The sequence below is a fragment of the Nannobrachium achirus genome (assembly GCF_963921795.1).
Source record: "Nannobrachium achirus genome assembly, chromosome: 7".
Taxonomy (NCBI): Eukaryota; Metazoa; Chordata; class Actinopteri; order Myctophiformes; family Myctophidae; genus Nannobrachium; species Nannobrachium achirus.
In genome coordinates, this window is record NC_137816.1 from 62036160 (window position 1) to 62100059 (window position 63900).

The 63900-nt window shown below is 41.8% G+C and overlaps 3 protein-coding genes across 4 annotated transcripts; 1 reads left to right on the forward strand and 2 right to left on the reverse strand.

Annotated features, from left to right (window-relative positions):
• Positions 1-14913: 14913 nt before the first annotated feature.
• Positions 14914-18438, forward strand: LOC308288889 (macrophage-expressed gene 1 protein-like; the record flags this gene model as incomplete). Its single annotated transcript, XM_080730363.1, has 3 exons — positions 14914-15262; positions 15595-15689; positions 16933-18438. The coding sequence occupies 3 exons, from the start codon at positions 14914-14916 to the stop codon at positions 18436-18438; spliced, it is 1950 nt and encodes a 649-aa protein (XP_080586489.1).
• A 10444-nt stretch (positions 18439-28882) lies between these two features.
• On the reverse strand, positions 28883-37173 carry LOC308288890 (uncharacterized protein; the record flags this gene model as incomplete). The annotated part of the gene is made up of 7 exons (XM_080730364.1): positions 28883-29152; positions 31553-31660; positions 32367-32530; positions 33431-33754; positions 34687-34884; positions 36277-36397; positions 37156-37173. 7 exons carry the CDS (start codon positions 37171-37173, stop codon positions 28883-28885), a joined length of 1203 nt encoding a protein of 400 aa, XP_080586490.1.
• Positions 37174-41490: 4317 nt separating this feature from the next.
• On the reverse strand, positions 41491-56456 carry vrk3 (VRK serine/threonine kinase 3). Of its 2 annotated transcripts, XM_080730001.1 has the most exons (16): positions 56326-56456; positions 55231-55475; positions 54426-54566; positions 54186-54308; positions 53447-53596; positions 52123-52269; positions 50308-50354; positions 48611-48677; positions 48287-48371; positions 48085-48184; positions 47842-47934; positions 47067-47199; positions 45025-45142; positions 44012-44070; positions 43374-43510; positions 41491-42927 (listed from the first exon to the last, which is right to left on the reverse strand). In XM_080730001.1, exons 2-15 carry the CDS (start codon positions 55472-55474, stop codon positions 43374-43376), a joined length of 1644 nt encoding a protein of 547 aa, XP_080586127.1. In that variant the 5' UTR covers position 55475; positions 56326-56456; the 3' UTR covers positions 41491-42927. The 2 variants fall into 2 exon arrangements, with proteins under 2 accessions (XP_080586127.1, XP_080586128.1); XM_080730002.1 differs by lacking the exon at positions 41491-42927 and having other exon boundaries at positions 43350-43510.
• Between the last annotated feature and the right edge of the window lie 7444 nt (positions 56457-63900).

Sequence of the window (63900 nt, forward strand, 5' to 3'; positions counted from 1 at the left end):
ATAATTAGTAGTAACAACAATCACCAAACTTTGAGTCACATTTCTGCCGAAGCATAATCCACTGTAACGGTCATATAAAACATGACACTTATGTACAACGTAACACTTATACAGAGTATATCACTGCATCTCACTAAAGGCAGCTAAATGAATACAATATATCTCTCCTGTAAATATTGTTTATGTTTAGATCGATTGATCCTTTCCAATTCTAGAACCTCTGTCCTGTAAATATGTTCTATTTTAGATCTAGTCTCTCAAGTCAGTTTTTAACGTTTTTATTGCTGTATTTTTTTAAATAGTTTTTACTTCATTTAGTTAAATGTTATCCATTATTGTTTTGTTTGCTTTTATTAGATATTTTTGGGCTTTTCTCTGACAGGTATACAGTGTACAGAGACACAAAACACAGTTTGCGATTGCGATTGACATGCAAGCAAATTATCCAGCCAGCCAGGAATGCCTCCATATGGTCACAAAGTAAATAAATTGTTTGTTTAACACTTCAGTTCCTCTCTGTCACACATTCATTGTAAAAAACTGCACCAATTTGATTTCCATTTTTATCTCATTAGCTGCATCCAAGTTACTTAATCTTGTTAACAGAAACTGTTATATTTTTGTTTTGTCAATATGTCGTATACATCTTAAGCAGAATACATAACATCTGGTTCCCTTCAACGTTGTTGTCGTATAAAAAGCATTTAGGATCTCATGTTAAAATGTCAGCTGTTATGACTAAGTTACCAATAAAATCATCATTGGAAAAGAGGAGTTTCATATTTTGTTTTTGAAGTCAGTTCGCAGTTTTTGCCTCTAATCCCAGCATGTCTGAAAAGTCGTATTTTTGTCCGATGTCCAGTGTCTGACATTCTGTTGTCCAGTGTCCGATGTCCAGTGCTGAGATGAGTCCTGTTGGAGATCCTGGGGAGCGCTGTTGGTTGAGTCATTCCTGTGATGTCAGAGTGAGTCGGCTATATCCATATCTGGAGTCTGGGATGTCAGCCGTTGAGGTATCAGCCAGCTCCATATATGGAGATCCATGTGATAGAGAGATACCTTTATTATCCCAAGGGGGGAAATCAGTCGCCCAGAGGCAGCACAGCAGTATAAGGATATTTACAAAGTTACAGAGAAGTATGAAAAGAATAAAAAAGAACAGTACAGTAAAGATCAAGGTACATCAAAGAAGGAATGAAGAATATATAAAACTTGCCACAAAAAGTTCGGAAATCTAACTTTGGTCGATTATATCTCCCCTATAATAAACCCAAATGGTATCGTTTTTTATATAATTTTTATCTGTGATTTGTCACCTTTACAACAAAGTACAGCTTGTAAGCATCGGGCATTCGAGGCATGAGCTACACAGCCAAACGTGTGGGTAGCGCCGACCAGAATTTTGCCAAAATGGCTTGCAATATACGGTTCTGCTGGCATTTACTCTCGTTTTGGCTTCCCTGACACTGAGCTTAACATTAACAAAGTGTAAAAATGGCCAATATGTGTTGTTTTTTCTTTTCCTTATTACTTTGAGAGAGTGCAGTCATTCAATTCCCCAAGTAACAAAGGTGAACACAAAAATAACAGTATTGCAGGCCTGCCAGGCCATTTTGACCATTTTTGGAGGGGCCCTACCCACACGTTTGGCTGTGTTGCTCATTCCACGAATGCCCGATGCTTACAAGCTGTACCTCGTTGTAAAGGTGACAAATCAACGAAATTATATAAAACACAATACCATTTGGGTTTATTAAAGGGGAGATATAATCGACCAAAGTTAGATTTCCGAACTTTTTGTGGCAGGTTTTATATATAAAGTTTCAAAAAACTGTCAATGCTCAACGTCAAACAGCTAACTTGAACAAAAAATAGCAATCCTTAAGCACAACTATCAATACAGTGCCCAAACAAAAGTGTCCTTAACAGTCAATGCTAGTCAGTGCTACAAGTATCTCACCGCCATGTCAAACACAAGCAAAATACTCAATACTACTAACACAACCCAATAGTGCAGAGCCAAACTAAAATCGGTGGTCGGTGTAGGAAAAAAAAAAAAAGAAAAACAAGAAAGGGTGACGCAGCAAGACGCACATGAGCACTCTCCCTGGAAAGGTCGTTAGAGGTCAGAGTCAGTACAACTATGGTTCCAGTTAAAGACGGGGTGAAGTCAAAAACACGTTTTTCCACACTTTTAGAGCATATCTGTAGTGATAATATGGCCATACCTAACACTAGATGCCAAAAAAATAGAAAATAAACAATTTTTGTGTATATTTATATCAAAGGTCCCTAAATAGGCATTCTTAATTACTTCCTGTGAACAGACATTCAAAAAGTGATGACATAGATAGAGTTTTTGAATATAAATGAACCTTTGATTACATTCACTTGTTTGTTTCCCATTGCTGGCTCCCATTACTCCCATTACTCAGATTTTAAATCCCATCGCCTGAAGGGCTGGTCCCCTCGGATAGGTTCAGAAACACACAGGCTTCCTTTTCAAACTGAAACTTCAAAATAAAATACCCAAAATAGTCATTTCATTGTAGATAGATAGATACCTTTATTATCCCAAGGGGGGGGGGGGGGCAGAGGCAGCACAGCAGTATAAGGTTATTTACAAAGTTACAGAGAAGTATGAAAAAGATAAAAAGAAAAAACAAGACCAGAGTACAGTCAGTACAGTAAGAGCAAGGTACAACAGGAAAGGGAACAAATAATATATATACATAAAGTGTCTTAAAGCACGACTATCAATATAATACAGTGCCCAAATCAAAGTGACTATAACAGTCAGGGACGTGCTGGCCATTGGGAAAAGCGGGACAACTCCCGAGCGGCCGGTTCATTCCCAGCCGGTCCAGGCCGGCCATTAGGAAAAAAATGAAAATAAAATGTCGGCCTTCGTTCCATTTTGGGGGCTGGGCGGCCAACAAAGTAAATCGTCACTGTCGGGTAGAAACCTCGTATCTCCAAGTTTCAAATGTGTAAATTATTTCGCAAAGCAAAGCCCTGCTTCATCATACAAGGCCGTCGCACAAAAGTAGTGTGTGTGCTTGTAGATCGGCTGTTTTCACTAGTTTAAATCATTTTTAAAACGATAAATACAAAACAAACGGTTTTGGACGTACAAGGTTTCCCACCCGACAACAACGAAATATAACTCATGTAATTGGCCCACTGGCTTGTCACTTGTCATGATCTGAAATGGCAAATCTTTGCAGCAGCGCTATAGAGAGAGATCTCTCTCTCTAGCGCGCAATGAGGGCCTCTACAACTCTACAGCACATCCCTGATAACAGTCAATGCTAGTTAGTGCAACAAGTATCTCTACATCATGTCAAACACAAGCAGAAATACAAAAAAAACTACTAACACAACCTAATAGTGCAGTGTCCAAAGGTCAGAGCGATAAAAACAACTAGCAAAAGAAAATAAAAATAAACAAGAAAGAGTGATGCGGCAAGACGCACAAAAAAACCTTGGAGGTCAAAGTCAGTGCAGATATAGTTCCAGTAAAGAACAAAAGGCTACCATCGTCCTACGTTAGGAAGGTAGTCCTTGTCAATCGACCGTTGTGTGTCTCGTTGTACAGCTTGAGAGCAGCCGGTACAAAAGACTTTCCTAGTCTCTTGCATCTCCGTCCTGGGTAGACAAAACGGTAATTTCCTCTCTTACTCCAGTAACTGAAGATCTCAAGATGGATGGGGTGGCAGGAGTTGTTCAAGATGGAGTCCAGCTTCCTAGCCGTTCGCACTTTGGCTACTTCCTCCACCCCCTGCAAAGAGGACCCAACAACAGAGCCCGCTCTCCTCACCAGTCTATTTAGGTTAAAGGTGTCGCCCGCTCTATTGTTGCCACCCCAGCAGGTTATTCCAAAAAAGAGGACACTTGCCATGACAGACTGGTAGAACATCTGTAGCATCCTATTGCACACGCCAAACGATCTCAGTCTTCCCAGGAATAACAGCCTGCTTTTCCCCTTGCTGTGAATCGCCTCCGCGTTGTTCGACCAGTCCAGTGAATTGTTCAGCTGCACTCCTAGGAATTTGTAGTTGTCCACAAACTCCACTCTCCATTTATGGTGCTTGGCACCGGAGGAACTCTCTTGGAAGTGCCTTTCTCCCTTCCCTATAAGGTCATTCCACTTCCGACTTCATGTTAACTGCCTTAGACTCATTGAAAACACAGCTTGCATCTGGTGACTGACATTGTCCTTCTAATGAATGCCTACAAGTGCTGTGTGTGCTGTGTGTGTGTGTGTGTGTGTGTGTGTGTGTTATGAAGATCGCTGAATCCGTCTGTGCCTCTGACTGTGTTGCAGACATAGTGGGGGCCCGGGAACCCTGTTGTCAGACATCAGCTCCGTAAACAGAGATTCCAAAACTTTCGCGCCAGTTCCGGAAAACCACGTATCGGGTAGATCGAGGCCAGGCACTGCACACCCCGCTGCGGCGGGGAAACGTGCCATTTAACACTTTGTGAGCTTGTAGATCTGCTACTTGTAGATCTGCTATTTCTAATTTTTTCAACATTCACGATTATGACGATTATGATAAAATATTTGCGATTATGTCAAATAATTGCGATTAGACGATTATGTAATAATTGTGACAGCCCTATACGGATGCCCCCTGAGCGCCTTCCTAGGAAGGTCCTCGATGCACGTCCCACTAGGAGGAGGCCCCGTGGCAGACCTAAGACCAGATAGAAGGATTATATCTCCAAACTGGCCTGGGAACGCCTCGGTATACTCCCTGAGGGAGTGGAGGAAGTTGTGCAGGATAAGGAAATCTGGAAGTCTCAGTTGGAACTGTTACCCCCGCGACCCGATTCCGGATAATGCTTATGTGAAAGAGTGTGTGTAAATGGTATAAAATGTAAACACGTCTCTGCTAGGCTCTGTGTCTGTTTGCTATAATTAGTAGTAACAACAATCACCAAACTTTGAGTCACATTTCTGCCGAAGCATAATCCACTGTAACGGTCATATAAAACATGACCGTAACACTTATACAGAGTATATCACTGCATCTCACTAAAGGCAGCTAAATGAATACAATATATCTCTCCTGTAAATACTGTTTATGTTTAGATCGATTGATCCTTTCCAATTCTAGAACCTCTGTCCTGTAAATATGTTCTATTTTAGATCTAGTCTCTCAAGTCAGTTTTTAACGTTTTTATTGCTGTATTATTTTTTTTTATAGTTTTTTACTTCATTTAGACAGTTAAATGTTATCTATTATTGTTTTGTTTGCTTTTATTAGATATTTTTGGGCTTTTCTCTGACAGGTATATAGTGTACAGAGACACAAAACACAGTATGCGATTGCGATTGACATGCAAGCAAACTATCCAGCCAGCCAGGAATGCCTCCATGTGGTATACACTAACAATTTGGCAATTGGTCGCCCTGTCACAAAGTAAATAAATTGTTTGTTTTAAACAATAAACTGCTAAATTAACAATTCAGTTCCTCTCTGTCACTGCTAAATTAACACTTCAGTTCCTCTCTGTCACACATTCATTGTAAAAAAAACTGCACCAATTTGATATTTTCCATTTTTATCTCATTGGCTGCATCCAAGTTACTTAATCTTGTTAACAGAAACTGTTATATTTTTGTTTTGTCAATATGTCATATACATCTTAAGCAGAATACATAACATCTGGTTCCCTTCAACGTTGTTGTGGTATAAAAAACATTTAGGATCTCATGTTAAAATGTCAGCTGTTATGACTAAGTTACCAATAAAATCATCATTGGAAAAGAGGAGTTTCATATTTTGTTTTTGAAGTCAGTTCGCTGTTTTTGCCTCTAATCCCAGCATGTCTGAAAAGTCGTATTTTTGTCCGATGTCCAGTGTCTGACATTCTGTTGTCCAGTGTCCGATGTCCAGTGCTGAGATGAGTCCTGTTGGAGATCCTGGGGAGCGCTGTTGGTTGAGTCATTCCTGTGATGTCAGAGTGAGTCGGCTATATCCATATCTGGAGTCTGGGATGTCAGCCGTTGAGGTATCAGCCAGCTCCATATATGGAGATCCATGTGATAGAGAGATACCTTTATTATCCCAAGGGGGGAAATCAGTCGCCCAGAGGCAGCACAGCAGTATAAGGATATTTACAAAGTTACAGAGAAGTATGAAAAGAATAAAAAAGAACAGTACAGTAAAGATCAAGGTACATCAAAGAAGGAATGAAGAATATATAAAACTTGCCACAAAAAGTTCGGAAATCTAACTTTGGTCGATTATATCTCCCCTATAATAAACCCAAATGGTATCGTTTTTTATATAATTTTTATCTGTGATTTGTCACCTTTACAACAAAGTACAGCTTGTAAGCATCGGGCATTCGAGGCATGAGCTACACAGCCAAACGTGTGGGTAGCGCCGACCAGAATTTTGCCAAAATGGCTTGCAATATACGGTTCTGCTGGCATTTACTCTCGTTTTGGCTTCCCTGACACTGAGCTTAACATTAACAAAGTGTAAAAATGGCCAATATGTGTTGTTTTTTCTTTTCCTTATTACTTTGAGAGAGTGCAGTCATTCAATTCCCCAAGTAACAAAGGTGAACACAAAAATAACAGTATTGCAGGCCTGCCAGGCCATTTTGACCATTTTTGGAGGGGCCCTACCCACACGTTTGGCTGTGTTGCTCATTCCACGAATGCCCGATGCTTACAAGCTGTACCTCGTTGTAAAGGTGACAAATCAACGAAATTATATAAAACACAATACCATTTGGGTTTATTAAAGGGGAGATATAATCGACCAAAGTTAGATTTCCGAACTTTTTGTGGCAGGTTTTATATATAAAGTTTCAAAAAACTGTCAATGCTCAACGTCAAACAGCTAACTTGAACAAAAAATAGCAATCCTTAAGCACAACTATCAATACAGTGCCCAAACAAAAGTGTCCTTAACAGTCAATGCTAGTCAGTGCTACAAGTATCTCACCGCCATGTCAAACACAAGCAAAATACTCAATACTACTAACACAACCCAATAGTGCAGAGCCAAACTAAAATCGGTGGTCGGTGTAGGAAAAAAAAAAAAAGAAAAACAAGAAAGGGTGACGCAGCAAGACGCACATGAGCACTCTCCCTGGAAAGGTCGTTAGAGGTCAGAGTCAGTACAACTATGGTTCCAGTTAAAGACGGGGTGAAGTCAAAAACACGTTTTTCCACACTTTTAGAGCATATCTGTAGTGATAATATGGCCATACCTAACACTAGATGCCAAAAAAATAGAAAATAAACAATTTTTGTGTATATTTATATCAAAGGTCCCTAAATAGGCATTCTTAATTACTTCCTGTGAACAGACATTCAAAAAGTGATGACATAGATAGAGTTTTTGAATATAAATGAACCTTTGATTACATTCACTTGTTTGTTTCCCATTGCTGGCTCCCATTACTCCCATTACTCAGATTTTAAATCCCATCGCCTGAAGGGCTGGTCCCCTCGGATAGGTTCAGAAACACACAGGCTTCCTTTTCAAACTGAAACTTCAAAATAAAATACCCAAAATAGTCATTTCATTGTAGATAGATAGATACCTTTATTATCCCAAGGGGGGGGGGGGGGGGGCAGAGGCAGCACAGCAGTATAAGGTTATTTACAAAGTTACAGAGAAGTATGAAAAAGATAAAAAGAAAAAACAAGACCAGAGTACAGTCAGTACAGTAAGAGCAAGGTACAACAGGAAAGGGAACAAATAATATATATACATAAAGTGTCTTAAAGCACGACTATCAATATAATACAGTGCCCAAATCAAAGTGACTATAACAGTCAGGGACGTGCTGGCCATTGGGAAAAGCGGGACAACTCCCGAGCGGCCGGTTCATTCCCAGCCGGTCCAGGCCGGCCATTAGGAAAAAAATGAAAATAAAATGTCGGCCTTCGTTCCATTTTGGGGGCTGGGCGGCCAACAAAGTAAATCGTCACTGTCGGGTAGAAACCTCGTATCTCCAAGTTTCAAATGTGTAAATTATTTCGCAAAGCAAAGCCCTGCTTCATCATACAAGGCCGTCGCACAAAAGTAGTGTGTGTGCTTGTAGATCGGCTGTTTTCACTAGTTTAAATCATTTTTAAAACGATAAATACAAAACAAACGGTTTTGGACGTACAAGGTTTCCCACCCGACAACAACGAAATATAACTCATGTAATTGGCCCACTGGCTTGTCACTTGTCATGATCTGAAATGGCAAATCTTTGCAGCAGCGCTATAGAGAGAGATCTCTCTCTCTAGCGCGCAATGAGGGCCTCTACAACTCTACAGCACATCCCTGATAACAGTCAATGCTAGTTAGTGCAACAAGTATCTCTACATCATGTCAAACACAAGCAGAAATACAAAAAAAACTACTAACACAACCTAATAGTGCAGTGTCCAAAGGTCAGAGCGATAAAAACAACTAGCAAAAGAAAATAAAAATAAACAAGAAAGAGTGATGCGGCAAGACGCACAAAAAAACCTTGGAGGTCAAAGTCAGTGCAGATATAGTTCCAGTAAAGAACAAAAGGCTACCATCGTCCTACGTTAGGAAGGTAGTCCTTGTCAATCGACCGTTGTGTGTCTCGTTGTACAGCTTGAGAGCAGCCGGTACAAAAGACTTTCCTAGTCTCTTGCATCTCCGTCCTGGGTAGACAAAACGGTAATTTCCTCTCTTACTCCAGTAACTGAAGATCTCAAGATGGATGGGGTGGCAGGAGTTGTTCAAGATGGAGTCCAGCTTCCTAGCCGTTCGCACTTTGGCTACTTCCTCCACCCCCTGCAAAGAGGACCCAACAACAGAGCCCGCTCTCCTCACCAGTCTATTTAGGTTAAAGGTGTCGCCCGCTCTATTGTTGCCACCCCAGCAGGTTATTCCAAAAAAGAGGACACTTGCCATGACAGACTGGTAGAACATCTGTAGCATCCTATTGCACACGCCAAACGATCTCAGTCTTCCCAGGAATAACAGCCTGCTTTTCCCCTTGCTGTGAATCGCCTCCGCGTTGTTCGACCAGTCCAGTGAATTGTTCAGCTGCACTCCTAGGAATTTGTAGTTGTCCACAAACTCCACTCTCCATTTATGGTGCTTGGCACCGGAGGAACTCTCTTGGAAGTGCCTTTCTCCCTTCCCTATAAGGTCATTCCACTTCCGACTTCATGTTAACTGCCTTAGACTCATTGAAAACACAGCTTGCATCTGGTGACTGACATTGTCCTTCTAATGAATGCCTACAAGTGCTGTGTGTGCTGTGTGTGTGTGTGTGTGTGTGTGTGTGTGTTATGAAGATCGCTGAATCCGTCTGTGCCTCTGACTGTGTTGCAGACATAGTGGGGGCCCGGGAACCCTGTTGTCAGACATCAGCTCCGTAAACAGAGATTCCAAAACTTTCGCGCCAGTTCCGGAAAACCACGTATCGGGTAGATCGAGGCCAGGCACTGCACACCCCGCTGCGGCGGGGAAACGTGCCATTTAACACTTATTGCACACTGAATCATTATTTTAATGATATTTAATGATAACATTTGTTACTTTTGTCAATTGTCATCTTCATAGATGACAGTCACAAAAACTGGCCAATAAAAAAAGATACCAGTTCTGTTCAGAATTTGTCGTCTCACATCTTTCCACAAAATATTAAAAAATGCTCAATAGTGGGTGTAACGGACCGAGTAGGAGAACCTCTTATAGACCATATTCACACCGTGGCCATCTTGGATCACATGACTTCCTGGAGTAGCAACCTGCATTAAAACCCATTGAGAACAATGAAGCGATGGTCCCAAAATATGAGTTTTATTCAACCAATTTCTTTTTACCAAATTGACAAATGGGCAGATGACAACTTCAACATCCCCAAAATGATTAAATAAAAGGGTATATCCACAATATGCATGGTAGTTAGGTTGCAGTGTTACACTGTACAAAGACTTGCTACAGTATGCAGACTAGTGCTTGCTCTGCCATATATAGTTAATATTACTGTATTGTGATTTTTGCATATTAATCCGAAACAATCTAACAACAAATAGTTAATATGATAGTGGAGCAAGCACTGCACAGATAGCAAGTCTTTGTGCACAGTAAGGTTGAAACCTAACTACCATGAATATTGTGAATGTACCCTTCTATTTAATCCTTTTGGGGATGTTGATGTTGTCATCTGCCCATTTGTCAATTTGGTAAAAAGAAATTGGTTGAATAGAACTCATATTTTGGGACCATCGCTCCATTCTTCTCAATGGTTTGTAATGCAGGCTGCTACTCCAGGAAGTAATGTGATCCAAGATGGCCGCGATGTGAATATTGTCTATGGTGAAAGGCCCGCCCGGAGCAACGGAAGCGCACTAGCGCATTGGAGCTAAATGGCGGAGATTGTCAGTCAGCGTCATCCTCGGAGGAAAAGTTTGGGCTGGTTGCGGTCGGAGCGACACTAGTTTAAAAGCTTAACATGGACCAAGGAAAGCATGCTGGCTTAAAGGACTGAATCACCAAAAGGAGGCAAGTAGGAGCTACAATGGAAACGATGGAGACTTCAAACGTTGTAGTGGCACACACGGACGGACGGACGGACGGATAGACATGCCTTGTCTCGAATAGCACCTCGCTGGAGAAGGGAACAAGGTGAACATTATTTCTTGGTGGCTGGTTTATAATGTGGGTTTTATTGTTTGAGCTTGTGTTTCCCTTTTCCTGTACTTTGTTATGGTTGTGGTTTTGATATGTGCCTTTTATTGTGGACAGGTGTTGTGTTGACTTTTATTGCTTATATTGATATGGTGTTATGTTCTTGTTTTTAGTTTCACGTTGATAAATAAAGAGAATGCACATCATCAGTCGGACTTGAACCATCATTCCAGCCGGGGCCTGCTACAGTGAAACTTGACCTGATGACTTCATTCACCCTCATCAAACCTCATCTGCTATTCCCCTGCAAGAGATCCCCCCCCCCCCCGGTCTCTGATTTTGCCAGATTGCAACCTACTCAGTAAGCCTTCTTTACGGTGACCGCATGGACAATAGGTACACAGCACACAACATAAATACTTAAAGGGACACTACACACACACTATAGGAACAGAATGAAAATAAAGCTTCAAACTGAAGATTGAATGGAACATTCTTTCTTACTCCCCTTTTGTTTTGGACATTGCGTTTTAAAGGGGTTTTCATGATTCCAGGGTTTGCATGATTTAATGTGTTCAAGGTTTTAAAGAGGTTTCTCAGTGTCTCCATTTGGTTTAAAGTTTTAAGGTTTATATATAATGTGGTGATGCTTTCATTAATGATTCATAAATGTTTTTAAGGTGTTAAAGGTTTTCTTGTGAATTCATTTGGTTGGTCTTTGGTGCTTCTTGCGATATTTTGCGTTCTGAATTGCACAATGCCAGGAACTGTGTGTACAACTGAAGAGTCTGAGATAGACTCACAATCAAAAATTGAATATGAAAAGGTCACAAAGGAAATTAAGGAGCTAAAGGACGCCCGTCAACAATGGAAACAGAAAAAAGACACAAACTCAAGGAAACCATTCAAACCAAAGAGAGAATTTTAACTGATTTACAAAGTCCAGTCATTGATGATGAACCTGAAGAAGTACGACGCAGTGGCCGTAATCCATACCCAACAGAAAAAATGATATTACTCCAAAAAGAAAGGGCAGCGAAAAATGTGAAAAAACTCCTTGGCATGTATGACAAATGGAAGCCCACAGTGCGCACTGCAAGAACTAAACTCAAGTAACATATTCCTGAGAGCGAATTGGGACCTCTGATTGACTCCTAGTGAAGAGTAAGGAGGAACTCTTGAGTCTATACTCTGATATACGAAAATATGTCACCCCAGATATTGAGATAAGGAGACGAGTCGATGCATGTGAGTCAATTACAAATGATGTTCTCAAAATGGCTTATGAAAGGATGGTGGAAGAGGAGTTTGATGTAGCAGAGGAAAACCAACGTCTAAATGAACTGCTTGACCGGGATCCCACGCACTCCATTTTTGGCCCTCCATCACAAACAGGTTCGCAGCATACTAACTGTCACACAAAGGCATTAGCTTTGGAGGCAGCAGCTGACCTTGCTGCAAAAGAGACAGAATATGAGGCGCGAGCAGAAGAACAGAAAAAGAGAGAACACATACAAGATTTGGAGGAACGCCAAAGGAGAGATCTAGAAACTCAGAAGAGGGACCTGGAGCGGTTGCAATTAGAGAGAGAAGTTAAAGTAGCTCGAGCTAAATTAAAAGTATACGATCAAGCAGTACAAGAGGAAGCAGCCATTCAAGAGGACTGCAATACTAAGACTAATAGAGATGATGTGACTTTAAAGACAATCTATCATTCAGAAACGACATCAAACCTACACCCAGACGTTCTTTCCCTTACTCAGACTTTTCAGAACTGTATGGTCCTGAACCGACTTCCCATTCCTGAACCATTTGTATTTAATGGTGATCCCATCAGCTTCATTGAATGGAAGACTTCCTTTAGCTCACTCATCGATCAAGGACCAATTTCAGCAGCAGAAAAGCTTTATTATTTAAGGAGATACGTAGGAGGATCGGCACGCAAGGTTCTAGAGGGCACCTTCTATAGAAGCGACAGTGAAGCCTATGGTGAAGCTTGGAACAGATTACAGCAACGTTATGGACAGCCTTTTGTTATTCAAAGAGCCTTTAGGGAAAAACTTGCAAAGTGGCCCAAAGTTCAAGCTAAAGATGCCATAGGACTCAGAGAGTTCGCAGACTTTTTAATTACCTGTCAATAAGCCATGCCCCATGTTAAGGGTCTTGAAATTTTGAATGATTGCGAAGAAAATCAAAGGCTCCTGCAGAAGCTACCTGATTGGGCAATATCTATGTGGAATCGACAAGTATCTCAATACCTACATGACAACAAAAACTTTCCCAGCTTTAAAGATTTTTCAGCTTTCGTTGCCATGGAGGCAGAAATTGCATGTAATCCTATAACGTCCTTTCACGCTCTTAGATCCTCAGATGTCAACATGGAGAGAAGACATTCTCGAGAAACCACAAACATCGCTACTGTTTTTAACACTGTAGCAGCCACAGATAGTGACTATCAATACAGGAAGTCCAGACCTCCCTGTGTGCTCTGTCAAGACGGCAAGCATCAGCTTCAGGGCTGCTCAAGGTTCACAGTAATGTCATTGGAGGAGCGACGTAATTATGTGAAAGAGGGAAGACTCTGTTATGGATGTCTGAGACCTGGGCATTATGTTGAAAATTGCCGCTATCGCCAGGTTTGTGAGGTCTGTAAGGCAAAACACCCTACATGCCTCCACAATTTCAATTCTGGGACAGAAACATCTGGACCTCTCACAGATACAACTTAATCATGTTTAACTTGAAGGACAGTGTACTTAAGGTGGGAGTTCACTTCTTTCTCAACTAAATTTGAATCTGCAATCTTCCACATTGTTTTTGTTTTATTATTATTTGTTGTTATGCTTCATTTGAGTTTGAGATTGTTTGACGGGAAAATCAGTTGTGACTCTTTCACACATGATTTTGGTGGGAGTGTAACGGACCCAGGAGGAGAACCTCTTATTGTGAAAGGCCCGCCCGGAGCAACGGAAGCGCACTAGCGCATTGGAGCTAAATGGCGGAGATTGTCAGTCAGCGTCAGAGCGTCGGAGGAAAAGTTTGGGCTGGTTGCGGTCGGAGCGACACTAGTTTAAAAGCTTAACATGGACCAAGGAAAGCATGCTGGCTTAAAGGACTGAAACACCAAAAGGAGGCAAGTAGGAGCTACAATGGAAACGATGGAGACTTCAAACGAGAACGTTATAATAAATTAAATGTATCGTATTGTTTCTAGTGGCACACGCGGACGGGCGGACGGACGGACATGCCTTGTCTCGAATAGCACCTCGCTGGAGAAGGGAACAAGGTGAACATTATTTCTTGGTGGCTGGTTTATAATGTGGGTTTTATTGTTTGAGCTTGTGTTTCCCTTTTCCTGTACTTTGTTATGGTTGTGGTTTTGATATGTGCCTTTTATTGTGGACAAGTGTTAACTTTTATTGCTTATATTGATATGGTGTTATGTTCTTGTTTTTAGTTTCACGTTGATAAATAAAGAGCATGCACATCATCAGTCGGACTTGAACCATCATTCCAGCCGGGGCCTGCTACAGTGGGCTTGATAGAAGCCTGGCTCAATAAGCAGGATCGATAAGTACATACAAAGACAAGAACATGTTTTCTTTGGAATGGAAAGTAACGCATTTACACTTTGGGCATTGCCCATGTTGTGCACGGCACACATAACCACGTGAACCAGCCTTCCCGGAAATCTAAATTAGGCTGGATCACAGGGCCAGGGGTGTCGCACCAATTTCTGGGCCCTAGGTACAAAGATTCAAAGCAGAGGCCCCCCATGAATGTTCTTCATAGGGGAGGGGGTTTAACCCATTTAGACTGGGAACGCATTATTTTGTGCTTTAACTATTGAAAAATAGCAGATATACAACCTCAAGGCACCGAGTGCTGCGCTGGGAGCTTGTAGATCTGCTATTTTTGAAAAATCGTGAACATTGTCTTTGAATATTTCGAATCCTTTCTATGTCAGTGGTGCTCAAGCTTTTTCATGTGAAGAACCCCCAAAAGGTATTGTATTTGGCCACAGACCCCCATCTCAAAATATTCCAGAATTGAAATTGTGGAGGGCTGGAGGCATGTAGGGTGTTTTGCCTTACAGACCTCACAAACCTGGCGATAGCGGCAATCTTTAACATAATGCCCAGGTCTCAGACCTGGGCATTATGTTGTGACGCCCCTGGCTACACTACAGAACGCCCTCCTACAAGTGTCACTGAGTGAAGATATAAAGAGAGCTTACAGTTACACCCTCATCCACTCTCACTCCTCATCAGCCATGTCCCAGAGAGCAGCAACATTGCTGCTTCTCTTTTCCCTACATGTCTGCTCCCCTCTCCGTTGGTCTCAACACTGCCGCTCTTCCAGTGGTCCCTCCATCACAGCCCTGGAGGTCCTGCCTGGCGGGGGCTGGGACAACCTGAGGAACCTGGCCATGGGTCGGGTGATGAACTTCAGCTACGCCCAGTGCCAGACCACCGAGGACGGCTACTACCTGCTCCCTGACGAGGTGTTCGTCATCCCCCGGAAAGTGACCAACGTTCAGACCCACGCAGAAATCATCACTTCCTGGTTGGAGCACACGAGTTCCACAGCTAAATCCATCAATATCAAGGGGTCTTTCCAAGGTTATTATTATTTTTCATTTGTTCTTATACCGTAAATTATTATATCAACTGTTTTCAATGTATTTATTTGTTTTGAAGCAGGTTTGCTTGTTTATGTTTTTATTGAGTGTACTGTAGTTTTTAATTGGTGTTATTTATAATTTTGTATTGGAGTATGGGATAAGGGGCAAGACATATATACACCCAAAAATACTATAGTTCATGTATGAAATAAATTGATAAAGACAAAAACTGAGGACATCTAAAAGAAACACCAGATTTATTATTTTACTAAATCTTTTGTCCCATTAATAATAGGTAACTCGTTTACTGTATAATCTTATCTCATACAGGTTTTGGTGTGGAAGTGAATGCAAAATTCTCTGATGAATATGAAAGGGTGAAAACCAACCAAGTCAAAGGCAACTCGGCCACAACCAGAGTACAAGTGAGTTCACTATTTTTTTCTTTTTCTTTTTTTTTCTTTTACAACAAGGGTTCATATTTTAGATTGTAATTAGAGAAAATAAAAGATTAGTGTTAAAATGTTTACATTTACTGCTTCCTATAGTTTTAGCAATTTTAGTGATTTGATTTCACTGGGTTGGGGGCATGTGTTCAAGTGGCTAAATATGTCTTTTTAGACAAAAAGCTGAAGATTTCTTTATTACTATTTACAGTAACACTACTAGCCCCCATAAGGCACATCTGCCAATGAAAGATTGCGGTTCATCTTGGGAATTGTGTCTAAAAAGCCCCCAACCACTGAAATCGTTAAAATCATTAACGTGATTGAAAGCAGTAAATGGAAACATTTTAATACTCTTCTCTTCTTTTCTCAAATCTAGAATATTAACCCTTGCTGTAAAAAAAAAAACAGTTGTCCTTTAAACAAGAACATGTCATGACACCACCAACAAAGTACTCCATGACTGCATATAGTGAAGTTTCTTGTAATCGTTAAAAGTATAACATCCTTAATTCCTTGTACATTGTGCATTAACCCTTAAGTTTGTTTCGGGTCATTTTGACCCGTTTTACATTTTCATTTAAAAAAAATTTAGAAGTTATCATTTTTTCCACCCGAAACTCACTGGCCTTAAAGATTCTTTTGTGATGAACGTGTAAAAAAAAAGATTGTTTGCACTGCACCCATGCTTAAAAAAAAAAAAAAAAAAAACAATATTAGTATTGTTTTTTAAACCAAATATCCCCCGGGTCAAAATGATCCTCAAACCGAACTAAGGTGAAGTGAATGCAAACCAAACTTAAGGGTTAAAAGCTGCCGTTTTACTTTGCTGTAAGCTAAACATGAAAGTTTCCCCCGCAGATGTGACATAAGGTGCATGCATTCTTTTTTTCCTTGAGCAGTGATGGAAATATTATTTTCCGTGACACAAAGAGGTTTGAACTGAACCGTGAGCCAACTGAACTGAACCCAACCATTGCATTATTGCCGACTGTAATTAGTTAGTAATGCCCCATTGTTTTCTTTTATTTTTTATTACACATTTGATATTCAACCGAAGTTTGACTTAAGGTAGGATATGTTTATTTCAGAACTGGAGAGATGGGGAGGCCCCTGGGACTGAACACTACAATATAAAAGACAGCGCAAGCCGGATGAAAAGGATGTGGCAAATGATGTACTTACTAATATACATTTTCCCTTTCTGCCTTAATTTTTCTAGATACGGAGCAACATCTACACAGTTAAAGCTAATCCCGATTTCACTCTGGATCCTCACTTTGTTCGACAAGTAGAGAGCGTTGCAGACGCAGTTGCAAATAACCAACTCAGACAAGCCACTTACCTCTCAGAGAAGATAGTGCTCGACTATGGAACCCACGTGGTAACGAGTGTCGATGCTGGGGCTAGCTTAGTTAAAGAGGACTACATCAAGTCCTCTTATGTCTCAAGTAGTGACTCCCAAAAGAATTCTATCAAAGCAGCAGCTGGCTTTAAGTTTTCTGGATTGTTTTCTGTTAGTGTAAAATCCGATTTTGGGTTCAAACATGACTCGTCAGAGCAAAGCGAATATGACAATAGCGTCACTTCTTCCTTCATCGAGGGCCACGGAGGTGTACCCTTCACCCCTAACATGAGTATTGGCGTTTGGCAAGAGAGCACCAGAAATAACCTTGTTGCTATTGACCGCTCTGGGCTGCCACTGCACTACGTCATAAACACCAACACGTTTCCCAATCTGCCAGAGCCCACCATTAACATGGTGGCTCTCACTCTGCAACAGGCCATAAAACGCTACTATACAGTTAACACCTACCCTGGCTGTGTCCAAGTTGACTCGCCAAACTTTAACTTTCAGGCAAACGTTGATGACAAGTCTTGTGCAGGGGCAGGCGCAAACCTCAGTTTTGGTGGAGTCTACCAGACATGTGAGACAATTAGAGGTATGCCTACACTCTGCCAGAAACTGGCTCAGGGAAACCAGCAAACAGGTGAATACTCTTGCCCCTCACCCTACAATCCAATGTTATTACGCACTGAGGTGAAAACGGAACGCTATTATATTCTTGGATTTTTTGCTTTTTTCAATGAGGCTGTAGTCCGTACATACTGGTGCTACTCCAGTAGTCCTACAGAGGACCAAGGGTTTCTGTTTGGAGGTCTTTATGGCAACTCCCATGAGAATCCTATCACCAATAAAATGAGCTGTCCTCAATACTTCACTTCATTTCAATTCCTGGCTAATGATTTAAGGATCTGTTTGAGTGATGATTATGAACTTGGTGCCCCAAACGCTGTGCCCTTTGGAGGTTTTTTCAGCTGTGAATCAACCAACCCCTTGGCAGGACCTCAACGTAGTCACTGTCCTCCCCCGTTCAGCCAGCATCGAGCCGCGGTCAGCGACGGCTGTGAGATTCTCTACTGCGTCAAGTCAGATCTGTTCCGAGGTACTCATTCGCTGCCAATCCGTCTACCTCCTTTCACCAGACCTACAATGATGAGCTTGCTGCAAAACAACACAATCACAGTGATGACAGAAGGGAACCAGACCTGGGTCAAACTCAGTTCATCTAAGTCATGGATAAGCACTGAGACAGATGATGTTGAGGACGTGATCAAGATGTATGCCCCAGGTTCTGCTGATTCACGTGGGGTGAAGGCAGGTATAGGGCTGGGGGTGATTGCTTTAGTCAGCTTCATGATAGCAGGCTTGGTGCTCACAGTATGATGGAAGAAGGGGTTGCCGTTGTGTAAAAAAGACAGACACAGGGAGGGGGAGGATCTTCCATTGCTACTTGAGAGCAACACTTAATTATATCAAGTAGCCTCCACAGTATACAAATATATTGTACACTGAGAGGCTAAATTAACACTGAGGATTTTACTGTGTAAGGAAATAATTATTTTCTATTTCACAACGGATGCTAGCATTGAAATTGCCAACTATACTGTAATCAGAAATGATAGAAACAGGTATGGAGGCGGAGTTTGCATGTATGTACATAATGATGTCAATTTTATGCCCCGTCCAGACTTACACCACAGTTCTCTTGAAACTGTATGGATTGAGGTAATCTTTGAACATGCAAAAAACATACTAGTATGCGCTGTCTATAGACCACCTGATCAGAATGACTTCTTTGAGCTGTTTGATGAGAGCTTAGCAAAGGTGGACGGTACTGAGTGTCACATTTTGGGCGACTGGAATGTGGACATTTTGCGTAAAGACGCACCCATGTTCAAGTCCTTTGATGGGTTATGCAATCAATACAGCCTCACTCAGCTTGTCACAGTACCCACCAGGGTGACAGAGCACTCTCAAACCCTCATAGATCTCGTCGTAACCACTGACAAGTCCAAAGTCACCGCTAGCGGGGCTATTGTATGCGGTCTTAGTGATCATTATATGATCTACTCTACCCGAAAAATACACAAACCCAAAGCTAGTGGCCACAGAACTGTCGTTGCTAGAAGCCTGAAGAACTACTCCAGTGAGGCTTTTAATCTCAAACTAGCGGGTGTAGACTTTTCCCCAGAGCTGCAGTGTACAGATGTCGAGGAAGCATGGTGCGGTTTTAAAACCAAATTGACCGATGCTCTAGACGACGTGGCCCCCTTGAATACCACCAGGGTTAAAGCCCGCCAAGAGCCATGGTATAACTCAGATATTGCAGAATCAGCTAAACTCAGAGACAAAAAATACGATGAAAAACGAAAGTGCTGCAAAAAGCTCAAGAAAAAATTCAACCATGACCTCAAAAAACACATTGAGCATCTTACTGCTCAATGCAAGAGACTTAGAAACCAGACAACCGCCCTAGTTAGATCCGCCAAAAAAAACTACATCGACGACAAAATCGATGAATACAAAAACAACCCACGAGACCTATGGAAGTTGCTTAACAACCAATTAGGCTTAAAATCAAAAACCATATGCCACAACATAAACATCAAAACGGACGCCGCTCTCATTTCTGACAAAGGTGAAGTGGCTACCCATTTTAACAAAACCTTTACCACCACAGCCCGTTCACTGGTCAAAAGACTGGTCGCCCCATCTGGGCGGTATGGTGAAGAATTTGTTAATACATTCTACAAAAAACTGGGCGTCAGTAAAGACAGCTTTAAACTTTCCACAGTGACAACTGATGAAGTGTTTAAAAAATTGAGCGCCCTACCTCAACACAAGGCCACTGGCCTTGATAAAATCCCAGCTAGATTTCTCAGAGATTCAGCCGCCACCATTGCTCCAATCATTACCCACATAATTAACCTTTCCATCGAACAGGGTCATGTCCCCCAGGACTTCAAACTAGCAAAAGTAACCCCCCTGCATAAAAAAGGTAGCAAACTAGACCCAGGAAACTACCGCCCCGTTTCCATTCTTAGCTCCATATCCAAAGTCATGGAGAAAATAGTCTACGAACAGATTGCAAGATATCTCGATGAGAATAATCTGATTTACGAGTTCCAATCTGGATTCAGAAAATCCCATTCCACTGACACATGCCTTCTCTATTTGACTGACCAAATCAAACGCGAAGCGGATCAGGGCAAGTATAGTGGCATGGTCATGATGGACCTCCAGAAGGCATTTGACACCGTGGATCATGCTATTCTGATTGAGAAACTAAAAGCCATCGGTCTTGACAGCGCAGCAGTGAGATGGATGCAATCTTACCTGGTGGGGAGGGAACAGGTGGTGGAGATTAACGGTACCCTGTCCCCCCCCCTCCCAGTAAGCTGTGGAGTTCCCCAAGGTAGCATACTGGGACCTCTGTTGTTCCTAATATACGTGAACGACATGGCATCTGCTTGCGACTGCAACCTGTTCCTGTTCGCGGATGACTCGGCTCTCCTAGTCTCGGGCAAGGACCACTTGCAGGTTGAAAAGACACTTAACTCTGAACTGAGTAAGATCTGCACATGGCTTAACGACAACAAATTATCAATTCACCTGGGCAAAACCGAGTCCATCCTCTTTGGATCAAATCATAACCTCAAAAAGGTAGAGAACTTCACAATCAAAGTGGGTGACAAGGTCATAACACGAAAAAACGAAATCTCCTACTTAGGATGTATCCTTGAAGCTAATCTTTCCAGCGAAAAGATGACTTCAAAAGTAATACAAAAAATCAACCAACGAACTCGTTTCCTACAGAGGATCGCCCCAATGGTCAACTTCAACACACTGAAGACCATAGCTGGTGCAATAATCCAGCCCCTCTTTGACTATGGAGTCCACGTATGGTATCGTGACGCCCCACAAGCCCTAAAAACTAAACTCCAAACAGCCCAAAATAAACTAATTAGGGTCCTGCTTAACCTTCCCAATCAGACTCACCTCACCGCTACTCACCAGTTAAGAGTGGGGTGGCTCAGAGTAGATGACAGAGTACAGCAACTTGCAATGGGCCTGGTGTACAAGATACACTACACCACTATGATACCCAAGTACCTGTCAAAATACTTTATAAACGTTAAGGATGTCCATAATTACAACACCAGAGGCAGTGCCACAGATCACGTTCAACCCAGAGTCAACTCAAAGAAAGGGTCGAACTCGTTCTTCTGCTACACCACAAAAATGTGGAATGCCTTACCGAAGGCCATAAAGGAGTGTGGATCACTAGCATCCTTTAAAATTGCCCTAAAAAACCACTTACAGGCAGCAGCCGTTCACAACTGGTAAAAACCTAGCCCAACCCTACCCTCCCTGCCCCTTCCTTGTATATACTGTACATACTGATTGTTTAGACTTACTGTTACCTGCCCCTTCCTTGTATATATTGTATATACTGTACTTACTGATTGTATAGACCTACTGTTTTCTTTTTTTCTTTACATATCTACTGCATAGTACTGTGTTCTATTTGTCTGTCATTCAATGTTATATGAGATACTTTAATGGTTTCCTGTTGAAATAAGCTTAGTCTTTTCATGGATCTCCTTTTAGTAGACCTTGTACCAGTGAACTGTACCGTCATGAATCTGTACATTTTCCTATGCAAACTTCTAATAAAGCCTTCAATCAATCAATCAAAACAAAGAAATACTTATTTCTAAATCATTTCTGTTTATAAGATCATAGGGTGAACGTTATTGTTTTCTATGATGCAGGTCATGTACAGTATGAATGATTCAAGATGTTTTATTATTCATCCCATCATAAATAGCATTCTCAAGTGTCTTGGGTTTTGGCTTCTCGACACGAGTGCTGTACTACTGTAACACGTCTGATCAACTTTAGACGAGAATCAGATGTGAACAGCAAAAGGAAATCACTAACATAATCGCTTCGCTAATCACTCCTCAGATCGGAAAGCAGGGGACGGGGCCAGTAAAGCCTCTCTTAGAGATGTTATCCAAAGATGCATTAATCAGGAAAGTAACATGAGCGATGTCATGTTATTGTTGTAGCACATACTGTATGATATACAGTAGATCAATGTGTTTATCAAAACATTTTGGGCCTTCAGGACCCAATTTCCCAGATTTCTAAATCCAAACACCCTTTGCCATAGATAGGCAGCTGGCATTATGAAGTGATGAATAAACGATAAAACAGCTTTTGAAAGAATAATTAGAAATAATAATAAGAAATGGAATTGCAATTTGCTATTTGTATGTACTGTATCATTTTGATTATTGGATCTGTTCCTATATCTTTTTTTCCTCCTGCTCTTATACTCCCTCCTATGATGTTGCCAAATAATTGCAAATTAGAACTTTGATGTATTTTTTTGCCTATAATGTAATACATGAAATAAAAAGTGGTTAACACTCTCTGTCGTTTGGGTTAGGTGATTTCTCTCCGCGCCCCCGACCGGCCGAGGGGCTATTCGGTATATACAGTATTTGGACACACCTCCAGCAGTCATGTCACCGTAACATCGTCCACAGACCATGCATCCCAGTGGCCAGTGGGAGCCCGATACGGGCAATCTAGAATAGACCATATTCACAAATCACAATGTTTGAAATTTGCATTGAAAACTGCACCTACATAGGGTGTCCCGGAAAATACACGCTGTGATTGGCCATTACAGGCACTTTGATTGGCAATCGTGCCGAATGCTCACCCCAAAACATGATTTATGAGATTGTGGTACTTGTGTGGCACAATCAAGGCATGGATGTGTTTGTAATGACAACTAGCAACACATTCATGAAAAAATAAATCACTTTTGACCGCAACAAATAGTGTAAAAGCTTATAAGCTCCACTCTACACTATGAGAGCTGGGTTCTGCAGGGGAAACTGGACAACAGGGGCCTTTCTGCCTAATAGACCCCATGGACAGTCTTTTTGGATCAATATAAATAGGAAAATGAGCCTAGAAGTGATTTAGGGCTGAGTTGTCCTTTAATGGTAAGATGGCCACCGTGTGAATATGGTCTATAACATGGTCTGCTGTCTGTTCCTCTGCGCCCTAGGAGTAAACCCAGGCAATGCTAAAACAGAGCAATGTTATTGAGATTTTGTCCTGTAAATTTTAACTGTATACTTTCAAACCCCTACAGTAACAGAAGTCCATTTCTCCAGTGAAAAAAAAGCAGAACCAAAGTCTATTGACTTTATTGACTGTTAGATTAGGTAAATCATATCAACACTGTTTAATAAATGACTAAATAAAGTCACTTCTACATAGATAGTTTGACGAGTTTCCACTGTCAAACATAACATCTATGCCCAACAAGGACACAAACTAACAGTCACAGTGCTACAGTACCTACAATATACTCATTGTCCCATGATCTATTGAATACAAAGATATTTATACTGTACAGTATATATTATTGTCCCCTCCATGTTTTCAGTCTCTGCCTTAAAAACAGAACTCTAAACACTATTTGGGGAAGTGTCCAAGGAGGGCTGACATGACAGCCTTCCGTTAGTGAGTGAGTGAGTGTGTGTGTGTGTGTGTGTGTGTGTGTGTGTGTGCGTGCGTGCGTGCGTGCGTGCGTGCGTGCGTGCGTGCGTGCGTGCGTGCGTGCGTGCATGTATTGTGACTGTTCACTGAGAACATTTTAGGGCAGAGGTTTTTCCTTGGCCTCTAGGGAGTGTTTGTGTGTCAGTAAAATAATATGCTTTTGTACAGTATGTAGGCCTGTGTCATCTTTTCGACACCCAAACCCAACCCTTACCCTAAACCTAACCTCCGTGGGGTGAGTCGCTAACCCTCCCGACGCTCCTTTGTCGAAATGACGGTCGTTCGAAAGAGCGAGATTTCCCCCTACAAATGTACAGTATGAGCAAATGAACACAAAACGCCCCTGGTTTTGGACTTCCTTAAACTTGGGGCAATAGATAAGGAACTTCAGATATTTACATAGAGTACTAGCCCATGTCTAAACAACTATCAGTTTTTTAACATAATTATAAGGAAGTTATTGTCTGGTCCATCCGTCCGTCTATTACCAGCTAATCTCCGGCGCCGTTGGCCCTTTCGCTGCCAAAATGAGCACACACACTCCCTGGATGCCATTTCAGAACCCCTACCCCACATTTTTCACATGGCCCTGTTCTAGCACCACCATGAGGATGATGTTTGCAAAAAAACATTTCTGTACACTACTCTTAGAGATTTTGTCCACAAATCCTACAAATCGGTAGACAGTATCTCTACAGTCATGTGATCAAGTTGATCAACATGATCTATCCGATTTTCCATATTACATCCTGATTGGCTACAATTCACCGTTTGTCAGCCTTCTGATTGGTCCCTGAGACTCCCTGACTGGCCAACCAGAAAAAACATTCACTTTTCGCTACCGGTGGGAGAAAGTCGATTCAGTCTTTCACCGCGGTGCCGTGAAAGACTACTTTTGTAAGACGAAATATAAAATAAGGCATTCTTTTATGGCTGTGTCTGTTTGCTATATTAGTACCAGTAGTAACAACAATCACCACACTTTGTGTCACATTTCTGCCGAAGCATAATGAGCTGGCCAGATGTATGGAGAACCGAGATGACTGGAAACAACGATGGAGGGCTCGTCTGAGGACGACCTAGATAGATAATCCACCTTAACGTTCATATAATGACCTTACACTTATATCACTGCATCTCACTCAAGGCAGCTAAATGAATACAATATATCTCTCCTGTAAATATTGTTTATGTTTAGATCGATTTATTCTTTCTGTGCTGTAAATATGTTCTATTTTAGATCTAGTCTCTAGTCAACATTGTACTGGTTTGACCGTCTGTTTTTACGTTTTTTTTTATTATTAGTATTTTTTACTTCATTTAGACATAGTTCAGTGTTACCATCATTAAATTTGTACAGAGACACGAAACACAGTATGCTATTGACATGCAAGCAGCCAGCCAGGAATGCGCCCATGTGGTATATGCTAACAATTTGGAAATTGGGTCGCCCCATCACAAAGTCAATAAAAAAGAAAACTGCTAAATTAACCCTTCAGTTTATCTCTGTAACGCATTCATTGTAACAAACTGCTCCTATTTGATATTTTCCATTTTTATCTCATTATTGGCTGCATCCAACATGTGAAATTGAATGCAATTTGAGCAAGTTACTTAATCGTGTCAGAATATTAACAGAAACTGTAATATTTGTGTTTTGTTAATAGTCATAGGCATCTTAAACAGAATACATATTCGTCTTTCTCCCTTCAATGCTTTCTGTGATTTCAGCATTGTGATTCTGTGACATCTTATTCTTAAATATATATACGATCTCATGTTTAAATGTCAGCCGTTACGACTGATAAGTTACCAATAAAATCATCATTGGACAAGAGGAATTTAATATTTTGCTTTGAAGTCAGTTCTCAGTATTTGAATCGAAGCCCAGTATGTCTGAAAGTTGTATGTATAACAGTCAAAACATTGCATGACTGAATTAACACCAATATACATTATGTAGATGACATAACATGCAATGCATATATTCTCAAAGCTTCTGATGTCCAAGAAAGAAAAAGGCTGCTGCAGTGCATAATATACAGTACTTGGAGCAGTTGCGTGTGAGTGTCCTCATGAAAATGGCAGATCTACGTGTTTATAGGCTAGTGACAATGGACCCAAAAATCGGGCTGTGAGTTGAGGCATATACGCCTGTAGATTCACAATGGAAGCTCAGAGGTTTAAAACTTGCCATAATTGAAGCCAGGATATCTCTACATTCTAGTAAAGAATGTAAATATCTGAATGGGAAAGGGAGATCTAGTCATTTGAACACTTGCCTACAATAGGCAGAAAAGTAGCACAGAGTGCTTTACAGATACACAATACTCAATAAAAATAAAAATAAAAAAGTAAGTAAGCTCTACAGTTGCAGAGATACAAAGATAAAAAATAAGCTCTACAGTTGCAGAGAAGACACCAATAAATTAAAACACCTACAGTAACATAGAAAACAAAAGAACAGTGAAAACAGGGATGCCTATAAGTGACAGGCCTGTCTGAACATGTGTGTTTTCAGATGCCTCTTAAAGGAGTCCTCTGAGGGGGCCGTTTTTAGTTCCAGGGGGAGGGCGTTCCAGAGTTTAGGGGCTATGGCCTCAAAGGCTCGGTCGCCCTTGGCTACAAGGTTTGTCCGAGGGACATCAAGCAGGTGTTTATCTGCGGATCTGAGTGAACGGGTGGTGGGGGTGGGACGGATAATTTCTGAGATGTACGTAGGGGCTGGGCCATGAATTGCTCTGTAGGTAAATGTGAGGACTTTGAAGTGGATCCTGTAGTGTACCGGGAGCCAGTGCAGAGTATTCTGTCATGGATTGTCATAGCAACATATGTTCTACTGAATAATACCATTTACCCAATACTATTGTGTCAATGTACTGTAGCTTGTCGTGTCACTAGATTATAAACAAAGTATATAATGCCCCAAAAGTGGAAAACTGAAATGGTCCTAATGAAATCTACAGTATCACACCAATTAGTTTCATTTTGACTTCACTTATCAATGGTGTAAAGATATTAACAACTTATCTTGAGTAATAAGTCCCAAACTTATATATAAAACTTCAACAATAATGCAGAGAAAAATGCCAACAATTATTTAGCACTAGAAACTGATGCTCAAGCTAATATCCTCATAAAAGCAAGTCATTCAATTCTGTAGAGTTGATGTAATTTAACACCTTTGGTTACAGTCAAGTTACAGTAGCCTAATACTGCAGCATTTAGCTCCACCTGCTCTAAATGCGTCTTAATTATTGCAGTCATTCTAAGAGAAAATATGGCCTAACCCCAAAAAAATTGATACAAAAGGTTTTTCAATGGATTCTATAATCTATAAAAAAAATCATAACAATTATGCACTTGGTGACTAGTTTTAGATTTTTGGCATGGTGTTAGGTATGGGCATAAGGTCTTCAAAAACATAGCAAACAAGTTGGGCTCACCCCCTAGTGGTCTGTTTGAAATTAATCCATTATTAAAAAGGTCTGCACATGGTTGAAACCCCAAATAATTGATGGAAGAGATTTTTCAACGGATCCTGTTACTATTAGGTTTGCTAAATAACATCCTAAAAGCTTAGGAGAAACAAACCACTGAAAAGGCATAATTTTCATGATGGCGTCCATGGGAGCTTAACTCAGTTAGCGCCGGGCGACTTTACGAGCGACTAGTTCACTATGGCGTTTGGTGCCGAGCGACTCGGAGCGACTTTTATATAAAAGCATTGTTTAAGCTTTTAATATGTGTTTATAGACGGAGCGAAATGGTTAGCTTACCTCAGCTAATGTCCACACGTAAACCGTGAAAAAAAAGGATACGATTATGACGTCACCTTTAAACCAGGGCTTCCTGTTGACAACAGGCCTCTGCTAGCGTTAGCCTCAATGCAACCATCCGACCCTCACGTAGCTTCACTAGGTCGGATTTTGATTCTGAAACTTTCTGTGTGGCATCTATATACGTCCCGATGCCCATACCAATGGTGGTTTGAGACGATCAAGCACGAATTGAACAGTATTGAGCTGAAATGGTGACCGGCGGCCCGTCCATGTTAAGTCAATGAGGACCAAGTCAGCGTCTCATCCTGTTATGTGGATTTAAACAGGCTTAACATGGGACCATGTCAGTGTATGGTGTATGGTGGTCTCTAGTGGTCATCTGGTGGTATGGTATGTTGAACGTGCATTCGTTAAGGTGGTCTGGTTAAGGTGGTCTGGGGGGATACAAAATAGCTATTTCCTGGCGTTATAAGCGCACATTCATATTCATATTTTGGAAATCTGGCCCTGTATGAGTTAAAATGCATACATTGGGAGGGATATGTGTCAACGTGGACGCCAGTCACGCCATCTTGAAAATGAAGCCTTTCCGAAAGGAATATTTTCCTCTATTTTTAGTATGCTCTAAAGCATGTCCAGAGGTACCAGAATCAGTTGACAAAATATTTGTAAAATCTTTTCCATTCGAGATATAGCCATTTTAAGCCCCCGGCAACCATCTGGGACGCCATCTTGAAAATGGCGGCTTTCGGGGAGGTAGATTTTGAGTATGTTATTTAGCACACCCAATACTACCAGAATCCATTGAAAACCCTTTTGTATCATTTTTTTGGGGTTAGGCCATATTTTCTCTTAGAATGACTGGCCTACTACATAAACTGACAGGTAAATCATTGCAACTATTTGGGAATTTGAAAAGATGAGACGGACCTTGCCAAATCAAGTAGTTACCGGTAATTAGCTAGCTGGAGAGTGGCCTAGTATGTTCAATGTTCAATATGTTCAAGTAATGTTCAATTTACTGTAACAGAGCCTGTCCAGTATGTCACAAGATCCACAAGATTACCCTCCCAATCAACCCTTGATGCTGACTGACAAGCAGGAAAGCATTTGGTCCCATTTTTATAGTCTTTGGTATGTTCCGACCTGGGATTGAACCCTGGCCTCCCAATCTCAGGGCAGACACTACAGCAATGTAAAAAAGCAGAAAATCTGAAACTGTTTAAATGAAAGTGAATTAATTGCAAAATAATGCTTGTGGTGTGCAAGGATCTTAAGTAAGGGAATTTACTGATATATCAGAAATATGAAAACATTACATGAACAGAATTGTGTGTGTGTGCGCGCGTGCTTGCAAATTCTATCTAGAAGTGGTTGAGCTTTGTGTCAAGTCGCGAAACATCCACTGATCTTTGAGATTGCTTTTTCAGTTTGTTATAGTTTGCTACTGTAGTTTTCTACAGAAAGTTGAGTTTGTCCGTGGTGTAAACAACATCCCAGTAAGGTGTGTATAAGCTGAGGGGCAGGGGCGGGGCCGAGGGGATGGTCACTCCCCTCAGCTCGTACTGGGCTCCAGTATCCTCAGGATAGAGAGGAGCGGCTGAAGCAGCTCCACGTGATGCAGGTCCACGTGATGCAGGGCCACGTGATGCAGGGCCACGTGATGCAGGGCCACGTGATGCAGGTCCACGTGATGCAGGTCCATGTGAAGCTGTGGAGGAGGCCACCTAGAGGGAGAAGAAGAACCAGAACCAACATCACTGAATCACACCACATCACTCTGCATGATTTATTTCCACATGTCAAGTGGTTTTCAACCTTTTTTCATATCAAGGTCCATTATTGTCTCCACCAGCCGAAGGCAGGGGGAGAGTATGTTTTCGCCCCTGTCCGTCCGTGCATTCATCCGTCCGTCCGTCCGTCCGTCCGTCCTCCGAGTTTGTGTACAGCTAATCTCCGGCGCCGTTGGCCCGATCGCTGCCAAACTGAGCACACACACTCCCTGGATGCCAATTCAGAACCTCTGCCCCACATTTTTCAAATGGCCCTGTTCTAGCTCCACCATGAGGCCGATGTTTGCAAAGCACATTTCTGTACACTACTCCTACAGATTTTGTCCAAAAATCCTACAAATCGGTAGACAGTATCTCTACAGTCATGTGATCATCATGGATATGTCTGATTTTCCATATTCCATCCTGATTGGCTACAATTGGCTTCCAAAGTTTGCAGGATTGCTCTGTTTTGAACAAAATGCCTCAAATCATGAACACAGCGTGCAATCTTGGTGAAATTGGGCGTGCACGTTCCCACTAGGTAGAGCAGGGGTCTTCAACGTTTTCATGCTGGGGACCCCCAAACTGATGGGGAGATGGAGCAGGGACCCCCTACCACCTCGTAGGGTGGGGGGGTCGGGGCTACGACATCTTTTTTTTTTTTTTTTTTTCATAATTTTTGTCCCACGATTTTGCAACCCATTTTTTCACCCAGTGCCAATTGCCTATGTAATCCTGGGCTCTGCTCTCCCTCTGCCGCGCCTGGGGAGACAACGGACTGACCTCATGCTTCCTTCAATGCATGAGTAGTCCAAGTTGTTTCTTTTCACCTGACAGGGGGGATTTTCCCCGGGATGGACGTAGCGCGTGGAAGGAACACGTTATTCCAACCAGTTCCTTTCCCCTCCATCAGGCGCCCCGGCTGGCCAGGGGGAGGCATTATTGAGACCAGGATTACTGCATGTTTTTGTGAGGGTATTTTATTTTTTATTTTAAACAAGTACAAGTTACAGCGAGCAGGGTGGGCCGTACCACTACCATTTCTAAACATACTACTTATTAACTGAGAACAAATGTCAATAATATCAACAATCTGTCAATTGCATAGTAATCATGTATTCAAGCTATACAAAATGGATAGAATAAAAAAAAAAGAAAAAAAAACATTTTTTGAAACCTTTTTTTTTTTTTTTTTTAAGCAATAATTTCGCTGACCCCCTGCAGTACCTCCGCGGACCCCCTAGGGGTCGCGGACCCCCTGTTGAAGACCCCTGAGGTAGAGGAAGTGCCACTTCAAATTTCTCAAATCAGCCTCATGGTGGCGCTATAACAGGGCAATTTGTGTGGCCTGGTGGAGACCTGTGCTCGGAAGAGCACTGCTTAGTTTATTCTGCATTTGAATTTGATCAGATATAGATACACCCAAAACCTTTAATATTTCGTTATCGTTGGATAAGATTTTGCCTCCAATTCCATGCGACTCGAGCATAGACTATGAAAGATATGGACGGTGGGAACCCATTGGTTTCTATGCTGCAAAAATTAAGCTTTTTTGTATGGGTGTCACCATCATGGCCCCCTCGTTACGACAGATAACAGGCAAACGATAAAAAATAACAATTATTCTACATTATCTAAGTCTGTAGATGTATTGTAAATACATTAATGCAGGTGTTTAACAATAATTTAACTTTTGAGAAACTAAATGGAGCCGTAAGGTTCCTTTTGGTTTTATTTTACAGTCTCAAGAGTTAAAGATCCATTTGGGTCCATTTGGTTACCAACTCTCCGTCATTTAGCTAGGGCCACCTGGAATCCCTTCAAGGACCAATGGTTGAAAACCACTGCCGTAGGTGGTTCCCAAACATTTTAGCTCAAGACCCAAAAGAGAAATTTGATCACAACGCGTCGCTTCGCAATGCATTGTGAGCTTGTAGATCGGCTATTTTCAAATTGCCGAAACATATATAGGGATGAAGTGGTTAATGTTTGTTTTGTAATAATCAAAATCGACAAAGTAACTAGTTAATAAAGTTTTCAAATAATTGTAGTGGAGTAAAAGTAGGCCTATATTTACCTCTGAGATAGTAGAAGTAAACATAATGAAAATTGGAAATACTCCACTATAAGTAAAAAAAAAAAAAGATATTTCAAAATTGTACATACTGTAAGTACAGTACTTGAGTAAATCTACTTAGTTACTTACGCCACTGGCTAAATGTTTAAATTGTACATTGTATTTAGGTTGAGATGAGCTTAGGACCAGGCACCTGTAAGGTGAAACAATCCTTTATCAATTCTTATCAGTCAGGCATAGATGAAACAAAATAAAAAGTAGTAAAAAGCACCTACCAGTGCTTGGTGGTAAGTGGATCCAGGCTCTTTGGGGTAGAGTGGGAAAGAGTAAGTTGGTCCATGTGATGAGCTAGGAGGAGCTGAACTGGAAGGTTGAGTGGTGTCCTGGATTGGAAGGATATGGTGAAATGAGACCAAAACACATGCAGAACTGCTTCAACATACAAACTACTCTGAAATGAGTCTAAAGCAGTGGTTCTCTTTTTCATGCCAAAGGACCCCCAAATTGATATGTATTTGGCCACGGACCCCCATCTGAAATGTTTTGTGCCAGGGACCCCCAGAAGAGACGTTTTTTTTGCAAAAAGAGAATCAAAAGATTTTCAATACTTTTAAGACAAATGTTGAAAAACAGGGGCACAAAGTGACAAGCTGTGATCTTGTAGATCTGCTATTTACTTGTGCCAGCAAAGCGCGCAAGTAGGGTGATGATAGCTGTCTGTATGTGGGTCTGTGGCTGACAGTACAAAGGCTGGGCCTTTAGCCAATGAGGGAGCAGCGTTCTCGGTGACGTCGTCACCTCCAGCTGCTGGCGCGAATCAGCGCGTTTTAGAGGAGAGTGGCGTCACGCTTTGATCTCGCCGCATCGCACGCTTCCAATGGGAGTCGGCGTAAGTGTCATAACTCTCTCTCTAGGGGTCTGGCGCGAATTAACCAGACATATTTGGCTATGAGTGCACAAGACGCAAGTTGGCACATCGACAGAGTGCAGTCTAGTTTTGAAGAGGTAAAATATGATTATTTTGGGGGCCACAGGTTGAGAACCACTGGTGTAACGGACTGTAAAGAGTGTGTTTGAGTTGATGCTTACTTGATGGTAATAATACACAGTCGGCGCTGCTTCAGTCTGACGATCAAAGTCCTCCTTTCTGGCGGTTATCTTGCAGAACTGTCTCACCCAACAACAGCAGACCACCACCACTATTAGAATGGCGGTGGCAACGCCCGTGTACATGATATAAGGAGGATCCAACTCTGTAAGAACAGAAACAAAGTGTCTCTGGTTGTTTCCATGAATCAGAACCATTTGACGAGAATTTAAATGTGCCAACAGCCAAGCAAACCGGAACGCTCGCTCCAAAACACACTCGCCCCCCATGTGTTTCACAGAGCGGTCGCTCACCCCCAGCGGTTCTCGTATTCTTATATTTGTTTTACTGAGGATAAGGTTATGAATAAGGTTAGGTTTAGGCATAGTTTTCCTGAGGTTTAAGGTAGTTTTACTGAGGTTTAAGGTTATAACCTTAAACCTCAGTAAAACTATGCCTAAACCTAACCTTATTCCTATAGGAATAAGGTTGAGGCATAGTTTTACTGAGGTTATGTTTAGGAATAAGGTTAGCTTTAGGCATAGTTTTACTGAGGTTTAAGGTTAGTGTTAGGTTCAGCCATACAGTTTTACAGAGGTTAGGTTCAGAAAATAAGGTTAGGTTAGGCATAGATTTACTGAGGTTAGGTTTAGAAATAAGTTTAGGTTAGGCATAGCTTTACTGTGGTAACATTTAGGAGTCCGCGGATTTGACCTGAGTTGAGCGGGTTTGACCCGGGCGGGTGGATTTGACCCGGGCCAAGCATGTTTCATTCAATTCAAAGAACTTTATTTTCCTTACGGAACTTTGTTTGTGCAGTGGTTAAAAACATACATTCACAACATAAAAACATAAATGTCACTATGGTAAAAAGCAGGGGGGGGGGGGGGGGGGGGCAGTCCAGACATGCTCCACCAGACCTAGGTGTTCAGCAGTCTGATGGAGGTGGGCACAAAGCTGTTTAAGCCCCTTTTTTTAAAGGTCGAGGCTCTGTATCGACGGCCTGAGGGCATTAAATTAAAAAAGTTGTTTGGGGGCAAAGGGTTCTAGTATTGTTGTAACTCACTCTCTACTACGTTCAGCGTCACTACGAGGGCCAGGTTGCCCTGCTGGTCCGTGAGCTTGAAGCAACCGGAGTCTGACAGTTGGAGGTCCTTAACGTTGATCTGCAGCCTGACTCCATCAAGCTTCTGAATTCTCTCGGCAAACATCTTCCCCTCCGACTTCCACCGGACCGTGTCCGTCAGCAGCTCGCCGGCCTTCATCAGCACCACTGGTTCCGGGTCGTCGGTTGGATTAAACGTCAAGTCGAACCAGCCGGATCCCATCATCCTAAAGTTGACGATCTGGAGGTCCTGGCCCTTGGCTTCCATGAAGTAACGTTTCTGCTCTGTGAGCGAGATTAAGAGGAGATTGCATTTCAAATAAAACCCATATTGAATTAAGTCGGGATGAAACATGAAGTCTAGAGTTGTTTTCCGATACCGATAGCGATAACCATATCGGAAAAGCTGCCGATACTGCCTAAAATGCTGGTATCGAATATGCCATTCCCACACCACGTAATTAATAACATTTATACTCTTACTGTACTATTTACATTATTCGTTTTCTAACCTGTAGCTGCACAATTATTTATGGAAGGTTTGGAACTTTGATTTGTTCCTAGATCTGTGGTTCTCAAAGACCGCATTAACTTTGAGAGTGTTCAAGTGGACTCTTGCGGGTCCTTTTGGTTTCAATTGTACACTCACTGAGGGTCCCTGGACCCCACTTTGAGAACCACTGTCCAAGATTGTTTTTAAATTACACACTGGAATCGTATCGGTCACTCTGTATCGAGCAATACGCAAGTTGGGTATGGGTAACGGGAAGGGGAAAAACATTAACGGTAGCCTACATCTCTAATGAGGGTTCTTTGTGATACAATAAGTCAGTGGTTTTCAACCAGTGGTCCTTGAAGGGGTTCCAGGTGGTCCCCAGCTAAATGATGGAGAGTTGGCAACCAAATGGACCCTTATAGGTAGATCTTTGAGTGTCATAGTTCAATTATTGTTAAACACCTGCATTACAAGATGTCTATACAATTAGAGAATGTAGAAGAATTGTTAAATTGATCAATGTGTGCCTGTTATCTCTCCTATGGTAACAACCTCAATGCAGCATGGAATTATGGACAAAATCATAAAAACGAAATATTAAAATGGTTGGGTCTGAGAGGATGTTGGTCTGTGACTCAAATGCTGAATAAATATTGGACCTTGATATGAAATAAGTGGTTTTCAACTATTGCACTAAGTATTCTCAATTGTACATCACAACCTGCAACTGTAATCTTGTTTCTGGAAATGACTTGGAGGTATCTGTCTCTGATGGTGTAGTAGCCATTGTGCTCCTGGGTGAGTTTCTCCATGATCCACTTGTTGTTCTCCAGCCTTCCCCTGTATCCTCCTCCTCTCCCGCTGGCCTGAGGGCTGCTGCTGACACGATTCCACAACACCAAGCGTGGCTCATTTGTGGCTGTCAAAGTGAATTCCAGGGAATACGCATGTGGGGGTACACTGAAGAAGTAGTCAGTTCCATAATCGCTTGCCTCTTTAGGACAATCTAAAGCGCACGCGCACGCAAACACGCGAGCACACGCACACACACACACACACACACACACACACACACACACACACACACACAAATACAGAGAGGGAAAACATTGATTGATTGATTGATTACAAGAAGATTTAGAGAATACATCCTACTGAAAAACAAGACGGACTATAATTGTGTAGATAGCAGTCTGTCAGCACCACTGGCCTAAACCTGTACGGGCTCTATTTTGATTGTCTTAAGTACCAGCTTAAAGGCCTGTCCATACTGTCTCCGACCACCAAACTTTTCGTTGGAAATTCCGGTTTATCAACAAAATGACGTCACTCGCATCTTCTGAAAAGCATTACCCCGAATCAGAGTTCAGAAAGCTGCACGTCGGAAAGTCTGAACTCTCCAACGAAAGGTTTGGTGGTCGGAAACAGTATGGACACAGGCCTTTAAGTTAAGGCATAAGAGCTGGTACTTGAAGGAAAGGGTTCATATTTTAGATTGTAATTAAATAATATAAAAGATGAGTGTTAAAATGATTTCATTTACTTCTTTCTATTGTTTTAGAGATTCTTATTTCAGTGGTTGGGGGCATGCGTACAAGTGGCTAAATAAGTCATTTTACACAGAATAAGCCCATTCCCAAGATACAACGCAACCTTTCATGGTTGGATGTGACTTATGGGGGCTAGAAGTGTTACTGTAAATAGCAATAAAGAAACTGCTGGCTTATTGTGTCTAAAAATACATATTTAGCCACTTGTACGCATGCCCCCATGCGTACGCATGCCCCACATTTTAGCTCGGTAAACGCAATAAAACAATAGAACGAAGCAAATGAAAACATTTTAACACTCACTTTTTCTTTTCTCTAATTACAATCTAAAATATAAACCCTTGTTGTAAAAAACCAAAGTTGTCCTTTAAGACAATCAAAATAGATCCTGTAGTGTTGGAATGGTAATTGGAATAATCACTTTTTCCCTTTTTTTTACCGAATGGGTTGCCAGATTGAGACAGGATTTAAGTGTCATAATCATGAGACCCTTTTCCACTGCGAGGTGGAACCAGAACTTTCCAGAACCTGAACCTATTTTTTTTGGTTTTGGTTTTGTTTCCATAGCGCACGGCCCGGTTTCAGACATGGTTCTGGGAACCTTTTTTTAGGTTCTGCTCTTGATGTCGTACTAAACTTGAGTTCTGGGAACCTATGGGCGGGGCCAGCAGCTCTTTTGCTCTTTTATTGGGACCTTCCCGGTTAGGTCTGGTTATATGGAAACGTAAGCAGAACTCCACGGGTTCTTGCCATGGTCTCACCTTTGATTTTCAGTGTGAGGAATCTGTCGCTCAGTGTGAAAGTGAAGTGTCCCTCATCTCTTTCCGTCACCTCCCGTACCTTAAACTGATGAGAGGATATCTCATAGTGTGGGTCCATCACCTGGAGGTATGGAGAACACAAACACATGCTCAATTAATAACCCATTAATTAAGACCAGAGGCCGATTCTTCTAAAAAATCCATGTCTTCTAAATCCAAACATATGTTGTTTATCAGTGGTTCTCTGCACATTTTGAATAGCCAAATTATACAATAATGGTTAGTGTGGTGCTGAGCGGGTAATATACGTTGTAGATACTTAAAGATAATATGTTCGCTATATCTACAGGTCATATTCCTAGTGGATTCATACAAATCCACACATAGAAATGCACTACAGTATATCATATACTCGCTCCAGCTTGCTGGCGGACATTTTCATCCGTGTGGCCACACCCATTTTCAGTGGTCATCACCATGCTGGCTTGTGCCCCCCACCCAAATATACACGTATATACGTATGCTTGTGTGTGTGCGTGCGTGCGCGCGTGTGTGTGTGTGTTTCCTGTTGAGATTGGCACATTTCACCCAGGTTTTTTCATCTCACTCACTCACTTCACTTTGTCTGCTGACCTCACTCAGCAACGAAATACACAGAAAATAAACAAAAATAAAAATAAAACAATCCACAGGAGGCAAGCAGTGATCACCCCATGATGTGCACTGCAATGTAGTTTCAAATGCACTGAAATGCAGTGAAAAAATAAGACCTGTGTGACGTGTGATCTGGGCAGCTTGCCCCAGGAAATGTGCCAATCTCAAAAAGGAAACAACGGTACATATACTGTATCTTGGGTGAGGGTTAGGGTTATGTCTTACCGTCCCATCCTCCAACATCACTTGGATCCTCTTGTTGCTTCGAGCTGGAGTGAAGAACACGCTTTGGCGATGGAAGCCAGCGAGGCCCAATACATGAGAGGGTATGGTAAAATCACTCCAGTAGCATGCCTCTCTAAATAACCCAAACGGGCCTTAGAACAAAGATAGAGAGATAGGGTTATAGAATGGATGAAACTAAGTACATTTACTTGGGTACTGTTCTAAAGTAAATATTTGAGGTTTTACTTGATTATTTCCCATTTCCAACACTTTTACTTCTACTCCACTACATCTCATATCATATCCACATATTGTACTTTTACTCCACTACATTTAGGCTATTTGAAAACTTTAGTTCGTTACTTTGTAGATTAACCACTTCGGCCTTTTGAAAATAGCCGATCTACAAACTCACAATACTCACAATGCGTCGCGATGCAATGCATTGTGAGCTTGTAGATCTGCTATTTTCACGAATTACATTTTATACTTTTGAAAACTAGTGAAATGGGACATTCTGGGATGAGAGAATACAATAACAATTTAGCAGCTAAATAAACTGAAATGATTTTAAATCCCCCAGGTTCTGCATATATTTAACAAAGACATGAGTTCATTCATGTATACTTACCAACAACAGAGTGACAGGAGAGAAGAATCACGAGTAATGATGAGCATAAACGCAACATGTCCTGAGAGAAAAAAAACTAAAACTAAACTAAATACCGAAGAATACAAGTCTAATAGATAGAGGTTGAAAACAAAACGAACCAGTTCTGGCAACGGAAGTTTTTCAGGCAGAAAAACAAACCTCCACCCACTTTAGTTCTGGTCCAGAGCGTTGGTGAGTCAAGTTCATAGGAGGATTATGAGACAATGGGCCACCTGGCACGCACTTGTAAAAGCCCCCCACCCCCAAACCCCTGGCATGTCACTGACTAACACTATCCCTAAAAGGGTATTTGAGAGATATCAGAGATTCTAATGTTGTTCTGAAGTCCTATAGATGCACTATACAAGACGCCTCAGGGCAACATGCGACAATTCTTGGCCATCTGGCCAGTGATGTATATCGGACCAGTTGCCCATATAATATATGGAGACCCCTGCATGATAGTCAACAATGTGAAGTCAGAACATGCCCAGAATATGGGCATTACCAAATATGGGCCTTCCCAGATATGCGCTTAATATTGATGACATCGGGACAGGGATCTATCTCCATATATGGGCATAAAACAGACAAGGACGTAATTAATTTGCAAGTGTGACTTGTGATGACATCAGCTATCCATATATGGGCATAAAAGGGACATCAAGCCAGAGTGTGATGTCAGAGCGGCAAACCCATATTGTTAAGAGTGGTTCCCCTGACATCACAGTGACATCAGAGCATGATGTCAGAGCGACAAACCCATAGAACCACAGTGTCAGGTGTGACGTACAGACAGTCATACGTGGACAAGATGTGCCGGTTTTCATAGTAAACTTGCAAACTACGGTCGCAATAATATACCAGGAAACACTTTATAATTAATGGAGATAAACAGGCCTTAAACACGGAGCTCCAAACACTATTTCGGGAATGTGTGTGTGTGTGGTTTTTCCTTGGCCTCCAGGAAGTGTCTGTGTGTCAATAAAATAATACGCTTTTGCAACAACTGTACAGTATGTGTAAATGAATACAAAACACTCCTGGTTTTGGACTTCCTTAAACTTAAAACAATAGATAAGGAACAACTTCATTTGTTGTATTAACATACTAGCCCATGTCTAAACAACTATATCAGTTGACCTTTAAACATAATTATAAGGAAATTACTTAAAGCAAGAAGTTCTGAAAGGGCAGCTGCACAGGTAACATAATGGAATTGCACAGGACATCTGCTTCAAAGCATTCAAGCAGAGGTCAGCAAATTCTGGAAGAAGTGGAGCCAATTAGCCAGACCTAATCTGTTCATGAGGAACAAATGGCACACCAAAGAGCGTGTTGTTGCTGTTGCTGTTGGAGATGTGGTCTGGTTGGCTGACCAAAATGCCCTTAGAGGACAGTACAAGCTGGCCAAAGTGGTCAGTCGGCAAAGGGATTGTAAGAGATGTGCTTGTGAAGACCTTTCGCAGCTATCCTGCTATCCTATCCTTCATGAAGGGAAAAAGCTGCCCACGAGAGCAAAACATTGAAGGAACCAAGAGGCTCAAACATAAAATCCCGGCCACAATTCTGCATAGAGACGTCAGACGCCTTGTCATTCTACTTCCCATTGAAGAGCAAGGAAGCGTGGAGGACTTTGTGTGACCTCGCTGGGTTTGGCAGACCAGGAGCTCAAGTGGGAGGTGTTGGGTCAAATCTCAAATCTGCTACTCACTACAGTATGGTAGGCTCACCCACTCTGAGGAAAAAGAACTGCATTTCCCAAAATGCAGCAGCCAACAAATATGGCTGTTCGTTTGGGCGTTGGCTGATTTGCAGTTGAATTACTGTGTACAAAGACTTGCTATCTGTGCAGTGCTTGCTCTGCCATCATATAAACTATTTGTTGTTAAATTGTTCCTGATTAATATGCAAAAATCACGATACAGTAAGTTAATATGATGGCAGAGCAAGCACTAGTCTGCACAGATACTGTAGCAAGTCTTTGTACAGAGTAACATTGCAACCTAACTACCATGAATATTGTGGATGTGGATTCTTTTCTTCTTTATTTTTTAGAATACCTTTATTCATATCAGGCAGAGTTAAACATTATGCTTCAAAGTTCAAATCAAAGCAGTGTAGTCAAGACATTTCCTTTTTCTTTTTTTTTTCCCTCTCCACCCCGACCCTCCCCCCTTTTGGGGATGTTGATGTTGTCATCTCCCCATTTGTCGATTTGGTCAAAAGTAACCTCGCCTCACCAGGCTTTCTGGGAGAAAGCCTGGTATTCGTTTACTAAACAGGTTGGTTGATCCGGTCTAGACCGGATGACATCCTACGTCATTTTGTATTCAAAACTGACTACATTTTGGCCGGAACTACCGACTGGAATCAGTTTTAACCCAGTTAGCGCATGCGCAAAACTGGGTTAAAACCAGGGCCATGTTGATGGAATATGAAGAACTGGACAGATCCATCTTGATCACTGACTTACTATAGAGACAATATGTGTCCCAGCGCGGCTGACAGCTAGTCATTGATTTTCTTTTTTCATTTTCATTTTTTCATTTCATTTGAAAGCAGGGAATCATAGCTACAAAATGATATATTGGTTGTGGAGATTGACCCAACAGTTTTGAAGATATGGCTTATATAATGATGCCATGCTGAAATACTACTTTTGAGATATTCAAGTTCTAAATTTGGGAGGACCAACAGAATAATGTCCTGATCTCTCACATTAATTAAAAAAAGTCTTATTTACATGCAGAGTTAAGCTCTGGCATTTAAGTGAAATGTAGCCTGATATTTATGACATGCTTTTGTGGCTTTATCACATTTTAGAAAAAAAGAAAAAGAAAAAAAAAGTAATTTCAGCTGTGGTCTAAAGTAGTGGATTCCGAAATGACTGCTCCAGTGTCATGCTCAGTCAAATATGTTACAAAATCTGCAGGAGTGATATCAAAACATTTTCATACAGATGTGATCATGTGCCCTTTCAAGTTTTCAGCTTTACCGCTCTTTTCCAGAAAATGTCCTGGAGTTTTGCAGAAACCCGCGAATGGCAAGAAACGACTCCATTCCCAAAAGCAAAATCCACCTTCATATGTAAATTTAAATATCGTAGTCAGAGAATGTCACAAGAATAGAAAAATCTACAAGCTCAGAGCTCACGGTCTTGCCACTGACAGGACGTGTGACGTTTTGAAATGTAGTGTCGGATATCATCAGACAACCGGGAAGATAAATGAATGTAAAACATTTTAATCTTAACATCTTAAAGTCACAGCAATAGCAGAAAAAAAACAACCCAAGCAGTTTAAAAGTCCTAAAAAATAACTTTCAACTTTAATAACACTAATAATAAACAGTAACAAATCACCCCAAATTAAATGTGACACCCAACGGTCCTGTTAATGTGGGTTTAGTAACTGTATAGTGCATGACATTATGGAGTATAAAACCTTGAAGCATTAACCAAACCTGCCCCTCACGCAGTAAAGTGACAATCGACTCTTCCCGAGCCACTAATCACCACAAACACCTTAGAGAAACATTCCTAAAAGCATTCATTCGTAGACCTTCACATACTTTACATTCTAGCCGGGAACCCACAAGCCCAAAAGCTCAAGGAATAGGACATGTGATTTTCTGCCGTACTTTTTATTTCTGTTTTATCTATTAGTTTGGTCATTAAGGTCCACAGAATGAGAAGACTGCTCTGCCGGAAACATTGCGAAAAAAAGTTATGGCCATTTGTATATTCACTGTCCCATTGACTCCACTCGAAATATTTAAAAAATAAAATAAATGTGCTTTAAGTAGCATGTGAGGGGTCAAACTACGGGTTCTTCATGATTCTGAATCCATTTCAAGCATGTGTTTTGCATGAAAAACATTCCTTGGGTTAACTTTCAGCAGCCCAAAACTGTGAAAAGTAGAAAAAAGGTGATGACTCATCACTTTTGACAGTTTTGGGGGGTCGAAATCTAGCCCAAGGAATGTTTTTCATGCAAAACAAATGCTTGCAATGGATTCAGGATCATGAAAACCCCCCAGTTTGACCCCTCACATGCTAATTAAAGCAGACTTCTTTTCCTTTTTTAAATATTTCTAGTGGAGTCAATGGGACAGTGAATATACAAATGGCCATAACTTTTTTACGCGATGTTTCTGGCAGAGCAGGCCTCTCATTCTGTGGACCTTAATGACCAAACTAATAGATAAAACAGAAATAAAAAGTATGGCAGAAAATCACATGTCCCCTCCCATTTTAGTGGCTGGGTCCCCGGCTATTCTGCTGACATTGAACAGTGATCCTCAACAAATCTTTATTTATTCCAAGGACAACCAGTTTAAAATTGTGTCTGTCGGGTGGAAACCTCATATGTCCAAAACTCTTACTTTTCAGGATTCCAATTCAAAACTAGCAAAAGTGGCAGATCTACAAGCTCAAAACGCGACACGAACTTGTCGATCCGCTACTTTTGCTGTTTTGTGTGATGCTATAGTGTGATCAAGCAGGGCGTTAAATTACGAAAAAAACAGTTAAAATAAGGAGATAAGAGGTTTCTGCCCAACAGCAACGATAAACATTAGGATTACAGAGCCCCATTGGTACCACTTTTAAAATAATCTCAGTGACCCCAATCGAAACAGTAAAATCTTCAGTGATAACATTGTACATGCAGTTCCATCCATTTAAAAAATGGAACCAAATAGACCCGCAAAAGGTCCATTTAGTTCATGATCACTGTCAGAGTTACAGATCCGTGCAAGGGTCCATTTGGTCCCTGATGGTCCAGAGAACCTGACATTGAGAACCAGTGACATAACACGTTATGCCATAAAGTAAAGCCTGAGTTCACTATGCACCTACAGTATAATATTTCAGTCGATGGAATAGAATGGTTACATAATGAACATAAATAGAACCACAAACATCTGGATGGCGTCAACAATGAAACGTTGTTACAACGTGTTGTAACGTTTTTTAGGCTGATCTGTAGAATGTTTTTTTTTTTTTTTTTTCGTAGAATGTATTTTGCCTTTCACAAGCCTATCGGGCTATAAAGACAAATGCAAAGACAGTCCTTATCCTGCTAATAGCACACGTCATCCACTCCACAAGTTGAGACCTGAAACAAGAAGAAAAATAAATACATTTTTATAAACGCCAACATCCATAGCAGAGTAGTTCACCACTTAGCCACAGTAACTGCATCATTTTTTTTATCTCTTTCTCAAGGTTTGTCAAATATTTTCACAAAGTTTCTAAAATAATCATAGCTCGTAACTTTGTGCCGAGCTTGTAGATCTTTTGTAGATCTTTTGTAGATTGTAGAATAACTGCTATTTTGGAAAAGCCGAGAACATTTTGTGCAATTCTTTGGAATATATGCATCTTCCCAGAGGGGAGATGTGTCCCTGGCACAAAAACTCTCTCAGATGGGGGGCCAAATACATATCAATTTGGGGGTCCTTGACGTGAAAGTGTTTGAGAAGCAGTGCTTTATGCAGGGTTGTGTGGTGTGTATGGTGGGGGGTCCTCACCCGGCTGTTCCAGCGACCCCCAGGGTCTCACCTAGAAGTGTAGCGGCTGTTCCAGCGACCCCCCCAGCTGCAGCAACGCCTCACTAAGACCCGCCTTCAGCCCAGCGTAGTCCGGGGTCTCTGAGTAGTCCAGAGCCATCACTGTGGTCACATAGGACTGCAGAGCAGCTACAAACGCACACACACATCATATCGTCGTTGTCGGGTGAAAACCTTGTATGTCCAAAACCATTCTTTTTGTATTTATCATTAAAAAATGTAGTAAACTAGTGAAAACAGAGATACGAGGTTTCTGCCCGACAGTGACGATATGTTAGTAATCTGAACAGTTTTAGGGCAGGTACAATACACGCTGTAGGACTGTAGGACTTCTGAAGTCATCGGATCTTATATCACACTACACAAGTCTCTTTCATGAATCGGCCGTTATATACGATTGATCGTGAGGATTTTACACTTGGTTGCATGCTAAAAATAGCCGATCTACAACCACACAAACATCTTGTAAAACCATTAAAGATGTGAATAACTGGTTTCTTTCAAAACTGGCCTGTTATCCTTTTAGCCTTAATGTCTGACTGTACCTCGCGCCGTTTACATTTCTGACTACCGGTAATAAAGTATTCATTCAATCAATCAATCAATCAAACAAATACATAATAAACTCACCTGAAACCCTCTTCTTCCCAAAGCAGTGACTCAAGAGTGCAGCGACGTCATCCATGTACCTAAAATATAAAGGAGTTTTATAATGTTTTAACAACTTATGGGATATTTCACTTTCAAATAAAATAAATATAGAACATGCATAAGTACGGAGCCCCGCAGTGGCCACTGGAGGGAAAAAATATATATAATGCTAATTCGTGGCCACGAAATAGTAATTGGTGGCCACGAAATAGTAATTGGTGGCCACGAAATACTAATTTGTGCCCACGAAATAGTAATTAGTGGCCACGAAATAGTAATTGGTGGCCACAAAATACTTATTCATGCCCACGAAATAGTAATTGGTGGCCACGAAATACTTATTCATGCCCACAAAATAGTAATTGGTGGCCACGAAATAGTAATTGGTGGCCACGAAATACTAATTCGTGCCCACGAAATAGTAATTAGTGGCCACGAAATACTTATTCATGCCCACGAAATAGTAATTGGTGGCCACGAAATACTTATTCATGCCCACGAAATAGTAATTGGTGGCCACGAAATAGTATAGTAATTGGTGGCCACGAAATAGTAATTGGTGGCCACGAAATAGTAATTGGTGGCCACGAAATACTAATTCATGCCCACGAAATAGTAATTGGTGGCCACGAAATAGTAATTCATGCCCACGAAATAGTAATTGGTGGCCACGAAATACTAATTCATGCCCACGAAATAGTAATTCGTGGCCACGAATTAGCATTATATATTTTTTTCCCCTCCAGTGGCCACTAGGGGGCTCCGTACATAAGACATAAATGGAAAAAAAGGAATGGAATCTTTTTATTTGAAAGTGAAACATCCGATCCCTTTAAGCCCCATTATATTTTTTTCATGCGAATACCAAAAATAGCCAATCTACAAGCTCTGCTCAGAACACAGCGTGACGCAAGCTGTAGATTTTCTTTTTTACCAATTCTGTAATTCTTTTTATCTCTCTGGTTGGACGGCATTGCATCACTTCTTCTCACCTGTGTTTCTCCTTGGCTACCTGGTCAGCGTTGGTCAAGGCCGTCCACGGCAGGGCTCCTGTGTGCCAGCGGAGCAAACAGTAGCCCAGAGACTGCAGGTCACTGCGTCGAGACGGACCTGCAACATGTTTTAACCCATTTAGGGCCTAAAATTATTGAATGCTTTAACCAGTGAAAAATAGCAGATCTACAAGCTCGCAGCGCGGCACCGAGTGCCGCGCTGAGAGCTTGTAGATCTGCTATTTTTTTAAAAGTCGTGAAAAATGTGTGCAAATCTTTGAATATATGCATTTTCAAAGCGAACGTTTGTAACTCAAATTTTGCTTCTGGGTGGTCCCTAGAACTAGATATTTTGAGATGGGGGTCCGTGGCCAAATAAATATCAGTTTGGGGGTCCTTCACATGAAAAGGTTTGAGCTCCAGTGACATAGTAGTCTCTCAAGAACAGACTAACTGAGCTCCAGTTAAGTGAAAAAGACCTTTTCTTTGACGATGGCTGGCCAGATTGCCGACATAGAAACATAGTTTTTTTCCCAAAATCTTAGAAGGATTCAAAAGACACTTATAGAATCGGGTCAAAATTCAAATTTTCACGACTTTTCAAAAATAGCAGATCTACAAGCTCGCAGCGCGGCACTCAATTGTAATTAGAGAATTAGTTTTAGCCATTTTAGCGACTTATTCAGTGGGTGGGGGCATGCGTGCAAGTGGCTAAATATGCATTTTTAGTCACAATAAGCTGGTGATTTCTTTATTATTATTTACAGTAACACTACTAGCCCCCATAAGTCACATCTGCCCATGACATATTGCAGTGCATCTTGGGAATGGGCTTGGGAATTTAGCCACTTGTACGCATGCCCCCATCCACTGAAATCAACATCATTAAGATGGCTAAAACGATGGAAAGCAGTACATGAAAACATTTTAACACTCTTCTTTTCTCTAATTACAATCTAAAATATGAACCCTTGTTGTAAAAAACAAAAGTTGTCCTTTAACCTGAGACGGACCTGCAAGATATCTTACTGATATTAACCTGCACAGCACACCTAGAACATTCTGCTTAGAGGGTAGTGTTGATTTTGAATGAGTTTTAGTCATAGTCTTTTGAATACATATTTTTATTTTATTTTCATATTTTAGTCATCTGAAATGTTTAGTTTTAGTCGACTAAATATCAATAAAAACTAAAAAAAAAAAGGTTTCTAACGGTTCTGTCCCTGTAGAGTTACATGGATGTATTGCTGTTAGCGATTGTGTTTTCCTGTGGCAAGATAAGAGAGGTGTTCCATTTTGTATTATGTGCAACATTTTAAGAAGAGAAATTGTTTTAATTGGGATACGTCTATGATTTTCAAGAGTCAAAACGTTGTCTTAATGGGATACGTCTATGATTTTCAAGAGTCAAAACGTTGTCTTAATGGGATACGTCTATGATTTTCAAGAGTCAAAACGTTGTCTTAATGGGATACGTCTATGATTTTCAAGAGAGTCAAAACGTTGTCTTAATTGGGATACGTCTATGATTTTCAAGAGTCAAAACGTTGTCTTAATGGGATACGTCTATGATTTTCAAGAGAGTCAAAACGTTGTCTTAATTGGGATACGTCTATGATTTTCAAGAGTCAAAACGTTGTCTTAATGGGATACGTCTATGATTTTCAAGAGAGTCAAAACGTTGTCTTAATTGGGATACGTCTATGATTTTCAAGAGAGTCAAAACGTTGTCATGTTTTGCTAAAATAAAGTGTTCCTTTTCCATGTACAGTAGCTGGAGAGCGGGCTCTAATTTCATATATGACTCAAATTTCATGGGTTACAGTATGGAGCCGTAAAAAGCTTGGAATCGGACTAAATTGTTACGGGGCCACCCGGGACTGGTTTTGTCAGGAGATTATTTTCAAGGAACGCGGCAGAACCTGAACAAATTTGACAGGTCCATTTCGGTTAATTTCTTTGGGACTCATGAAGAGCTCTAGTCCAGACTATTGAACTCTGACTGACGTGCTCCCTTATGAGAGTTCAGACTAATAACTGACCTGCTCCTTTATGAGAGTCCAGGCTGATGAACTCCATTGAACCCTCGTGCAGCGTCCGGCTGGCCTCTCGGTACTCTACGTGCTGACCACCGGGACAGTACCGGAACGCATGGCAGTACCCTGCAAGGTACACCTACACACACATACACACACACACACACACACACACACATACTATGTCAAGTAGGGCAGTATTTCTTACTTCATGCAGCGATGAGAGCTTGTACAACTGCTATTTTATTTTTCCAAAATATTTAATGTTTTGGGGAAAAAAAAAAAAAATTATATATATATATCCACGACTTTCCAACGCCCCATAGTGCATTGCGCAGACGCTGTACCGAGCTTCCGGCGCCGCAGCCGAGTGTGATTTACAAGCTCACAACGGTTGCATCTGCGACGCGACGGGAGCTTGTATGTCTGCTGTTAAACCGGAAGTGTGGTCCAAACAGGTCCAAATAATCTCCAGTAAACTCCCGCGGAAACAGGTGGATATATATATATATATATATATAATTTCTTTAACATGAATATTCTTTTCTGGGGGGTCCCTAGCAAACCCTTTTCAGATGGGGGGTCCGTAGCCAAATATATATCATTTTAGGTGGCCCTTAGCTTGACATGAAAAAGTATGAGAACCACTGTCCTAGGACTCAGTTGGGCTCTGAAGTCAATACACATGCACACTTAGCTAGTTCACCAACTCTGAAGTCAATGCACACTTAAAGTAGTTCAGTGTGGGATGAGTTGTACCATCAAACATAATGTCTCTCACCTGTGATTCCTCCTCCAGCGTGACATAGACGTTCTCTGCGTGTATGTCTCCATGAACGTACTCGTTGGAATGGACGTATTCCAGAACATCCAACTGTTAGAAGAACAAAACAAACCCTTCATGGAACAAGGAAACCATGCAATGGCCTCACATTCATTATAGCCATTAAGATTGTAACATTTTACAGCAACAGTCAGCAACTTACTATTGTACAGGCAAGATGCAGATATGTATACAACTTACTATTGTACATGCAAGATGAAGAATCCCTTTCTCAGATAGCAGCTCCTCTTCCTCCATGATAGACTGGAGAGTTTGGCCCATGTTGGGGAAAATCAGAAACCTGAAAAACAAGACAACAAAATACATAGAATATTCATACTGTAGATATATGACTGGACAAATCTATTATTATATCTCTCTCACTCTCACTCTCATACTGTACCTATAGTTATCTGCATGCAGACCAAAGCCCACACAAGAAGGAATGCCAAGAAAATCCATCTTGAGGCGCTTCTTCCACTTGTCCACTAAAAGAAAGAAGAGAAAGAGATCTGTAGCATGAAATGTAGCCCTCACACTCTTACCGAGATGATTTGTTTAACCACACGAACCCTACACCGTCTCTTTTCTTGTAATGTCATAATAGGTGAACATTGGGTGAAAATGTGAATTATTACAGTAACATGAGGTTTCTTTTTGAGATTTAATCGTATGGAAATGGGCTGCTGTAAATTAAACTAAGTCATCAGTAAACGAGGAGCGTTACCAGATGAAGGTTTTGCAGCTCTCTGCAGGAAGTTCTGCTCGTTGAAGATTCTCCCGTCTTTGGCTCCCTAAAGGAACAGAGACAGTGATACATCATGATCCTACATTCACTTTTAATTACATTGTGTACATACACAGGGGTTAAAGCCAAACTAAATCCCAAGACTGAATATTTTCAGTCCATGTTCCAATATGTGATTTTAGAAACATGGCGTGTGCAGCGCACACCAATATTTGGGATGTTTCCCTGAAGTTCTGAACTGCCTTCACTGAATGTGTGTCTGTGTGCCAATCCATGCTTCATTTCATAAAAGTATCTTCTGAAGTTCTGTCGTATTCTATGCTAGTCTGGCCAATTCAAATACTGATATCTTGACATTTTAACAGCTTTTCAGCTTTTCAGTTTGGAGATCACTTGACTAGTTTTTTGACGGCTTTGTCATTCATGGCTACACCTCCTCCTTATGTCTTTGCAGATCTGCACTGATCTCAGAAATAGCCCCTATGGAATCCTCAAGACTGAAATCAGTCCCCAGGACTGAGAACTTTAACCCCTGCATACAGTATTGCCTTTGCTTAAAAAGGGATCGTTCCCCCCCATAATGACTTGTTTTATGTCAATTACACACCGCATGGACACATGGAGAGTTTTTGCTGCTCATCAAATTATGGGCTTCATGGGCTGAGTAATCAATTGGGGAAAAAGGGCAATATTGGGTTGAACAATCCCTTTAAAGGATGCGCCCAAAACAAGGTCCTCTGCAGTCAGCCGATTAGAACAAAAGTAGCGCTATGGTAGAAATAGTTCAACAATACAAATGACGCTAGTTTTGTAGATTCATCTATTTATTTTTTCCATCAGAAATTAACCAGACCTCTGACCACAGGACGCTGGCAATCAATTAATAGCTTATTAGCTTTGCAACAACTATATTAATGGCAAGTATTTCCTACAGCTTTATGTCTGAACTAACACTTCAGATCTCAAGGACAAACAAAGTGCCTGCTTGCTTAACTTGCCTCCCTAAACTCAACAGGGCCATCAAATAATTTACGATGGCCTTTATATTTAGTAATCTAAGCAGGGACGTGCTGGGCCCCTGATTCAGCCCGGGAAAAATAGTTGGAGAGGCCCTCATTGCGTGCTATAGAGAATATAGCGCTGCTGCTACTCAAAGATTTGCCATTTCAGAACATGTACTGAAAACAGCCGATCTACAAGCACACACCGCCTCGCACCACGAGGCGTTGTGTGCTTGTAGATCTGCTGTTTTCACTACTTTTGTGCAACAGCCTTATATGATGAAGCAGGGCTTTGCTTTGCGAAAAAATGTATACATTTGAAACTTGGAGATACAAGGTTTCTGGCCGACAGTGACGATTTACTTTGTTGGCCGCCCAGCCCCCAAAATGGAACGAAGGCCGACATTTTAATTTTAATTTTTTCCTAATGGCCGACCGGCCGGTAATGAACCGGCCGTTCGGGAGTTGTCCCGCTTTTCCCAATGGCCAGCACGTCCCTGAATCTAAGTGATGAAAGTCATAATTCTGATTAAAGCGTCTTAATTTTGACTGAAACAGGGAAACTGTAATCATCAAGTATCACTTTTCTTTTCATCCAGAGCTTCAGATATTGTATCTTGAATAAAGGAAGTGGAGTGATGTGGTCACTAGAGGGAGCCAATGAGTTGTACTTACCAGTTTGAGGACTTGGCTTGAACACTTGGCACCTGTCGCTGACACCACTGGAAATTAAAACAAACGTGTGATATGTAGAGTAGACATACGCTGTGGAGAATCACATACAGTATGTAGACATACGCTGTGGAGAATCACATACAGTATGTAGACATACGCTGTGGAGAATCACATACAGTATGTAGACATACGCTGTGGAGAATCACATACAGTATGTAGACATACGCTGTGGAGAATCACATACAGTATGTAGACATACGCTGTGGAGGATCACATACAGTATGTAGACATACGCTGTGGAGGATCACATACAGTATGTAGACATACGCTGTGGAGAATCACATACAGTATGTAGACATACGCTGTGGAGAATCACATACAGTGTGATATGTAGACATACGCTGTGGAGAATCACATACAGTGTGATATGTAGACATACGCTGTGGAGAATCACATACAGTATTCACAAATTCCTTCGATGACAAACAACTAAAAGAATTCTCCCTCTCAGAATATTCTAATTCTGGGAAAAGCAGGCATGTCAAAATCAATACAAATCATAACACTACATTAGCATGATGTGAAGGTGGTGTGACTTACACAGTTTTCAGGTCTGTAACTCTGAGAGTGTACAGATGGAACCAAAGGGACCCTCACAGGTCTGTAACTCAGAGTGTACAAACGGAAGCAAATGGACCCTCACAGGTCTGTAACTCTGAGTGTAGAAATGGAACCAAATGGACCCTCACAGGTCTGTAACTCTGAGTTTAGAAACGGAACCAAATGGACCCTCACATGTCTGTAACTCTGAGTGTAGAAATGGAACCAAATGGACCCTCACAGGTCTGTAACTCTGAGTGTAGAAATGGAACCAAATGGACCCTCACAGGTCTAACTCTGAGTGTACAAATGCATCCATTTCTTTTTTCTTTTTATGTCTTTTTGATGCATATCAAACTATAAGGTTGAGAACCACAGCCTTCTATGCCAGTGTTTATTTTATTGATAATATAACTAATGCTAACTAATATAACTAGAAAAAAGTCATTGTATTTTTTTTCTTTAAAAAGAAAAATACTGGTGAATAAGAACTTAAAAGTATACCATATTATATAGTGCCTTTGATACAAGCCAGAAAACAATCAATTGATTTGATCATTAAAATAAAAATGCTCTGAAAGTTCACAAACACTTTCTAGAGGTCCCTGACCCAGAAAGCAGTTGAGAATTACTACCTTATGCCAACTCTCGATATGAAATATGAAAATCACGATTATTGTGACCAAAGAAATCGCGACTTACGATATCGCGAAAATCTAAATATCCTTAACATCCATTATCCTGGGCGGAACATTTGCCAAAAAATTGCAGATCTACAAGCTCACAACGCATCGCAATCGGCTATTTTTTGGCAAAGAGATTTGGTCGAGAGTGAAAAAAGACTGTATCAAGTACATATATTATAAGTAAGTTTGACCAATTCATGGGTTGCATTTGTAGTCCTACACCAGCCATTTTAAGGACCGACACAGGTGTTTTGATTAAGGTAGAACATTGGTTCTATGCCAATCAGACAAATTGAGCACCTGTGTTGGTCCTCAATATGGCCGGGATAGGACTACAAATGCAACCCATGAATAGAGGGTTTAAACGGTACCGGATATGCAGCTCGGGCTCGGCAAATAAAAGTTGAATTGATCCCAGTCCATGCATGACGGCGGACGATTTCACGATAAATTAAATCTCCACGACACGATTGTCGTGAGTGTTTTTTTATCACGATAAACGATAATATCGTCCCATCCCTACTCTCACCTTCATAGAACAGCTCTGTGGTGCTCTGGCTCAGCAGCTTGGTCAGCCTCCACTTCCTGCCCGTGGTGTCGGTAAGCTCCTCCCCTTCCTGTAGCGGCTCCAGAGCGCTCACACCGCGCTTGCTCTTCTTGTTGGCCTTCCCTCTGCCTGTGGAACACGACGGATACACCGGCATTTTGTAAGATTTAGCTTGCAGATCCGGCTATTTCTGGTGCGTGACGTCGGCGAGCAACCAAGTCTAAATCACGTTGGATTCTACGGCAGGGTTTCTCAAAGTGGGTGCCGGGGCAGGGCACCCGAGGGTGAATTGAAGCAAGTCCAGGGGTGCCGCTGAATACTTTGATCATATCTGGAACGCATCGATATCACTTCAGTTTAACCACTTAGATCTTGAGTTGTGCTGTACATTGGTGCGATCTTTTTCAGTCTACACAAAGTCACCAAAAATAGCAGATCAACAAAGCTCACAACGTGTCACAACAGGAGCTTGTAGATCGTCTATTTTTGGTGAATGTGTCCCCCCCGCCAGAATAGGGATGCTGGCTTCAAATAATGTAATTTTCTCAAGTTTTCCTCTTGACATTCTGTATCTTAGGGGGAAGGATTTATGTGACATAAATGTAAGGTAGTGTAAAGTAACAATGTAATACAGGGGTGCCGTGGATGAAAAAAAGTTAGAGAACCTCTGTTCTATGGAATCCATTGTGACTGAAAGCTCAGTTGTGATGACTGAGAACCTTTAATCCATGAGCATAAAGTATCTTGATGCAGCTTTCTGGAACATTGACCCGAGTATTACTGTAGTGCAGGGGGCTCTTCAACAGAGGGTCCGGGACCCCTAGGGGGGTCCTCAGATTTACTACAGGGGGGCCGCCAAATCTTGGTGTGATGCAATAATTTGTTTTAACAGCATTAACCACTTGAACCCAAACATCCCTATTCTGGGCAGAGCATTAGCCATAAATAGCAGATCTACAAGCTCTGTGAGCTTGTCGATCGACTATTTTCGGCAAAGAGAATTGGTATAAGGGAAAATGAGCCGACCAAGTACAGAGTGAATGGTCAAGTTTACTATATTGACGATGTAAATGGTTAAATGTCTGAAAATACACGTTAACATGAATCCAACATACACTGATGACAGTGCTGTCAAACAAGTCTATGAAGCTATCAATGACATCTATGTAAAAGTTTAATCTGCAACACAATGTTATACAATATGTAGTGGGGGTCCCTGCTTCATCTCTCTCTCTCTCAGCTAGGGGGTCCTTGACCTTGAGGTTAAAAAACATTGAAGACCCCTGCCATAGTGTTTATGGCTCACCTGTAGAGGGCGACCTGGCGCTGGGGGAGCACAGGAGAGATGTTGAAGAGCTGTCTAGGAGCGGTTCCTCCTCCTTGCTGCATGTTCTATCTTCATCCAGCTGCTGCTTCAGTGGATGCAGGCGTTTGGAGGCCTTTTCCTTCCCCATGACTGATGCACACGGACACACAGTCCCCACATGAACAACTTGCATGTGGTGTTTATGAATGTACAAAGAAAGTTATTAAATTAAAATGTGCGTAGTGGCAGCAACAATCCATTATTTCATTGGGGATCATTCTATCAGCTTGAACCCATTAAGACTGGGAAAGCATCTGTGCCATGTTAGCCATATTCTACACTATTCAAAAATAGCAGATATACAATCACAGAACGTCACTTTGAGCTTGTAGATGTGCATTTATATTTTTAAAGCGAACATTTTTTTACTCAAATCCCTGGAACAAAATATTTTGAGATGGGGGTCCACGGCAAAATACATATAACTTTGAGGGCCCCGCCCCCCACATGAAAAAGCTTTTCAGAAAACTGTTAGGATTTTGAAGACATTTGTAAAATCGGCCTCAGGTCCTATATGGTTGAGTCCCTCAGGGCTCTATACTAGTATATTTTCAGTTTTCTGTTATTGTGGGGGAAGCTTTTGCTCAACAACGATCGACAAGCTCACAACGTGTTGAAAGCTTGTCGTTGCACTCCTAAATGTCTAAGGGTTTTTGCGTTTGTGTTTGCTTGATCTCACCTGACCGGGGAGACCTTGAAACGGGTGGAGAACACGACTCCAGAGCCGACTCCATCTCTTCTCTCAGGTTCCATGTGACTTTCCGTGGTTTTACAGGAGATGCGTGAGGCACAGTGCACTCGTCTATAGCAAGAGACGGACATAAAGAGCCAAGTATCAGTGCACACATATAGCCACTATTCTTTCACTGTTAAATCTCGATCTTAACGGATTCATTTCTGTTCACTGGTTTACTTTTACCTGAAATGGGTGCTGTGGATGAGACAGCGAAGGGAGACGAGGTGGGAACGCTGATAGAAGGAACACTGACGGGGGGTTTCTCTTCATGGACCAGGCGAACGGAGGCACGGGTCTTCTTTCTCAGGGGAGGACGGGCACTGACTGCAACACAGGAGAAGCGGGCGTCATAAGAGCTGCAAAAAATCGTTAGATCTGATATTTTTGGTGTGTGACTAGTAGGCCTGTAGCACTAATATGTAATATAGTCAAATCGCAATTTGTTGAAACATGTTGAAACACTGTCATATATATTTTAATTCAAGTAGCTGATCTACAAGCTTACTTTGTGACACACTGTAAGGTTGTAGATCAGCAATTTCTGTGATTTATAAAGTATAAAATGTTTAAATATGTCAGTAATTTAATGAATTTATATAACATTGCCATCGAGCAGAAACCTTGTATTTACAAATTGTATTTCCTGAACGTTTGCTTTCAGGTTTGCCGACGGGAAAATACGTTCCGTCTTCATTCAATATTACTGGCTATTCACCAAGAACAATAGCAACACTAGCAGTTGCACTCATTCTGTTTGTTCAAAGTGACTGTCACCACTCTGCAGTTATTGATTGGATTTAACATGAATTTGTTCTACGAGCGCAAATCATTTACCTATCATTTTATAATGGACAATTTACTTTTCGGGCAATTAAAGTGGGCATGATCTTTGGGCAAGTAGAACATGACCTGTACTTGCCCAAAGGGCAACAGGGCAAGTGCCTCAGAGACCTTAGTATCAACCCCTGTCACATAAACCAGGCATTACTTTCTATGGTTCCAGGTGTGCTGGAGCCTCCTCCGTTGGGTTTGCGCGGGGATCGGCTGAGCATGGAAACACCACACACTGGTCCAGCACTGTCCACCACCATTGGTCCGGGACCGTCCACCACCATTGGTCCAGGACCGTCAACCCATTCCACAGCACAGGGAATCTTCTCCCCGCACGAGGGACAGAACCGGAAGTCGGGCTGCAGCTTTGTCCCGCAATGAGGACAGAAGCTGAACGACATTCTGCAAAGACATGGATCAACACGTTTTAAGGTTTAGTAGCATGACAGTAGATTGTTTGATTGAGTGTTTTTGATGGATGTCCAAAACTGTTACTTTTCAGGTGTCACAGTCAAAAGTAGGAGATCTACAAGCTCAAGTCAAAATGTGTTGCATGTCATTGCGAGTCATTGGTAAAATGACTAAAATCATTGTAAAATTATAAGTTGCGACATTTCTAGCTTTTTCACTGTCACTTCCATCCATCAAAAGGACCCCAGTCAAGGTTAGAAAATTATGCTATTAAAATAAAGTAAAAAGGAACCATCGTTAACTTTCTTCTTATAGACATCAATAATCCTTGTTACGATCAAATATACGAGTAATATTATACATGAGTTTGTGCATTTTGCAACCAATAGTTACCCACAACACAATCCAGTAAACTTGAGTAGGTTCCCCTTGAGAAGTTTATACTTCACAGTATGACGGTGTCATCTGTCAAAAAGAACAGATCTACAAGCTATCGACGAGTCGCGATGCAACGCGTCGATAGCTTGTAGATCAGTTCTTTTTTGACAAGCTATAACTCTCACCACACAATAAAGTAGGAGCCGAGCTTCACCAAATTAAACAAATGTTTAGCAAATGACATCAATGAACAAATATGGGTCCGCGCACCCTGTTACTATGAATGTTGCAGAAGAACGTTATATTGACTCATTATTATTAATAACGTTACTTAATTATGGTATAACATCCACAAACTTAGCATTAGCAGAGTTTAGCTATAGCAGCATGCATGTCAACAAGCATAACACATGACTCTGAGTCATTATTATTGTGCAGTTTGTGAGTGTAATGGTCCACTAACTTTAGTCCGACGCGTGTCACCTTCTGCTCACGTGGGGAAAACTGAATCGAATAATAAAAGTAACTAAACTACGAACTAAAACAATGAATTAAAAACAAATGACTCCTCCTGTCTGTCAAGTTGAACAGCTGTGGTGCGTCAAGTCAACTAGATTAACATGCCACTTCCGGTCAGGGTTGCCATGTGTGCTTATTATAAGCGATTTAGGGGATTGTTTTTTCTGTAAAGTTGCTTGTAAACAGTTGCGGGTTGCTTTTTATTTGTTGTGAGCTAACTGAGCTTGTAGATCATCTATAGGTTTAAAGTGCTCATATGGCCTATAAATTGTCACTTTTTTTGGGTCTTGTTTTCAAACTTCAATGTTTTCCTGTGGAAATAAGCCAAGACGTGCTTTTCTAGGATCTCCTTTTAGTTGACCTTGTACCAGTGAACTGTACCGTCATGCAACTGTACCTTTTCCTATGCAAACTTCTAATAAAGTCTTCAATCAATCTTCAATCAATCAATTCATAGACCTGGTTGCTTATTTCTCTCGCAAAAGTTGGCAACATTGCTTCCGGTAACAGGATTTATTTATTTATTTGGTAGGTTTCAAAATAAAGCTTTGTGTCTTTATTTTTTATTTTGAACGAGTTATTTTTTGGACAAGTAGTGATGAATAACACATTTGAATAGTGAGATCACCATTATTACATTTATTCTCTATTTTATTTTATTTCCACAAGTGATCAATTTACATAATTTTGCATGAATAATAATATGAATACAGGTCTGCCCTGCAAGCATTTGAAAAAGCACTGGGATAGATGTTTCAATTAATTGAGTATAAGGACCAATTAATGTAAACAAGCCACAGTGCTTTCTTGAGTTTCAAATCCTCTTAGCAGACCTTGTATTAGCCTACTTTAGGCAACTGTGATTATTTTTAATTATTTCTTTCTGTAAACTGCTAATACATTATTCAATCAATCCAAAAATAGAGTATTGTTTCTCAGGGGTTATTGAGGGAGTCCTCAGCTAAATGACTGATATCGTTTTGAAGTCTGTCGCTTCAGCAAAACATAGTTAATACAGCATTACAATAATTTTAACCACTTTATCCATTCATACATTGGCTTAAAAAATTGCAGATCCTTGACAGGGGGGGGGGGGGGGGTCCTTGACACAAAAAGAAAAACAGTTTGGGATGGAGACTGAACCCTGAGGGGGCTTTAGACCAGTGGTTCTCAACCTTTTCAGACAGCGACCCCCAAAATAATCATATTTTAACTGGGGACCCCCTCCCCCCCAGGCCCCCACCCTGACGAGCACTAAGAGTTACATTTTGTATAACACGGTTTTATTTTGAAAATAGACGATCACAACGCCTCGCAACTGCCTCTAATATTTGACAATTTGGCCAGTGTTTAATTTGTCATTTTAGAGGTATTAAAAAGTCCTTAAATTGTCACTTTAGAAATGTGCATAGTAGGCTACCCTCTATACACTTAAACTTTATGTAGGTTTGTTTACTGTTGAGTGAGAAAACAAAGTTGCATATTAAGTTAATCATCTGGGGACCCCCCAAAATAATTTGGGGACCGCCCCCCAGGGGGTCCCGACCCACAGGTTCAGAACCCCTGCTTTAGACAGTAGCAGTGACTCTGCAGTCCTGGATGTTGAAGAGAATTCGTTCCAACACTTTGACCACTGCTCATTGGCTGTCCTGTTTGTCCATAAGCCCTGCTCATTGGCTGTTCTGTTGGTCCGTATAACCAGTTCCCACTTCCCCAAAAAACTCATCAAGTCACGCAACAGTCTGTTTGCTTTTGGCATAGCTGTAGCTCATTCACACGCTCACTGGGACACTCAGTCACTCACACCTCCCCTGGCTATAGCCCTCATACGGCCCGTACACCCAGTTAGGGTTATATAACTACTGGGATTAAGTGTCACTATCCCGCTGGTCCGGACTGTCCAAACTATCTGGACTATTTTTAACCACAAGTCGCCCAATGTGATAACAACGCAGCCCTGCCACAATAACACTGGCCATTGTTGTTCATGTAGCCTTGTTCTCCTAATAGCCACATGTGGGCCTCCGGCTCCTCTGTGTGACCATGTCACTGTAAAGGCCCTTTTCCACTGGCAGCGATAACGATGACGATAACGATTTAAAAAAGTGGGTTTTCAATTGAAGTGGATCGGCAGCATCCACTCAACACCGATACAGACAACGATAGCCGACAACTACATCGTTAGGATCAACAACGATGTGGTTAGGATCATATGGAACTGGGTCTCTGACAAACAGCTCGAGCCGAGGTGCGCTCTGCGCGAGCGGCTCTTATGTGAAGGCATAATTATCGCTGTGATATTTTATGGCTATCGTCATCGTTATCGCTGCCGGTGGAAAAGGGCCTTTAGACTTAAAGCTGCAATCTTTCACGGTTGCAGCTGGGCATAGACTGCCTGCTGGACTGCTTTTCCATAACTGAACATTCTATGAGGAGGAACTGGGTGCTAAGGGGGGAAAAGGAAGGGGGGGGGGGCAGCTACAGCCGCTGGTACCGCTGGCATCCCACTCTCTCTGGGCCTCCGTTCGGGACCGTACCTACTGTATGTTCCCCAGGTTCTATGTTCCCCATTTGAGCACCGCTCAAAACAACACTTCCACCACTCAGCACCCACTCCTGTGGACCCTGACACTGCTGAGCTCGCTGGACTGTTGACCCTGTCATCTTCAGAATCACAATCAGCTTATTGTCACATCCAGTGTTGCAATGGTGATTTGATGTTTGGGGGGTGGGGGCTTGTAGATCGTTGCGATCTACAAGCTCGCAACGCAGCACGAAGCGTCACGTTGTGCGCTTGTAGATCGGCTATTTTCACTAGCGAAAACGTCTAATCTCTCTTTTGGGTCTCGACCTGAAAAGTTTGGGAACCACTGGTGTACAGTACATGATTGATATGTTATGGACGTTAGTTAAGGTGCGAGAAGAACAAAAGGTTTGTCCTCATTGCAGACAGTCTCTGGCCTGTGCTACGACTAATTTCACCCTCTCCATGTCCACTGCCATGAGGGGCTAAAACAAATAGTTTCCATCCAGTTTTAGCACAATCGACTTAGTGCTGCGTTTAACGGACGTTACGTTAGGGGAAAACTGGGGAAGCTCACTTCCGGGGAAGCTCACACGGCGGAAGTTGAACGCTTTCTGCCTTATATTGTCACCAGGCTTTTCTCTTCGCAGATGAGTAAAGCCTGGCTACGCGAGGCTATATTATAAATGGTACGACGGAATTAATTTCCCAGTGGATTCCTCGCATGAGCCGACTCAGCGCCGCTACCGAGTTATGTACAGTTGTGCTTATGTTCCTTGGGAAACGCCAGGTCGCGGTGATGCCAGTGTGTAGCGCGCCTCATGGCGCGCTCTGCAGGCCATGTATGGCCTACTTGTGCACAAGGCGCAAGTTGGCACCTCGACAGAGTGCAGTTCTAGTTGCCAGACCCATGAAATGGGTAGGCCTACATAAGCAAATGTCGGTCTGTCCGGGTTTTCTATATAAAGGGTATATATGATGATGACATGATGATGACATGCCTACAAAAGGCATGATGTCATAAATGATGATGACAGACAGGGGGTTGGCAGAACCGGGGTCTGGCACAACCAGGTTGACCTGGTCTAGTTTTTTAACTGCATTCAAATGTCCTTTTAATGCAGGGTTTCTTTCATCATAATGCTCTGTGTTTTAAGGCTTAAAGGTGTATTCAGTGATAATGAAAGTGGCCGGGGGTCATTTTGTCACAGCGTGGAAATGTTTAGTTTTTTATAGATTTTCTACACCATTATAATTTCTCGTTTTCATCATTAGACCCAATCACTGAATATCGGTAGGCCTACGTCTCCAGCTTCAGGATATGTATGATACTGATTTACTACAAGACTGTGGCATTTTATGAGTTCAGTAGCTTACAATCTAGGCATTTAGCAGACGTTCTTAATTCAGAGCGACTGTGGTTCTCAAAACTTGACCATCATAACTAAACATATAACATAACTACGGCCATAATTTACCCTGATTGGTCGAGGACTGGCTGGCCACCTCTGAAAACGGAATCTAGCTATGCTCGCAACACGGGCCATGGTGGAAGTCCTTATATGGTCAGCACACATTCTAATGAGGAGAGTGAATGGAAAATGTACCAATTATATTTTTATTTGAATGAAATACAATCACTGAATATACCTTTAATTTGTTTGAATTGACTTGTTGTTGTTGTTGATGTTGAAAAGTGCTTGTTGACAACGGAGACGGAAGTGTTTTCAAGTTTCCACGATAACACTGGTGGCACCGTTTTGATCTGCGAACCGGAAAATTCACCAAACCCTTCCCGGTACACACGCACGCACGCACGCACGCACGCACGCACGCACGCACGCACGCACACACACACACACACACACACACACACACACACACACACACACACACACACAGCTCCTGTCACATTCCACAGCCTAATTCTTCGATGTTTGAGGTCATTAGTCAGGAGGCCACTTAAAGTGGAGGTCATTCCATTACGTTGGCTTTACAAACACACGCACGCACGCACGCACGCACGCACGCACGCACGCACGCACACACACACACACACACACACACACACACACACACACACACACACACACACACACACACACAGGAACTTTCACTTCTGTTTCATGGGTGTATAATTACATACCTGCATCCTGGAAAACCAGGACCCCCAGGGGCCATTTCTCCACAGGCATCTGGAGGGACACCACTTCACAACAAATCAGTCAACTGCTGCTCGCTCGCACGCACGCACGCACGCACACACACACACACACACACACACACACACACACACACACACACACACACATGCACGTACCCGACGTGCACGTGCACATGCACACAAACACAGCAGCACCAAGCGTGCATTGCACACATACAAAACAACCTCCCAAGTTACACGTAGGCTATACGATGTGAATTCATTCATTCCTGTAATGGTTTCAGACACAGGGGTCAATATGTCATTAGGGGTCATTGATGTTGCCCCCTTCTCCTTTCTCCATGTACAGTACCTTCCTGTGCTTTAACCAGAGGTCATCAATATGTCCGTACAAGGACATAATGTGTCTGAGGCAAATTCTTGGTCTGGTCTGTGGCAAATTCTAGATTTAGACACCATTACAATGTTCTTATTGTCTCCACCAGTCGAAAGGCATGGGGAGAGACTATGTTTTCGTCTCCGTCTGTCCGTCCGTGTGTCCGTCCGTGTGTCTGTGTGTCCGTCCATCCAGTTTGTTACCAGCTAATCTCCAGCACCATTGGCCCGGTCGCTGCCAAACTGTGCACACACACTCCCTGGATGCCAATTCAGAACCTCTGTCCCACATTTTTCACATGGGCCTGTTCTAGCGCCACCAGGAGGCTGATTTTCGCAAAACCAACTTTTGGCCAGTTTTAATAAAAATATGTGATTGATATGGACCTGTCCGATTTTCCATATTTCATCCTGATTGGCTAGAACTGTCTTCCAAAGTTTGCAGGATTGGTCCGTTTTGAATAAAATGCCTGAAATCATGAACGCAGTGTGTGATTATTTTGAAATTGTGCATGCACATTCCCAATAGGCAGAGGAATAAATGCCACTTACAAATTCAAATCAGCCTCATGGTGGCGCTATAACCGATTTGTGTTCTTACCTATAATTTCACTGATCAGTGTACAACTTTGTATGTGCACTCCCTAGAGGCGAAGGAAAAACCTTTGCCCTGCATTTTTCATATCTGCCTTTTATAGCGCCACCCGGAGGCTGACTTATATAAAACAATTTTTTTCCTATTATTCCTTGAGATTTTACCCCAAAATCATGCCAATCAGTACATAGTATCTCTATAGTCATGTGATCAAGACGGATCTGTCCAATATTTCATATTCCATCTTAATTGGCTAACATTGGCTTCCAAAGTTTACAGGATTGGCCCATTTTGGACAAACTTACTGAAATCATGAACGTAGCATGTGATTACAGAGAAATTCTGCACGCACATTCCCACTAGGTCAAGGAACAAATGCCACTCTTTTCACATTGGCCTGTTATAGTGCCACCAGCAGGTCGACTTTTGCTAAACAAATTTTTGGAACAAAATGCCTCAAATCATGCATGCGTCACATTGCCGTTAAAGACCAAAGAAGACATGGCACCCTTTTCACATTTAGCGCCACCAGGACCTACCTGGCCTGGTAGAGACCTGTGCTCGGAAGAGCACTGCTTCTAGTTTTTTATCTTTTTATCACAAGACCCAATTAGTGAATGTTAAGTCTCCAGGTTTGCTTTAGGGGGGTTGACATGTTGCAAAGAGCCTCAGCTTGGATTCAAACCCTGGTCAATCCTGTCCAAACCCTAACATGGCCCAACGCCACACCACTCCACACCGCCCACTTCTGCCACCTTTTCCACTACAAGGACCTGGGTAGAGTAGAGTAGTGTCAAAGTGGTTCTTAAAGTGGTACTAAAAAGTATCCACTCCAGAGTAGGTCTGAGCTAGGCCAAACAGGGCCAAACACTTCATAATGACTGATCACTGATCACTTAGACCAGGATATAGTTGTAATAAATGATAATAGATTATATTGTATTATAAGTTACCGATAGCTGGAGTACACCTGCACGTCCACAGGTGATTTGAATTTGTATATTTGGTATAGACTGAGCTGTTGAAGTACAGCCTGAGGATGCAGTGTCCTACTCCGAACTTCTTCAGGCGGTGGAGCCAGTAAAGTCGCTGCTGATGGAGCATTTTTCCTCACGTGCATGGTGTGTGTCTTTCCACTGCAGGATCTCTCCGCTGCCTCCTGAAGTAAAATCCTTGGTCTTGTCGACGTTAATGGCGAGGTTGTTCTCCCGGCACCAAAGTAGCCTGGCATGGCCAGACTAATAGTCTGGAATCTCTGTGTGGAACCTGCATTTCCAAGGGGCCACATTTTAAAAAATGCCTCTGGTGTTATAAATCCGCCCCATTTTTGCATAATGGGCCCTGATTCGTCCCTCACTACTTCAGAGGGAGTGAAATCCAACTGAGCAGTACCAGACCAAATCTGGTGAGAGCTTCTTTTTTCTTTTTCTTATCGCAATTCCAGATTCATCTGGTTGTGCCAGTGAGTTGATCTCATCTCTATAGACCAATTATTTGTTTGCAAACATTGAGACTGAATGCACAGGTGACTGTTTCATGCTCAATTCCCAACAGATCTCCAAACCTGTTGTTTTGGGGAGCGCTGGTTTCATTCATTTCATACTTCATTGCGCAATGGTATTGCGCTTCGAGACTAGCTGATATACAAGCTCACATCGCGTCACGGATCCGACCGGTGTGAGCTTGGAGGTCTGATCTTCTCGGCCGTTCTCTGCGCGCGACACCTTCACGGAACAGAGCATAAATTAGGCTTGATGGACTGCAGCTGGGCGAGCAGTAGCAGGGACTGGTGCCGTGATCATGAGGAGCGATCCCTCCGTTCTGATGATGGCGAATGGAGGTGGGTTTTGAAGGACAACAG

What these genes read in the sequence shown, in the direction of transcription:
- vrk3 (XM_080730001.1), bottom strand. Translation starts at nt 55,474, where the DNA reads ATGTCGTTCAGCTTCTGTCCTCATTGCGGGACAAAGCTGCAGCCCGAC. An exon ending in CAAGCCAAGTCCTCAAACTG is followed by an intron (nt 48,678 to 50,307) that starts GTAAGTACAACT and finishes CTGTTCCTTTAG; the next exon opens with GGAGCCAAAGACGGGAGAAT. An exon ending in GTAGCCAAGGAGAAACACAG is followed by an intron (nt 44,071 to 45,024) that starts GTGAGAAGAAGT and finishes TTTATATTTTAG; the next exon opens with GTACATGGATGACGTCGCTG.